The following is a 60,948-nucleotide window of genomic DNA, read 5'->3' as shown; positions in this document are numbered from 1 at the left end:
TGCCGTTTGGGCTGCAAGGGGCACCGGGGGTGTTTATGAACTTTATCAATGAGGTTCTCCGGGAGTATCTGTACAAGGGGGTGGTGGTGTACCTAGATGACATCATTATTTACTCGAAAGACCTTGAGTCGCATGTGCCCCTAGTGCAAAAAGTATTGACCACCCTGTATCAAAATAAGTTGTATGCCAAACTGTCCAAATGCGAGTTCCACAAGACGGAACTAGACTACCTGGGATTTAGAGTGTCTGCGGAGGGATTAGCAATGGACCCCGCGAAAATTCAGGCAGTCTTAGACTGGGAGCCCCCCAGAACCCGACGGCAGCTACAATCATTCCTCGGGTTCGCAAATTTCTACCGCGGGTTCATCAAGGGGTTCGCCCAGGTCATGCTGCCCCTTACTGAGCTCCTCAAGACAAAAGGGAAGGGGGAGGAGGCGAAAAAACCCGGGGGCGCGCCTGGCCTGGTCACCTGAATGCCAGCGCGCCTTCGATGAGCTGAAGAGGTTGTTCACAAGTGAGCCGGTCCTGGCCCACCCCAACGAGCTAAAACCTTTTGTTGTGCAATGCGACGCCTCCGACGTCACGGTGGGGGCCATACTAATGCAGAAAGACGACAATGGGGGGCTCCGGCCATGTGCATACATCTCCCACAAATTCTCCCATGAGCAAAGGAACTGGTCGGTCTGGGACAAAGAGGCATTCGCGGTCACTTTTGCTTTAAAAACATGGCGATCCTGGCTGGAGGGAGCGCGAGTCCCGTTCGAAATTTGGACAGATCACAAAAACTTGGAAGCCCTAACTGGCCAGCGAAAAATGACCGCGAAGCAGATCCGCTGGGCGGGGTTTTTCGCCAAATTTGACTTTGTGTTAAAGCACATCCCCGGCACCAAGAATTTCTTGGCTGACGTGCTCTCGCGCATGCCCCAACATGACAGCCAGAGGGAGGAAGTGATAGACTCACTCGTTCCCCCCTCGGCAGTGGCAGGGGGGGTCACCACCCGATCCAGGAAGCAAACCGGGGTCCCAGAGCCCAAGGAAAGAGAACGATTCGTGGCCGAAACGGAAGCGGAGGGGGGGGATCGGCCCGAAGGTGTGGAGAAAGGGGAGGGGGGACTCTGGTACTATAAAGGAAAGATCTATGTGCCGAAAAGCCTCCGGAGGGACGTATTGTCGCAATGCCACTCCAGCCGCCTGGCGGGGCATTTCGGTTATGTAAAAACGCTGAATTTACTGTGTAGGCAATTCTGGTGGCCCCAACTAAAAAGGGACGTGTCGGAGTTCGTCAGCTCCTGCCCCACATGCATCATGGCCAAACGGAGGGGGGGAAAACCGCCCGGTCACCTGGTCCCACTCCCCACAGCAAACCGACCCTGGGCGGTAGTCTCCATGGACTTCATAGTCGAACTACCCCCCTCTCAAGGGAAAATGGTAATTCTGGTGGTCGTAGACACGTTCTCCAAACAGGCTCACTTCATCCCCTGCAAGAAACTGCCCACTGCCAAAAAGTTGGCACAACTTTTCTTCAATCACGTGGTCCGCCTCCACTCGTTCCCCGACAAGGTCATTAGCGACCGCGGGCCACAGTTCGTTGCCAACTTCTGGCGGGAGTTTTGCAAAATCGCTGGCATAGAGCAGGGGCTTAGCTCTGCCTACCACCCCCAGACGGACGGACAGACGGAGAGGTTGAACGGTCTTTTAGAGCAATACCTCCACTGTTACATTAATTACCAACAGTCCAACTGGGTGGAGCTCTTAGCCTTCGCTGAATATGGGTACAATAACAGCTTGCACAGCTCCACCAAAACGTCCCCGTTCCAGATCGTAAATGGTTATGAGGGGAGGCCCTTCCCGCACCTCCCCCTCCCGGCAGGTTCCCCGGAACCAACTTCCTGCCAGCAGTGGTGGGAGGGGGTGCGGAAGAGCTGGAAAGTAATTCAAGACAACCTGGAAGAGGCCAAAGCAGAGTACAAGCGACAGTTTGACAGGAAGCACTCCCCCCAGTAGGAATTCAAGGAAGGGGGAAAAGTATTTTTGTCCACCAAGAACCTCCCTCTTCCCCAGGCTTGTCGCAAGCTAGCCTACAAGTATCTAGGACCATTCAAAATAAAGAGAGTGATAAATAAAGTGACTGTGGAGCTGGAATTGCCCAAGCTGCTTAGTAAGATTCACCCTGTTTTTCATTGCAGCCTTCTTCGCAAAGATCCTGGAGCTACATCCTGGCACCCTCGCCCTCCAGAGCCACCTTCTACTCGAGTGAAGGGCCAGAGCCACCATGAGGTGCAGGAGATCCTAGACTCCATGGTCAGGCGAGGGGTACTGTACTACCTAATCCGATGGAAGTACTTTCCCCCGAGTTGTGACGAGTGGGTCAGAGCTAGCGATGTCTCAGCTCCTCAACTGCTAAAGAAATTCCACCTACTTCACCCACACAAGCCTGGGGCGAAGCCTTAGGGAGGCAGTATGTCAGAACTTGTAACTTTACTAAGCACTGTTAGCATAACTGACTCCATGCTGTAACCAGAGACTAACCCAATGTGCTTTGCGCTAGGCCACTAACACAGACTCATGTGCATTTCAAACAAACTGTGATCACTGAAGGGTGGCAGATAACCCCTGGTCAACATCTGCAGGTGGCCTTTGAAGCCAAGCCGAACAGGCCTTCACAGCAGGACGCTATCCTCCCCCCTGATAACTTTCCCTGGGAAGGAGACAGTTGTCTCCAAACCGTGTGAAAGATGGTTTTATTATTGCTTCTAGTCTTGCTACAACAACCGCATAAAACTGTAACAAATGCCAGGCTTGGCATCAGTGTTATCTTGTACCTCTACCTCTGTAGTTCTCAATAAAGCCTATACTTTTGTAACGAGTTTGGGCCTCGATTGAAGTTTCTCCAGTTCTGACAAGCTCCCCTTGCAAAAATGGCTGCTTTGAAGGGTGGGCTCTCTGGCCTTGGACCATGCTGAGGCCCCTCCCCTCCCCAAACCCTGCCCTCTCCTGGCTCCACCCCCAAAGTCTCCAGGTATTTTCCAACACAGCCCTGGCAACCCTAGTTACAAGGGCTAGATCTGACATAAATGGCACTGTTGGGCCAGGCCATGAGTTCCATAAATGTAACACAAGACACAGGAGATATAAACTTTGTAAAGGTGATTTCCAATATCAAATGGCAACAGCAGATGACTGACATTGGCAGGCTCAATTGGATTAAGTGTGATATGCAGAGGGGTAGTAGTAAGCATGGAGATACCAGCAATGGTAATCAGACAGGAAACCCAGGTCTCAATTCTATCCAGGAGGATTCAGTCCAGGATGCAAAGAATAAATGAGCATTAGAAACGGCAACATTCAGTTGCTGACCTAAGAGTAGGCACTCAGTCCCTGGAAATGAATTGGTTCAGCACAGAGCTTGTGCCCGTTTGTGCCACATTAGAAGTGATCTGATGTACTGAAGCCTCCTGAAATATACAACATAATTTCTTGGCGCGTTTCAGAGTGTAGCCCTTCATCAGGCACTCTTATTCCACTTAAGGATAATTCTATTGGTCTAATTGTTCACACTCATGCAAGAAAATATTTCGTAAGACCAAGACCTTGAACGTCACCCTGTATTCAACTGGGGGTTTTTGCTCTGAAGATGGAAGATTTTGGATTTATATTCCGCCCTATACTCTGAATCTCAGAGCTGTTCTACCTCCCCCCCCCCAACAAACACCCTGTGAGGTAGGTGGGGCTGAGAGTGCTTTTACAGCAGCTGCCCTTTCAAGGACACCTTCTATGAAAGCTCTGGCTGATCCAAGACCATCTCAGCAGGTGCAAGTGGAGGAATGGGGAATCAACCCTGGTTCTCCCAGATAAGAGTCCACGCACTTAACCACTATGCCAAACTGGCTCTGAATTCTGGCGGGCTTGTAACGGCCTGGGAGAGGGTTATAGATCTGGCCTCAAAGGTCAAAAGCCAGATCTGACACAGAGTCATACTGCTGTTGTGTCTTATCAATAAAAGTAAATCTTTTCTGAACACCAGAAAGAGGCCTGCCCAGGGGCTGACAATAGGTTCCATCCTCCAAATCAAACATTTCCTCCTAGGGAACCACCTCTGCCAATCTCCAGGTGAGGCTTGGAGATCACTCAGAACTACAACTGCTCTCCAGATAGCAGGGATCAGCTCCTCTTGAGGTGGGGAGGGCGCTCAACCAGAGCCTCTTTTTAGAGCCTGTTGTATTTTTCTCTCGCAGCAGGCCTTATTCCACGTTTACATTAGCATTACTGAGCAGCAGGCTCTAGTTCATGGCCACCTCACATTACGTAGTGGCAAACTGAAATCTGCCCTTCCGCTTCCTAGACATTCCTTCCTTTCATATCCCCCCCCCTTTCAGGCCTCCTTGTGTGAGAGAGGGAACACTAGCCAAATCAGCCCATCTACACAAGGCCTCCTTCACAGGCTTACTACTTCTTCAAGGCAACAAAAAGTTGAGAAAGTCTGGCCACCAATCACAGAGGCTGAGTGTTGTTTAACTGTAGGCTAATCTGTACCAACAAGAACACAATGCTCCTTCCTCACCACTCAAGCAGCTGCTGTGACTTTCCAGTGCAAAGCATCAATGGTCTGGGATCCCCCCACACCAGCCCTGTCCCTCTAGAGCTATTCCCAGGGCAAGGGACTTGTGTGTACCTGTCAGGGGGCCGTAAGCAGAGAGGCAGAAGGGAATGGGATTGCCCCTTTTACTCTTATGCAAGTGGAACTCCACTTAAAGAAGAGAAGACGAGAAGTTATTGTGCTTCCTTCTCCCTCCACAAGACAGCTGTCCCTCAACCTCAGGAATAAGCCTTCCCAGGAAGGGAACTGGCTCAGAGGGAGGGGAGGGGGAGAAGGTCCCACAGTGCTTCTGTCCGTAAGTCACAGGATCCAACCCAATGCTTTGTGTCCTCCCCCTCCAAAACCCCCTCAAGATCCTATAAAATACAGAGGCCTGTGGAAGTGTACTGTTATACCAGTTTATTATATAAAAAAGAAATGGCAGCAATATTTCCTGCTTACACACACAGAGGAACAGAGGGCATCCCAAGCTATGGGAGAGAGTGGGGGAGGCAACTAAACTGCATTAACCAAAATGCTATCAGAATACAGAAAACGCTCTTTTTAAAAGGTTAAAAATTAGATATCAATATGGGTGTTTTAATATTGCTTTCATTATCAGACAAGCACGACTTTTACAAAAATTAAAACACACGCACACACCAATAAAAAAAAATTAAGAAAAGAGGCGGCTGCTCCACCATCGCCACGAGTATTTGCATACTTGATAGCAGCACTTTCCATGAGAACTACATAGGAGAAAATATCAAAGCAAAAATACTGTGGCAGTTATCAACAAGTATTCAAAGAAATATATGATTAAATTACTGTAAAGATGAACACTTAAGAGACAATTTAATTATCTACATTTTCAAGCTGTTTTCCAATAAAAACCATCAACTCAAAGATCAAGCTCTGCAATTTGTTTTTGGCTGCTGGGAGTTTCCCAGTTCACAGCTTCCCGCATGCTTGGAACAAGAGCCAGCTAGAAATCCTTTCATACAACCAAGTAGGTAGATAGAGGAAAATAAAATTTTACTGCCAGTAAACACACAATATACAAGCATTTGCTCTTTTTCAAGTAACTGCTGTTTCCCAGGGCATTATCTTCTGTATCTTCCTCGTTCTCCTCCTCTGTCCCGATCACATGTCCTCTCTCGCTCCCGCTCCCTGTCTCTGCCCCGCTCTCGCTCCCTCCTGGTGTCTCGAGGGCGATCTCGCTCGCGATCTCGCTCACGCTCGCGGGGCCTGCTTCTCCGGCCACTGACCACGGCTTGTGTCCGACGTAGAAAATCATCAACCCTCATATCATAGTCATGCTAAGGAACACAGAACAGTTTTTAATTATCATCTGATTTAGAATCCATACACCTGAGGATCTTCCTGAAATTCAGACCTAAAGCCAGAGATGCTCTGGGGGTCTAGCTTTCCCAGCTCCCTTAGTCCTCCTGCCCCCGTGGTCTCTTCATTTTTGAGCAGAAACCGAAACACTCCAAAATGCAAGTAAGCACCATGAATAAACCAATCTGAACATCTTCACTCCTCTAACAAACTGCTTTGACAACAGCCAATAACTATTTATCTGTCTAGGTGACTGGGAGAGGGAGCAGAAGGCATATCTGGCTCACTTTCCGCTCTAAGACCTACTCCATCAACACACCAGCAGTCAGTGGGAGAGCTAAATGTATAACCAACCCGCTTCTACTTCTAAGCCCCACAAGCCCAGTATTCTTTCATCAGCCAACTGCCCCCCCCCCCCCGACCAAGAGGCTTGCAGGGTGAACTGGCTGGCCCCGTCAGCAGAGCAATGGGGAAGGTGGGATTTTCCCTCCCCCATGAGTTTTCAAGAGCTTCTTCTGGCCATTTCTTACTTTAAAGGCATTATTTTGCACTACATGCACAGTTTTTATAATTCTTCATGGTGAAGTCTAGATTTCCAATGAGTGTAAACCCACATGTTGATAACTAGGGGAAAAAAGTGTTTCAAATGAAGCACCTTGCTGATTTAAGAACTCTGATTTGGCTAGCTAGAACTTGGCTGATTTTGCAATTTTGCTGTAATCCGGGTTTTAATCTAGAGGTCCTTGAAACTGATGCTTTTTGTAATAATTACCGAGGTTCCTGGATGTTTTGAAAAGTGCTCCAAGTCACTTGGGGAAGCATAAAGCAGAAAATGCAACCCTAAATAAATTATCCGTGCTGATAAGAAAAAGCTGTCAATAAACCTGGGCTGCTGCCCTGCAATGAAGGGTGTGTGAACAAACCATTACACTTCAGAGTGCAGGCAAAAAACCAGGCTGCTTATCATAACTGATCATCTTCAAGTGGTCATCTGTGTAGTCCCACACTCAGGTACTGTGCCTGCCCTGGATCTGAGCTGGGAAAATTCTAGAGCTAGCCTCAAGTCCGTTTGGCACACTTTCTCTTCAGCTCTGGGGAGCAGGTTGCAACTGCACATCCCTGGAGCTGAGGAGAAAAATGCTCTCCTGCTCAGTTATTTCAGACCACTGTTAGGAAGTTTGGTAAACCAGGCTTACAAGAGATGCTAGCAGTGGGGAAGGCTAGCAAGACTGCACAGATGACTACTTGGAGATCATCAGCTATGGATTAGCAATCTATTTTTATCTTCGTGGTCTCTGTGCAGTTCCACATTGGTGATTAGTGAGACAAAGTAAAGGCAAGATGGAGGGTGCTGGCAAAAGAGTGAACTAACAATAAGAATAATATTTACTGTTACAGGTTGACCTGCTGGGGGAAAGAAAGAACAAAGGTAAATGGAAAACTGACTTCAGAATTGCCTGCCCAAAGGAAGCATTCCAACAGGATTTCACATGGAAGATCTAGTGAGTTATACCTAAGGGGCCATGGAGGCCATCTAATCCAACCCTCTGCTCAATGCAGGGTCAGCCTAGAGTATCCGTGACAAGGTTCTGTCCAGTTACTGCTTAAAGACTGCCAGTGAGGGGCAGCTCACCACCTCCCTAGGTTGCTGACTCCACTGTTGAACAACTCTTACTGTACAAGGGTTTTCCCAGTATCCAGCCAGTACTTTCCCACCTTCACCAAGGTTGACAGGGAGGACCAAGTAGAAGCCACACAAATGCCCTTCAGGGAGACACCCCTGATGAAGGCAGCAGAAGTCAATACAGCCCTGGTTGAGTGGGCAGGCAGGTAGGCAGAGGTTCTTTGGCCAACTCATAACGGAGAGCAATGGTAGCCATCACCCATTTTGCCGGTCTTTGAGGGGAAACTTTCTGTCCCTTATTGGGTTCCTCATAAGAAATGAAAGGCTCGGGTTCTGTCCAAATAAAACAGGAGTGTCTCGTGAATGTTGAGGGAGTGCAATGCTTCCTGAGCTGCCTCTTGCAGATGTGGGAGGAACGTTGAAAATACAGTAGGTTGTAAGAGGTGAAAAGTTGACACTACTTTTGGCAGAAAGGAAGGATCAGGACAAAGCACAGCCTTGTTGCTGTGAAAAGCAATGCACAGATGGTTGGGCCTGGAGACCACAAAGATCACTTCCACTCTTGGCTGACATGACTGTTACTACCATTGGCGGTAGAAGTAAATGCGGCAACCATAGTTGATGAGGCCATCATGGGGTCACCAGAATACAATGTGTACCGCTTGAGTAATTTTCTGGAGCACGTTCTTTATCAGTGGGAATGGAGGGAATATGTAGAACAGTTTCCCTGTCTGCTGATGAAGGAATGCATCTCTGTATGTAGGCTCTGTCTCGAGTTAGTCCCCTTGTGAAAACATGACATTTGGTGTTCTCTGCTGAGGCAAAAGCACTGACTTCTGGGAGACCAAAGGCTGACAAAATAGGGTGCAAAAAAGTTGGGTTCAGAGACCATTCATTTTCATTGTTCAACTAAGCATGTCCGCCTAAATGTTCTGGACACCTGGAACATGTACAACTAGTTGACAAATGTTCTGTTCTATGCACCAGTGCCAAAGGAACATTTGCCTGAGTGCAGAGTCACTTTGATGTGGTCTCCCGTTGTTTATGTAGTACATGGTTGCCATGTTGATGTGGCAATCTGCACTATGTGATCCTTGAATGCAGGAAGGAACCATTTCAGTGCTTGGTGTATCACAATTAATGTCGAGGCTCCGCTCTTGGGACGACCATCTCCCCTGTGCATGGTCTCCCCAACCCCAAAGTGAGGTATCTGTGGACATGAGAAACTCTGGTAGGAGTTAGTGGAATACCATGCCCTTCAGAGAGACCGTTGCAGGATGTTCACCAAGTCAGAGATGAGACAACAATGCCTAGGATGGAAAGCTTGATGGTTTGAGAGTGATGTTGAGGTTTGAAGTTGCGAAGCAACCAAAGCTGTAGTGGGGATATGAAGATACATATATGGGACCACAAAGGTGATGGATGCCATGAGTCCTAGCAGATGTTGTATAGAATGAGCTGATTGAGTTGGATGCCTTAAGAAGGTATGGGTCACAGATTGCAGGGTGAATGTTCTGCCTGCAAGTAGGTTTGCACGTTGGTTGGTTGTCTGCAACCTGACCCAAATAAACGGAAGAATCTGAGATGGCTATAGTGATAACTTGCTCAGATTCACACACAGGCCCAGCTTGGAGAGAAGATCAAGAGTTATGGAGATGCCTTCCCTCAGATGATGCCCGGACTGGGCGACCAAGAGCCAACTGTCTCCGTATGGATACAGTGTGATTCCTTTGACCCTGAGAGCTGCGGCTATACTGCCATATACTTTGTGAATACTTAAGATGCGGTGGATAGGCTGAAAGGAGCACTTGGTATTGGTAGTGTTGGCAGCCAATCACAAAGCAGTGGAACTGGCAGGTTGAGAGATGCTAGCCATATATTCTTTCGAATCAAAGGGAGGATCTTCTGTAGCACGATCATATTAAATGTGGAACATCTGATATGACGATTGAGAGCCTGGTGATCCATAATTAGATGCTTTCCTCTGCTGTGCTTTGGATTGACAAAGTATCAGGAGTATAACCCTGTGTGATGGTGGGGCTGTGGTAGCTCTTCTGTTGCACCCTTAGAAAGAAGCACATCTACCTTGTCCAGGAGAAAGAGGAATGGAGGAGGGGAGACAAAATGATGAGTGGAACAATCTGAAGGGAACTGTATGGTGTACTCCACCAGAATGATGGTGAGTACCCAAGTTGGAAGAAAGGGACAAAGCTTGATGCCCACAAATGCATGATCATGGGTGGGGGGAGTCTGCCAAGGATGGAAGAGTCAAAGAGACAGTTAACGCATGCAAGGCAACTGTTTGGAGGGCTGATAGAAGTGCTTGGAAGGAGTCAGCTTCTTCCAAGCATTGGTTGAATCTTTGGTATGGAGTCTTCTATTGACACAGTATGAAGCGTTGTGGCGGAGATTGGGAGACTCCCAAATTCTTTAGGGGAGGGACAGTGGCTCAGTGGTAGAGCAGAAGGTCCTAGGTTCAATCCCTGGCATCTCCCAACTAAAAAGGGTCCAGGCAAATAGGCATGAAAAACCTCAGCTTGAGACCCTGGAGAGCCGTTGCCAGTCTGAGTAGACAATACTGACTTTGGTGGATCAAAGGGGGTCTGATTCAGTATAAGGCAACTTCATATGTTCTCTGCCCATTTCTGTCATCAACGGTGGTCAATGGCTTGTCCGTGGTAGCGTTGAAGAGACAATCCCCATTGAAAGGCAGAGCTTCAATTTTTACTTTAATGTCGTGACAGAAAGATGGAGTAGAGCCAGGTAGTTTCACGGTGCTAATCTGTTGTTTAGAAATGCAGCAGACTTCACAAGCAATGGTGGATGCTACTTGCTGAGCAGATCCCGGGAGGTTTGGCAGAATTGGTAGGAGCTGGCTTGCCAGGTGATGGTCATACGCTGACATGCAAGACAAGCAGATCTGCATTTCTGCCACAAGGCTAGTTAGAGAGTATACCTTGCAAGCTAGTTATTCATCTTCTGGCCTTCTCAATTAGTTGGAGTATAATGCCGTACCTACTTGGTCTACTGGAGTTCAGAGGAGAATGAAGGAAATTTAGCATTGGATTGTTGTATTTTATACACAGGGCCGGTGCATGAGAGTCAGCGAACTAGGAATTGCCTGGGGTGCCAGCTCCCAGCAGGGGTGGGGGCAGGCACCCCCTCCCTGCTCACGCTGTCCCTGAGCCCACAGCTCATTTCTTCTCAGCTCTGAGTGATTGAAGGATCCCTCAGAACGGAAAGGGTGGCATTTCCCTTCCCCAGAGTCCTCCGAGGGTGCTGGGAAGCAAAGGTCCGAGTAATCTGGCCCCGCTCAGCTTTCCCATGCTGTGGAAAGGTCAAGTGGGGAGGGGGGCATTCGCATGGAGGGCTCCTCCTCTGTGCAGACAGGGCCACGTGGCACCGTTCGGCTTTTCCACACTGTGGAAAGGTTGAGAGGGAGCGTTTGCATGGAGGGCTCCTCAAGAGAAGCTTGCTGTGCAAACGGGGCCATCTGGCTCCACACCGCAGAAAAGTCGCGTGGGGGTGGCATTTGTCAAAAGTCAAGCAGGCCCCCCCCCCCCCTCTGTGCAGATGGCACATGATTTGGGCTGGTGCTGGGGGCCCTCTCCCACTGGAGGGCAGGGGGCAGGGCCTTGCCTGCTGCGTTAAAACCTCCAGTGCCAGCCCTGCATACACAACTTCGTATTTCTTTGACGAGGATCAGGGCATAGCCACGGTGGGGAACTCAGGGGCATGTGCCCCATTGCTCAAGGCCCAGGCTGTACAACTGCTGCTGCTCCTGGTCACACCCTTACCCGCCAGCCCAGTCATGGGCACAGAAGGGGAGTCTGCATAATTGTAGTGCTTGTTAGCCACCCTGGTGAGAACTAGTTTGGTGCAGTGGTTAAGTGCGCGGACTCTTATCTGGGAGAATCGGGTTTGATCCCCCACTCCTCCACTTGCACCTGCTGGAATGGCCTTAGCTCTCATAGGAGTTGGCCTCGAAAGGGAAGCTGCTGTGAGAGCCCTCTCAGCCCCACCCACCTCACAGGGTGACTGTTGTGGAGGGAGAAGATATAGGCGATTGTGAGCTGCTCTGAGTCTCTGATTCAGAGAGAAGGGCGGGGTATAAATCTGCAGCCTTCTTAATCACACCAGCCCACTGGCTCTCCCTCTCCCTTGCCAAGTGAGCAGGCAACTGAGACAGGCAGGCCTCACTGGAGTCATGTGATCTGGCCATATGCTGGTGTCACCTGAGTGCAGTGAGGCCTCCCTGCCTGCCTCATCTGTGGTTCATCCAGTTCCGTAGGTGTGGCAGCCACAGCTGCCTGGGGAATTTCCCCTGGGACAGATAACGGGGATGGGGCTTGGGAAGAAAGCATTTGTGAGCTACTTCCTCTTGTCTTTTGGGCTGTTTGGAATTCTTCCTCAAACCCTTTCTGGGATGCTTCATTTCTTAAGCAGGCAGGCAAGATTGCTTTTCTAAGTGATGAGCGAATGATGAACATCAAAGTGAAGTCATGTGGAAACTGAGGCTGAAATAAAACAGTCATTTAAGATACTGCAAGTCTCTTCTTCCTCCTCCTCCTCCTCCTTCTCTTCTTCTTATATCGTCTCATCCCAGCCAGTGCCAGGCTCTGGGCGATGTACAACATAAAAATAAAATATATAATCACCTTGATTTGTTAAAAGTGTCTAATAAAACAATTCTCAATTTTTTTTGGGTGGTAGAAAGAAATCCACAACAAAAGCCCTCTAAAAGTCTCTTTCCTCTGAATGGAAAGTTTGCCAAATGTCCTCCAGAGCTCTAACATTGCCATATATTTTAACACATTCTTGGGTAATTTTCCACAACTTAAAAAAAAAAAATCAATCCTTTTTAGGATTGAGAACTCCATTCAAATCTCCAATCAGGATTTCACCTTCATGGAAGTCTAATACTGTTTGATAGAAGTTTTCACTAAATTAATTTTAATTGCCATTTGGTGCATGTATTGATGTCACTGTCCAGATTTGTTTTTCTCGTAGTCTGATCTTCAAAATAAGATCTCTTCCATGGTGATCTTTTAGTTTTTCAAGGATTTCTGAACTTTGATTGCTGATATAAATTGCTATGCCTTTTTTCTTAGTTCATATGGAAGCAGCATAAACTTTGCACAATTTTCTGCAATTGAACAGATGTTCTTGATTCTTCATGGTATGAGTTTGATGATGATATTGGATTTATATCCCGCCCTCCACTCCAAAGAGTCTCAGAGCGGCTCACAATCTCCTTTCCCTTCCTCCCCCACAACAGACACCCTGTGAGGTGGGTGGGGCTGAGAGGGCTCTCACAGCAGCTGCCCTTTCAAGGACAACCTCTGCCAGAGCTATGGCTGACCCAAGGTCATGCCAGCAGGTGCAGGTGGGGAATCCAACCCGGTTCTCCCAGATAAGAGTCCGCACACTTAACTACTACACCAAACTGGCTCTCCTAAGTTTCTTATATACATAAGTTTCTTATATACATAAGATAGCTGCAGTGAATTTTTTCAATTGATTAAAAATTCCTGATAATTTCAATAGGGAATTTAGTCCATTTAGATTGGCTGAAATTATTTGAGCTCATTCATTTTTTCTTATTTTCTTTTTTCCCTTGTCTTTTTTATTTCTTCTTCTTTAGGAGAGAGCCCAGGGGCATCTGATCCTGAACTTTGATCACTATTTGGTTTCAGTTCCTGTAAAAGTTTTTCTGTGTCTTCTAATGCTATTATTTTCTTAAATTTGTCAAAAATATTTCTAAAGTGCATGAAATTTTCCAAGTCAAGTTTCCAAATCCTTTCCTTTCCTTGTGTCCAGTGAAAAATCCTGAAAAAACTGAATTTTTGACCTTCAATTTTAAGAATGTTGTGATAAAAACGTATCTTTTGATTTTTTTTGTGTGAAAGAGACCATTTGTCTTGTGTATCTTGAATCAATTCGGAAAACTTGCTCAATTTCACCTTGTACATTTATTGTATTAATTTTCTGAATCCATTTTCTAAGTCCTGATCACAGAAGGATTCTGGAATGTCATGAAATTGTAAATTATTGCTTCTAAGTTTCATTTCTAAAACTTATCCCTTGATTTGCTTCTCCCAAGAAATTTTCTTGATCTTGCTGTACTGCTTCAATTTTATTGTGTTTCCCTTCAAATTCTTTTTTTGATTTCTTAAATCTGTTGTTTGCGTGAGTCTTTTGGTTTATTTCTTGCATTCCAGTTGAAATTTCAGTCTTTATTTTTTGTACATTTTTTTTAATATCTTGTAGTGGAGATAGTAATTCTCTATTTTCTGTTCAGTTGCTAAATTTCTTCTAACTTCTCAGTAATAATTTGAATATCTTCATCAGAACTAATCTTTTTTGTAGTTCCAGTTGCCATCTTTCTCAGCTTTGCTAATTTCTTTCTACGTTGAAATGCCTTACATTAACCTTTCCATAAAGCTATGTAAATTTACACAATCGTTACAATATTGCAGGGGTGGCCAACGGTAGCTCTCTAGATGTCTTTTTGCCTACAACTCCCATCAGATCCAGCCACCCCTGCAATATAGTCTTGTGCAAGTGATAAGCAAGTGCCCCACAGGATTTTCCAGTAGCCCACCAACCACAATTTTCTGGAGGTTCCTTCTTAACGCTATGATGCTAGGTGCAGCACCTACGTGTGTGGGACCACACAGAGGCCACAAAGAATATCTGGTGCTTTCCAAAGATGGTGCAACTGCAAGCACAGGCTGCCCCATGGCCAAGAGCGCTGCTGTTCCTCAAAGAGTATACTAAGGTGGCTCTGACGAAGCCTGGACTCCATTCCTGGTCTCACTCCATGTGAGAAACTCTGTGGAATCCCTGAGAGTGGCTCTTGGGTGCTTCCCCACATTCTACCCTTTATCTAGGCACAGGCGGCAGTTTTAAAAGCTTGCCACTTGCCAAGCTCAGAAGAGGATTTTAGAGACACAGAAGCCTGATGCACACCTGCCCCAACCTGCCTCCAATTCATCACTTCTCCTTACTTAGTGCAAGTCAAGCCACACTTACCACTCGCTTATCCCGGTATCGTGCATCATGTGGAATGGGATGGTGCCCGGAGTAAGGAGGGTGAGCTTGGGGTGGAGGAGCGTGGTGCTGGTAGTATGGGTGATGGGGAGGCTGTTCCATACCTGGGTAGGGAGGCTAAAATGAAACAGGAGTTTGTTATAACAGTGGAGAGAAAAAGAACTCCGCATCTGAATGCTCCCGCAATTACGAGTGCCCAAGGAGGATATTCCCCTGGGATGGACAGGATGATTTTCAGGCTTCAGAGCAACTGCACTAGCAAAAACCACATTCACAAGGACTGCTACAAGAGGCTGCAGCATTCTAGTGACCCCCACACTTTGAAAAGCAGCCTGCTTTCTGATGGTTTAAACTGGCAGCGAGTGACAATATTCACCATGCAACTCCTGAATGAAATGAAAGGCTGCTGCTAGAATTCGCATTTCTTAAAAGTCAAGGGGGTGTGGATTTCTGCACTGACCCCGAACAAGAGACAATTATCCAATGCTGGAAGCCAAAGCACAAAATATTTTAAACCCTGCCTTAACACAATACTGAACCACCAGAGCAAATCTCTTTAATCCAGAGGAGCAGCGTTACTGACAGCAGCTCTACTGCTTCTTTGCTTCTGAGAACCAGGTTAGGAATGGGGAAACCTGGGTTCAAATCCCCACTCAGCCATAAAGCTCGTTGAGTGACTGGCCTGGGACACATCACTCCCCCTCCCCCGGCTACTTCACAGGGCTGTTGTGAGAATAAATGGGAGGTGGAAAAAGCTTGCATGGCACCCTGAACTCTTGGAAGGTAGTGTGGGAGAACAATTCTCTTTATTATTAAAGAGAAATAAACTAATGAACATTTGAACATACATAATGAAAAACAAATTACCACATGGAAGATAGCTGGGCTGGTTATTTCAGCTCATCCACACTTTCTGTTATCTGGACATTCATAAAACCAAGTGCAAGTTCAGAATTGGAACACTCCGACCACACCTTGCCCAGCTCTCCCAACTGGCTGCGGCAGAGAAGAGCCTCTGAACATCCCACACCTGGAGGGTCTCCAGCTGCAGCCAGGGCCCTGGCAGAAAGGGCGGGTGGGCAGGCAGGCACTCAGCCACCCAGCTGCAGCCACCCCCCCCCCCCCCAAGAGTGCTTGCAGGCCCAGCTTTGGAGTACAAACGTTTTCACTGCATAAAAACTACAATATTCTTTGTTTAAGATAGACTGCTCATCAGGATACTAGCAGATTTTAAACAATCATAACAGCCAATTCTATTTACAAGCACCCACACCCCAACGCTATGCATGTTTACTCAGAAGCAAGTGTGAGTTTAATGGGGCGCAATGCAAGGAAAGTGGTTGTGAGGGTCTCCCGAGTTTGTTGGGAGAATCAAGCGATGCGAGAGGGGGCAACAAGCAGGCTCTCCACCTGTGGGTACACGGATTTTCCCCTCAGCAGAACTCTCAAATGAACCAGGCCTTAATGAATGAAATGGTTTTTGTTAAAGAAAATTAAAAGAAATAAAATCAAACTTATTAATTGAAAAAGCAGTCTATAAACACTCTCATACAAGTTCAGAAAATAAAGGTGGTAGCTTTATAGAGACAAGAAGGGAACATTTTAAACAGGACTATATTTACCTATTCCAGAACAGAAATTCAAGGAGAAAGGTGAGCAGAACGAACCAGCATTCTACTCAAAGAAGTTGCACCCAGTTTCATGTTGGGAATGTAATTTAGTGGATGTCCAGATAATGCACCCCCCCCCCCCCGACAGACACTCACAACAAGAGAGCCCAAGAAGAACCGGAGTGCATAACCTTTGAGGTATGATGTGGTTTTTCCTAGAACAATGTTGTGATGGTGGGAATGAAACAATATATTGGAACCAGGGAAGCTGCATAACTTTTCCATGGGTTGTGAATGCAATGTAACGTTCATGTGAAAATGTCTATTGTGTTTGGTAATCTGTAACAGACATAGTGAGAAAACTATTACCGAGGGGTGTTATGGGATTAAAATGATTTCAACTGCAGACTCGCGTAGAGTGAACCAGGCAAGGGAAAGTCTCTGGGCCTAGATGGACTCCTCCCAGTGTAGTCTGTCTGGGTGCAGAGACCTTAATGGAATATCCATTCTGCATTTTCTTTGCAAGCTCAGAACAGCTTCCTGCTGAAGGGAAAGGTCAGACAAGGTGGGGTGATGAGTTAGTTGTACTTCCTGTTCTGGAAATTAATCTTTGGCACTGATGGTCTTAAAAGAATGAAGCCTTTTCTGGAAAGGATGGATTTAAAAGAAAAGTGGCCAGAACCAGACCTTTGCATCTTCAAGGCCAGTTTCCCCAGACTAGCCTCTGGCCAGTATTTGATGACACACGTTCCATGTGACTGCGGGACCTATTTTGATCCTTTGTAGATCAGGTAGAAGTCTTGGGGAGTGACCCTGTGAGATGCTGGAAAAGAAGGCTGTCTTGATGTCACCTTTTCCAAGGTACCAGGCTAGTCTTTTGAGAGAGGAGGGTCCAGACATGACAAAAGTAGGCATAGAACTGCAAAAATCTGTGTGATGATATTACTAAAGAGGTCAGCAGAATCCAAATCTATTGCTGCATCTTTATTAGCCTGGAGAGAGATTTTCTGACCAATAGCTCTAGTTTTTCTGCTGCTCCACAACAGTGAAATGGTTGCACTGGCCACGAGAGGATCTCACAAGCTGCTTTCAAAATGCCCCTTGACCTCTAAAGAGCTTGATATACTCAAGATTCACAGTTCTGTGGCTCTTTGGATCCCGGAGACCTGTTCCAAGCCGAAGTAACAAAAACTTAGCCCTCGAGCACATTGTTCTCCCACTCTTCCTTCCAAGAGCCCAAACTGGCACAGGTGAAGATCGAGGCAAAACCACCAGGCCTCTGCCAGGGAGGTGAGGAAGGATGGCCAGCTGAAGGCAGATCACACTCCAACCCTCTCACCACTACAGTGGTGAGATTTAATGACTTAATACACACCCAACCTTCCTGCCCAGCTAGACCCAAAGCAGCTGGCAACATTTTTCTCTCCTCTGGTTTATCCTCACAACAGTCCAATGAGACAGAAACAAAGAGTTGGGAGGGACCTCCAGGGTCATCTAGTCCAGCCCCCTGCACAACTCACAAATAGGTTGGTCAGAATGAGCAACAAGCTTCCATTGCAGAGAGAGGGTTTGAACCCAGGTCTCATTTAGTGTTCAATAGTGCTACCATGTGCCCACTGAAGTCAATGGGCTTAGACGGCAGTGACTCTGCAGAGGATCACACTGTCAAGACATGGGGTGCAGCAGCCTGCAGCTCCACCTGCAAAGTCAGCTGATAGCTGAAGTTCCTGCCTGAGTGCAAACCAAGGCTCCAGAGACACAGGTGCAGCAAGCCCTTCAAGGATGGAGGGCTGGAAGAAGCCCTTCGGTAACTGAACCAAGAGCCCTGCCACTTACCTCCTAGAAGCTGAACACTGATTATGTTTCAGAGCTAGAATTAAGGAGAACTAACACTCAAATCCCTGCTATGAGGCCCATCAAAAAAGCCACGCTGTGCATTGGGGAGGAGTTGTTGGATGGAGCCGTCTTGGAAATCGCCCTATTTCTTAAAGTGCTGGGACTTGGGGTGCCTCCGTATATCTCTGCTGTGTCTAGCACAGGCTTCTGCTTATAAACCAGGCTCAATACCCACATCCCTCTTATTTTCTGTCTTGGATACGCAGACAGCTTGTAATCAATCCTGTAGCGGGGTGTCAAACTTAAGGGCTGTGGGAAGCAACCAGCCCACCCAGGGCCTTTCTCCCTCCCTCCTTTTGAAGCTCTGAGGCTGTGAAAGTTCCCAGCTCCTTCTGCCTTGTCTTCGCCTTCTTCAGCAGGAAGCTTTTCTGGGCTTGCAAAGAAAATGCAGAATGGATATTCCATTAAGGTCTCTAGTCCCAGACAGACTACACTGGGAGTAGTTTATCTAGGCCCAGAGACTTTAATGAAAAATCCATTCCACGTTTTCCTTGAAGCTTTGTCTGTGCTGCAAAGTATTTCAATGGAGAGGAGCTCAAGTAGTTTCACTTTCCAGTGTTTGTATGGCCAATTGAAGCTGTCGCTTCATGCAGTTGTCTCCTTGCAAATAGTTTGAGTCAGCTTGTCTCTGCTGAGTGGACCTGAAAACTGGGGCTTGATGAGTTACTCTAACCTGGGAACCCACAGCCAAAGGGGGATATTACACTGGAGAGCCACTGTCAATCTGAGGGGATACGGGGGGGGGGGGGGGGGAGCCTGCAAACCCAAGCCATTTCATGTTTTCCTAGGCTCGGGGCATTTTATATTTCTAGTTTCTACAGCGATCCTTTTGCTTTTTCCTAATTTTTTTTTAAAAACTGCATTGCCAAATCCCACTATACCCCTGCCTTTCCATTTTAAACAAAATACCACAAGAGTTTTAAGCATTTTAAGTAAAAATAGTATCTTCAATTGTGTTGTGAGTCCTTTAGAAAGTTTATATCTCTGCTACCTGGCATTCCATTTTATGACATGCATGGCTTGGCCCCACGAAGTCCAATTTATGTCAGATCCAGTCCTTATAACAAGTGAGTTTGCCCCCCCCCCCCCCCCGTATTCCAGAGCCCAGGAGTTTTTAGACATTTTAATTCCTTTCCTCTCAGCTCCACACACCTGTGCACACACACCTAAATCTGCTTTACCAACACCCCACAACTCTGCAGGCTGGCTTCCAGGGAGCACTGCTTAGAATTCAGACAAAGCAAAGACGACAGGCATTTAAGTGAGCATGCCTAGCAGGGTCTTCTGTTAGATTACTGGGGGGAAACTGTCCTAACGCTTATCATTAGTGCTGCTATTCCTGCTACTTCGCCTTCTCTTTGTATGTTGACAGGCTAGTTGTATTCATAGCTACTGTTGGTTTATTGCCGTCTTATTCCATTTTTACCAGCTTGCATGTTCTGTGATAAGTGCATGACCAGTCTATGCAGTTTAAGATCTGGCCAAGAGCAGCAAGTGTTGTGTTCATGCAGGACTTTGCAATTCCTCTTGCCACACAGATAGTATGTGGTAGCCACAGACTTTGACATCAGTATATCTAACAGTCACATGTCCCCATTGGCAGATCAGGGCCATGAGCAGACCAGGGAGATTTTTCTTCAATCTGGGGAAACCCTGGGGCTGCAGGAAAATATGAAAGGTCTGACAAAAAACTGTGGGCAGTATGTTTAGTTCCTTCCAAAACAGAAGGATGCTGTCTCCACTTGCAGGACACTCACCATGAGGGGGAGGGGAAGCAGTGACACAGCTGTTCCTCCTGCCACCACCTCCCCTCCTCTGGAGGGGAGCAAGAAAAGTGGGCGCCACTGCCCCCAGAAGTTGCAGCACTAGCAGCAAGGGGAGAGCAGGAGCTGCTTCTGCCCTCCCCACACTATGTTGGCCTGGTGGGGGGACTAGGAACTGCCACCACCCCTCACCACCAAGTGGTGGGGAGGAGGAAAGGTGAGATGATGGACAAGCTGGGGGAGAAGTAGGAGCTGCCAACCACCCCCACCCTGCGAAGGGGCGGTGATGTGGAGGACGGGAGGGGGAGGAAGGACCTGACAGGGCTGGTGAGTGGGTGGGCGAGAGGGAGCTGCAGGTGAGCAAGGGGGAGGGGAGGGAGGACGGGATCTCCCCTCCCAAGTCTTCTCTTGTACAGTATTAGAGGACCTTATTGTTGCCTTTTGATCCTGACAGGCATGGCACTAAGTACCAAGGAATGTTTCATTGTTCACTGAGCTTCTAGTAAACTGTGCTATCCAACTTTCTTGAGTCTGTGGGCACCTACAGAATTCTGAAACACCATGGGTGCTACAGCTACAAAATGGGTGGTTGCTGGAAGAGGGAGAGTCAGCCCGTCAGGGGCCTTCAGGCAGGGAGGGAGGATCCCTGAGCTATAACAGCAGCTGAATTTTAGAAAAACTGTGAGGCCAAATGGCCAGTGGCCCCACTCATTTTCTAAAAACAGTTGGTAAGGCACCAGGAAAAGTGCCTGACCATGGGCATTTTTGGGAAGTCCTGCAGCAGAGACGAGCATTAAGGACAGGTTTCTTACCTGTAACTGATGATCTTCGAGTGGTCATCTGTGCAGTCACACATATGGATTTATCCGCCAGGATCGGGCCCATCTCAGAGAATTCAAAGCAATCCTTAAGCGTTAATTTTGGCGTGCCTTTCCCCTCGTCCCGGGGAGGGGGCAGCGTCTGCGCATGCCCAGACGAGGGGGAGGCGCCCAACCCACTCAGTTTCTTCCTGCCGCCGGAGAGGTGTAGTAAATGCATTGATATGATAGTCCAGCAGCGGGGAAGGCTGGGTGGGTATGTGTGACTGCACAGATGACCACTCGAAGATCATCAGTTACAGGTAAGAAACCTGTCCATCTTCTTCGTGGTCTCTGTGCAGTCCCACATATGGGTGACTGGCAAGCTATTTGTCAGGAGGCGGGTGCTGGATCTGTAATAGAAGCACTGTAAGTTATTAAAGAGAATAAACTTGTACTCACACATAGGTAGCAGAAGGCATCAGTCGAAGATTGATCTCAGCACAGGCTGCCCAAAAGAGGTGTCATGCCGGGCACGGACGTCCAGAGCGTAGTGCGAGGCGAACGTAGATGGGGACGACCAAACCGCAGCAGCGCAGACGCCCTCCATCGGAATGCCCTTGCAGAAGGCTGTTGAGGTTGCGACGGCTCTCGTGGAATGAGCTCGTAAGTGCTCGGGTATGGGCTGCTTTGCCAGTTCATAGCATAGTGAAATAGTGGTAGTAATCCACTGAGAATCTCTGGGTAGAGATTCTAGCACCCTGATTGTGGGTAGCATAAGACACAAAAAGTCTATTGTCCTTACGGAACTGCTTAGTTCGCTCGATGTAGAAAGCCAGAGCTCTTCGTACATCTAAGTTATGTAGGGTGCGTTGACCCATATCTGTAGGGTGTTGAAAGAACGCAGGCAAGACGGAAGGCTTTCCTAGATGGAAAGGTGACACCACCTTAGGTAAGAATGCGGGGGCCGGGCGTAGCACCACCTTGTTGTGGTGGAAAACTGTGTACGGGGGGTCTGCTCTGAAAGCGCAGATGTCGCTAGCTCGTCTGCCGGTAGTAAGGGCTACTAGGAGGGCTGTTTTCCATGTCAGGAGATGTAAAGAAATAGAAGCCATGGGTTCGAAGGGTGGCTTCATTAACTGACTGAGGACCAGAGGAGATCCGGGAAATTACAGGCCAGTCAGTCTGACTTCAATACCGGGAAAGTTGGTAGAAACCATTATCAAGGACAGAATGAGTAGGCACATTGATGAACACGGGTTATTGAGGAAGACTTAGCATGGGTTCTGCAAGGGAAGATCTTGCCTCACGAACCTGTTACATTTCTTTGAGAGGGTGAACAAACATGTGGACAAAGGCGACCCGATAGAAGTTGTTTACCTTGACTTCCAGAAAGCTTTTGATAAAGTTCCTCATCAAAGGCTCCTTAGAAAACTTGAGAGTCATGGAGTAAAAGGACAGGTCCTCTTCTGGATCAAAAACTGGCTTAGTAATAGGAAGCAGAGAGTCAGTATAAATGGGCAGTCTTCGCAGTGGAGGACGGTAAGCAGTGGGGTGCCGCAGGGCTCGGTACTGGGTCCCATGCTCTTTAACTTGTTCATAAATGATTTAGAGTTGGGAGTGAGCAGTGAAGTGGCCAAGTTTGCGGATGACACTAAATTGTTCAGGGTGGTGAGAACCAGAGAGGATTGTGAGGCACTCCAAAGGGATCTGTTGAGGCTGGGTGAGTGGGCGTCAACGTGGCAGATGCGGTTCAATGTTGCCAAGTGCAAAGTAATGCACATTGGGGCCAAGAATCCCAGCTACAAATACAAGTTGATGGGGTGTGAACTGGCAGAGACTGACCAAGAGAGAGATCTTGGGGTCATGGTAGATAACTCACTGAAAATGTCAAGACAGTGTGCGTCTGCAATAAAAAAGGCCAACGCCATGCTGGGAATTATTAGGAAGGGAATTGAAAACAAATCAGCCAGTATCATAATGCCCCTGTATAAATCGATGGTGCGGTCTCATTTGGAGTACTGTGTGCAGTTCTGGTCGCCGCACCTCAAAAAGGATATTATAGCATTGGAGAAAGTCCAGAGAAGGGCAACTAGAATGATTAAAGGGCTGGAGCACTTTCCCTATGAAGAAAGGTTGAAACGCTTGGGACTCTTTAGCTTGGAGAAACGTCGACTGCGGGGTGACATGATGAGAGGTTTACAAGATAATGCATGGGATGGAGAAAGTAGAGAAAGAAGTACTTTTCTCCCTTTCTCACAATACAAGAACTCGTGGGCATTCGATGAAATTGCTGAGCAGAAAGGTTAAAACGGATAAAAGGAAGTACTTCCTTCACCCAAAGGGTGATTAACATATGGAATTCACTGCCACAGGAGGTGGTGGCGGCCACAAGCATAGCCACCTTCAAGAGGGGTTTAGATAAAAATATGGAGCACAGGTCCATCAGTGGCTATTAGCCACAGTGTATGTGTGTATATAAAATTTTTTTGGCCACTGTGTGACACAGAGTGTTGGACTTGATGGGCCGTTGGCCTGATCCAACATGGCTTCTCTTATGTTCAGAGACAGGCTCCAAGCAGGTTGTATTTTGCGGATTGGAGGGTGGAGGTGAAGGATCCCTTTCAGGAAGGCCTTGGTGGCAGAATGTGAGAATACAGTGGAGCCATCAATACGTGGATGGAATGCAGAGATAGCTGCTAGATGAACCTTCAGAGAGGAGTAGGACAGTCCAGTATTGGAGAGAGTTAGAGTGTAAGTCAAAATTTGATTGATATTGGCTGATTCAGGTCGAAAGCTATGTAGATCAGCGTATTTGGAGAAGCGTTTCCATTTGAAGGCATACGACTTTCTAGTGGCAGGTTTTCTAGCATTGAGCAAGATGTGTTGGACCTCCGGAGTGAAGGTCATGAATTGATCCTCCATGCTGTAAGGCGGAGGAGAGCAGGGTTGTGATGGAGAACCTTGCCGTTCTGTTGAGAGAGTAGGTCCTGGGCTTGGGGGAAGCGGTGAAATACACCCTGCGACAGTAGAAGGAGGGTGGTGAACCACAGTTGACGGGGCCACCATGGGGTCACTAGGATGCAGTTGGCATTGTCCGACATAATTTTCTGCTGTACTCTCGTAATGAGTGGTATTGGAGGAAACATGTAAAGCATTGGTCCGCTCCAAGACTGTAGGAAAGCGTCTCCTGCAGATAGTGGAGACGACTCGCCGCGCGTGTATAAGCGGGGACATTGTGCATTGTCCGGTGCTGCAAATGCATCTATCTCCGGGGTACCGAACCTCTGAAACAGAGGGAGAAGATAATGAGTGTTGATGGACCACTCGTGGTCGTTGATGGATTGTCGACTCAGAGCGTCCGCTTGAATGTTCTGAACTCCGGGTAGATGTACTGCAGATAGGAAAATGCCGTGGGCAATGCTCCAGTGCCATAGGGTTAAGGCTCTCTTGCACAATCTGATGGAGGCAGTACCTCCCTGTCGATTTATGTAGAAGACTGTGGCTATGTTGTCCAATGCAACTTGGACATGTTTGTTGTGAAGCGACGGAAGGAAGGATCGCAGTGCCCTGTGGACTGCCAGCAACTCCAGGCAATTTATGTGGAGAGACCTTTTGTATTATGTCCACTGGCCTTGTACAGTGAGCTGTCCTAAGTGGGCTCCCTATCCCCACTTGGAAGCATCTGTAGTGACAATCACCGAGGGAGGAGTCTGAGTGAAAGACATTCCTTTGAGGAGGTGATGGTCTAAAGTCCACCATTTCAGAGAGGGAATGATGTGAGCTGGAATGGTGAGTATAGCGAGTTGATGTTGTGGATGAAACGTCCTCACGAACCACAACTGAAGAGGGCGCATGTGAAGTTTGGCAAATAGGACGGAAGTGGTGGCAGCCATCAGTCCCAACATCCTTTGAAAGGTGAAAGCTGTCTGAGAGCGATGTAGAATGATGTCTTTGGCCAGAGATTTGATGTACTGTACTCTGTCTGCCGGCAGGTAGGCTTTGCATGTCACAGTTGAGAGGTGTGCCCCTATAAACTGTATGGATTGAGTAGGGGTTAGATTTGATTTTGTAGAGTTGACCTGGAGGCCCAGGGTGGCCAAGAGGGAGAGGGTCACGGAGACATCGGACTGGAGCTGTTCGCTGGATTGGGAGACAACTAGCCAGTCGTCTATGTACGGGTAGATGGAGATGCGTTGCTGTCTCAGAATTGCTACTACCACTGCCATGCACTTCGTAAATACTCTCGGAGCTGTTGAGAGGCCAAAGGGAAGGGCGTGGAATTGATAGTGTTGATTCCCTATGGCAAATCTGAGGAACCTCCTGTGATGGTGGTTGATGGTGAGGTGAAAGTAGGCATCTTGGAGATCTATTGATGCCATCCAAGCTTGTTTTGGGATTCGTGGAAGGATGGATTGAAGTGTAACCATCCAAAATTTTTTGTGATGGATATGGAAGTTGAGCTTTCTGAGATCTAATATGGGGCATAGGCCCCCGTCTCTCTTCAGCACCAGGAAGTAGCGGGAGTAGAATCCGGTGTGGTGGTATTGAGGAGGAACTGGTTCTATAGCTCCCTTGTCCAGCAAGGTTGCTACTTCTAGGAGCAGATGGGGTGACGGAGGGGTAGATATGAACCTGTGGTGTTTTGGGGTCGAACTGAACTCTATTGAGTATCCGTTTTGGATGATTGACAGTACCCAAGAGTCCGATGTTATGGCTTCCCAGTTGTGGTAGAACGGCTGCAGTCTGATGTCTGGGCGGTGATGCAGTGGGAGTGGAACAGGGGAGTCAAAGAGACTGTTTGTTGGTCGGCGTTGTCTTCTTTGTGGTCTGAGGGCATGCCCTCTGTTGGAACGGCTGTTTAGTTTGAGGAGGCTTGCGTCTCCAAGGTTTGGTTTGGCGAGGCGATCTGGAGCGTTTGAAGTAGTTAGGCTTCCAGGATCTTTGTTTTATGGTTGACTGAGGCTGGGTGACTCCTAGTCTTTTTGCCCTCTTCCTGCTGTCATCAACATTGGTGAGGATATCATCTGTCGTGGCATTAAATAAGCTTTGGCCGTCAAACAGTAAATCCTCAATTTTAAATTTGATGTCTGGCTGCAGGGAAGAAGACCTGAGCCAGGCGTGTCTGCGCAGGGCGATAGCTGAAGCTAGGGTCCTGGATGAGCATTGGGCTGCATGGCGAGCGGTGTTTATCTGCTGCTTGCTGACTCTAGAAAGTTCCTGCAGCACGTGAGTGGCTTCCTTTTGAGTAGCCTCAGGAAGGGCTGTGACCAAGGAACTCAGCTGGGTGGTAAGATTTTAAGCATACGCAGAAGTATGCCATATAGTTATGGATCTTGGTAGTGGCAGTGGTGAGGGAGTAGATTTTCCTCCAGATGGTGTCAAGCTTCTTGCCCTCTCTTTCGGGGGGGACAGGATGTCTGGTCTGTTTAGACTTTGATGAGGAGTGGACTATCATCGAGTTAGGAGCCGGGTGGTTGAAGAGGAACTTCGACTCAGGAGCATGTACTTTGTAAAGTGCCTCAACCCTCTTAGACATTGGTGGTACAGAGGCTGGTTTGTCCCAGGCTTCCTTCAACGTCTCCAGATGGACTGGGAGCATGGGAAATGAAGAGCCCGCAGGGAGGTCTGCGTGTACTAGGTCATAGACCACGTCGGAGACTCTCGGAACATCTGTTGTCAGCTTTACATTGAGGGAGTTAGCCATGTTAGATAGTAGGTCTAAATAAGACTTAGGCCCTTCAGATGGAGATAGGTCGGCGGGTTTGGCTATGTCCGACTCCGGGGAGTGGAGGCCGGAAGCTGAAGAATGAGAGGACACAGATTGCTCTGCTTATGAGTCATCGAGAGTCTCCACTTCTGGAGTCTTCCTGATCTGTTCTGGCCCTGAGAGCTGGATACGTTTTGAGGGCTCTATAGCCGTAGAGGCAACTGGAGAAGGTGGTTTTGGTAGCGAGATGTATTCACGGTACCGTTGGTGGTCGTCGTGGTAAGGGTGCTCTCGATGCGGAGAGATGTCTCCGTATCGAGGGCGGATATCCTCGCGAGAGTGATCCCTGTAGTAGGCCCTTTCTAGGTGTCTAGTGTTGTCACGGGACCGAGAATGCTCACGGGTGCGGTGTCTGTAGAAGCCGGGAGAGGGTGACCTTCGGTATCTGTGAGGAGATGGTGATCTGGACCTCGAAGGAGTGTAATAGTAGTAGCGGTCTCTGTGGCCACTTCTGGATCTTTTTTCTCTGAGACGTAGGGGTCCTCTCGGAGTCGAGGGAGCTCTGGTTAGTGACGGGGCCGTGATTGGTTGTCGGATATTCAGGACTTCTCGGAATGAACGGTCATCTAGAATGCTGAGGTGTTGGCTCTTTGTCGAAGTCGGAGACTCGGTACCGAGGATTTGCTCCGGCAGCGACTCGTGCACCGAAGGTGATCTAGAGCTGATGTGGACAATTTCCAGTGGCGTGATGGCCGGAGTCGCGGTGGACTTCGATGCCGGTGTAGTCTGTATCGAAGCAGTAACAGTCGTGGCCGGAGGTGTTGGAGGTCGAGTCACGGCGATGGGGTCAAGGACCTTATGGCTAGACTTCGGCTTTTTGGGAGACTTCGGGTCCGAGGGGTCTCTCGAAGTCGACTCGGTACGGTGCCGCTTCTTGGATTCGTCAGACTTCTTTAGGTGTTTGCCGGATTTATGCTTGCTGGGAACCTGTGCCACGGAAGCTACCGGCTGATTCGTTCCCTTATGGAGCAGGGAAGACGGAGAGGTCTGCGAACCCGATGCGTGCGACATTACTGGGCGCAGCAATGACTCTAGCAAATGGCTTTTGAGTCTTGCCGCGCGGTTTTTCTTCGCCTGTTTGCCGAACTGGCTGCAGTGCACGCAGGAGTCTGTTCGGTGTGCCTCGCTGAGGCAGAAGAGGCAAAGAGAATGTCCGTCGGTAGACGGGATTTTCGCAGCACAGCGAATGCACCTTTTAAAAGTTATTTTTTCCTTCCCTTCCATCCGCCCGGAAAGAGGGGGGGGGGGGAGAGAGGAGGACGAAAAACGAAGTATAGAGAAAGATTTTTTTTTATACGATACCAGAATGAAGAGTGAAGAGGAGCGAAAGACGATGAAAAGACGGCGAGATAAATATTTCAAGGGACTGCAATGAAAGCGGGAGATCAGCGAGATAGGTTTTCCGGACGGCGGTAAAGAAGAAACTGAGTGGGTTGGGCGCCTCCCCCTCGTCTGGGCATGCGCAGACGCTGCCCCCTCCCCGGGACGAGGGGAAAGGCGCGCCAAAATTAACGCTTAAGGATTGCTTTGAATTCTCCGAGATGGGCCCGATCCTGGCGGATAAACCCATATGTGGGACTGCACAGAGACCACGAAGAAGATCAATGCTTTCTCCCTCTACCCTCTCTTCACCAAATCCTCCTCAGATCCATAAAATGTGAGAAGAAAAGGGGTATGGACTATGGTGCTCTACTCTCAAGAGAAAGTCACAGTGAATCTGAGCAGCATTTTAATAAAATGAGAAGGGAGGGGAGAGAACCTGAAAAGATTAATTGCAATCAGAGATCTAAAGTAACAAAAATACAAACCATTCCTTGCCAGGGTGGCGGTGGTCCCATGTTGTGGAACTCTCTCACATAATCGTTGTAAGACTAAAAAACACAATGAAACAGTGGGGATATCAACAATAACGAATTGTTCTGGAAAACACCTGCAGCTACAACGGAAGAAAGGTTGTAAACTTACCCCATTTAAAAAGACATCTCGCCGGACTCCTGAAAATCGTCTGTTGGGAATAAGATTAGCGAAACTAAATGCCAGTGGTAAGTAACCTGATCATAAAATGAATAATATTAACACTTCTTACCTGTCTACTTCTTGGTACCTGGGATCCTTTAAATACCCTGTTCAAAATCAAGCAGCATTTTATCATATTTGCCACTATGCAATAACATGCTCTAAGTCATTTGCATCCTCCCCATAAGCATGCAACCTCCTTATCAAAGACCCACAAGGAGCAGTCGTTTTGTTGCTTCTAAAGCCGGCTTCATCAATGTGTGTTCAAAAACCACTGAGTTTTTCTTTACACTACAACAGAGTGGACTCTAGTTAAGAGATACGGAGTAGATGAAAAATTTTCAATTTGGCCTCCTTTCCCAATGACACTTTTTCAAATAGCCATGCATGGCGTTAAATAAAAGTTGGGCAAGTGCACAAGCCTCTAGCAGTAAGTCTACCTGCTTATCACAGAGACCAAACAACTTGATATCAATCCTGTATCGTCCACTGCAGCCTTCTTGGAGGCATCTGTATTAGAGAGACAACAACTCTCTCTAATGCAGGGGTGGCCAACGGTAGCTTTCCAGATGTTTTTTGGCTACAACTCTCATCAGCTCCAGTCATTGGCCATGCTGGCTGGGGCTGATGGGAGTTGTAGGCAAAAACATCTGGAGAGCTACCGTTGGCCATCCCTGCTCTAGTGCATTGCCTAAATAACGGGGAAGACATACATCACCCTACAGTGGCAGTCTTACCAAGAAGCAGGGCAATTGGGTGCCTCAAGATTCTTACCCTCAGATACCCTACCAGGAATGAAATTTACATAGTGCTGAAGATTTCTTTGGAAAGTTTATCCTCATATCTGCATGCCCAAAGGAAAACAATGTCTGGTTCACACACAAATCTGTTCATTTGTGCACATATATTTGCATAGGAAGATATTAACCTGGTCTTTGGTGAAACTCAGGAGGATAATCAATCCTTGGTTTCTTTCTGCTGTTATGAATATCATAATCCTCTGGTCGACGCCTACATAAATTAGACAATAATTAAACAGTGGTTTGGATGAAATTTCACAGAGAGAGCACCTTCAGAGGGAACAATGGGAACTGCCTGAAGAGAGTTTCTGGGAGCATGGCATTTGTGTTAAAACATGACTCTCGGGTAACCGCATCCCACAATTCACAACACAATCCCATTTGCAAGAATATCTATTAGAGATTGCATTAATGGTTGTGATGAACCAGAGATTCCTAGTATGGTATTTAAGCCAGCCATACCTCTTACAGTCCAAACCTACACACAACTATTGGCGGGTGGGGGGGCGGACGACCCAAATCCTTTGGTCATACTAGCAATTTGCAAAAGATTGAAGCCTAAACTAAGTTTTTAATTCATATAATTACTACACTGTTAACTGATTTTAAATTATTTTCACTTTGATAAAATGTTTCATAATCCATCTTTTGCATGCAGAACCCCTTCCCCTCCTGACTAAGCAATGTACCTGTACAGTATGGCATATGTTTAAACATTTCATATTATTGGTATTTGTGCTAACTTCACACATTTTTAAATTTGAACATTCATGTTACTGGTTGAAATTCTCTCTCTCTTCTTTAAAGCAGATGCTTTTGAGTGGCTACTTCATTTTCTCCCTTTGCTCACCATCAGCAGGTAATATAATGCCACCCTCCAAAGACACCATCAAAACTGCCCTTGCCTATAAGAGGGAAACAAGCTATGCTGCTAAAAAGGGTTGCTATCGGCACATAAAACGTCAGCTGCTGGAGTTCTGAATAAAACATCCAGTTACAATCAATCACCTCCCTCCTCCCCAAACATCTCTAAAGTCAACTGATATTATCATAGATTTTAAGACGTTAATCTAATTCTGAGCAAATAAACCAAAGCAACCGTATGTACAGCAAAAACAGCTTTAAGAAAAGTAAGAGCTGGTGTAAAGAATAAACATACCGCTTTCTTGTAGTTTTGAGTGTGCACTTACGACCGGTATGATATATGATAGTAACAGTTCATATAGGAGTCCAACTACTGACTTTAAGCTGAAAGCCACATACATAAATGGAGGCCCTGGCAGGCTCGAGAAGGTGTGATGGCGTAATAAGGTATAGTTTGCAGTCCATTGCAAAACCTTCACTTGCAAACACTTTATTGCACTGGAAACCTCTCAGGCTTAACTTCAAAAGCCATCTTGGTGCTCAGTCCTCATGCCCAAAGGAAAAGGAAGGGACGCTGCCAGGATTCCTCCTACCTACAAGTGTTACAGTGTCCTTTTTTAAGAGCAAGGTAATGGGGAATCGTTGGGTATCTGTACCTACCAGAGGATGTTTCCACAAAGGAAACTTTAACCAAAAAAGGTTGCAGCCCAAACCGCAGTCTTTAGATTTATCAGAATGCCAAGTGGCTACACAGGGGTGGGGGGTAAACCGTGTTGTATAGAAGGGCTTATATATCAGTCCTTTGCAAAGACTTCTCCAATTCTGTAACAAGATATACCCCCTCTTTTCTGGCCAATGCCGGCAAGTTCATAGAGCAGTGATCAATAACCATGGCGATCCTCTAAATACATTTAAGTCCACAGGTGCTGCCAGCATCTGGAAAGGTGGCGTACACAGACACAGCAACAGCCATTCTTTTGGGATTGTTGCCGGCTCTCCAAGGGCCACTTGCTCCCCTTTGGAGAGAACCTATGGCTTTCAGAAGCTCAGAAAGATGTGAGAATATGTGGTAATGGGCTTAATCACAGCACGGTGATACAATCTGAAACAGTCCCAAACACGCTCCTCTTGAACAGCAAAATAATATAAATATTTTATCCTCAAAATGAGGCGGTCATCTTCTGCAAAATTACAAGTGATCCTGATAAAAGTCCCATATTTGATAAGGGTTATCCAGAGATTACCTGAAAGAAAAGGCTTTTACAAGATATTAACTCATTTTCGAACACATGGACATGCTCTTCCTCCACCTAGCCTGCTCTGGATAAATCCGCTTACCTACGTTCACGGATCTGTTCAAAGATCTAGTCTAAGCTAAATTTACAAGCTTTTTTCTGCATAAGCCAAAGGTCCCCATTTTCCTCTTGTAATTGACCAACTGGGGGGGACAGTATGAAATCCTCAATGAAGCCACAAACCCGTCCATGCAGCTTGATGTGAGGATTTTCTCTCTTCTTGATTGCCGGAAAAGCTTTTTGATGAATCACATTCCTCCATCACGTTATTCTGACACATGTGCCTATTATCAGTCCAAAGAACGTTTCTAACCTTCCCACGTCCCGGACTGGCTCTCGACGCGACAGCCGTCCTCTTGACCGGGGCTGAGAGTGCATTCTTCTCTTGTGCCGCATTTTATGAATGACTTGATACAAGTCAATACTTTCATCAGGAGGGAATAGGAGACAAAGCTGGGTTCCACATTCAGGCTCAATTTCCTGGAACAGTGAAACACTGTTTTACAAGCTGAAGTCAGAACATATCTAAATTTTCAAAAGCAGTGTGCAGGATTTCAAGCCAAGCAGAAATTTAACCATATTTTGAAAGCATCATGGTAAGAGAGCCAAAACAAAATATATGTTTTGATACTACCATAAATAGAAATTTCTAGAAACATGAATTAAGAAAAACAAAGTTAATCACCTACCTCAACCTGTGAAGCCTCGAATATATGGACCAAAACCTTTCTGGCACACATAAATAGGAGGTGAAATAAATCTGCTGACTTTAGGACATCTGACCTTTAGGAGGTAGTTTGTTAACTGCTGTACAGGTATATTTCACACACACTAAAGTGTTATGCCCCCCCTCCCCATTTTACAAAGGCGTGCGCACAAACACAGAGTGAAACAGCTCATCAATCCATGGGGGCTGGCTGTTAACTACAAGGCACAATCTTTTGGGGACAAACAGGAGAATTTCAAAGTCATTCTGGCTGTTCTGTGTTTACACTTCTGTTCCCTTATTACACAGGTCCTTGCCCCACCCAGCCAGCCAAACTGCCTCCTTAAGAATAAGCCTGTCTGACACAGCAATACCCAAGAATGCTGGAGGTTACAGACTCTCAATTTTTAAGGTGACTCATGGAAAGAAAGCGGCCTACAGTGATTGTTTCAAAAAGAAACCAGCTGCCCTTCCAAAGAAGACATTTTGCTGCTTAACATTTTACCCAAACATGACTTATCCTCATTTTTCCAAAATCTCTTTGACCTGGACATTAACGGTGACAAATGCTAGAACCCAGGGGTTCTGGATGTTTCTTAACACCAGAGAGAAGAGAGGGCAAAATGACTGACAAACCTGCCCATCACGTCCAATCTTGACTGGCTTGTGTTCATTCCAAGGATTCGTCAGGTGAGCAGATTTAGTGAAGGGCAATTCACGCCTGAAATACAAATGACATTTATGCACCTGGTATTAATTTAAAATAAGTTACACAGTGAGTCCTTGCATACTATAACTTTAAGAATTTATACAGATGGGAAGAACTACAACCAGGCCTCAGATTCAGTGGGAGCTCACAGGAGCACTTTTCTGAGAGTTCCACCTCCTCCTTCTGAGAGTTCCACCTCCTTGTCAATTGAATAGTATGTGCAGCTGCATAACAATCCCTGGATGAGCTCCACCACCTATTTTTCTACAAAACGACCCCTGACTACAACCTTTTGAACATCTCAGATGAGACAAGGCAATATGGGGCAAGGAATGACCACCTGAGATACTCTTTATTACAAAAACCCCCCCAAACCCTGAAGCAAACCAAAAATAACAAAGACAGGTACAAAAATGAAAGATCAGCACCGCCACAGAGCTTCTGCTTGGGGCAGGGCTGAAACAGAGTAAAGTCCTCTCTCACTAAGGTTAAGGCATCCCTCCCTCCCCATCAGAACCATCCATCAGAGAAGAAAGCGAAGCTCAATAAAGGTCAGATTCCCTCAAACACTATTGTCAGGAAGACTGCTCCTAATTAATGGCATATGCACTGATATCCAGCAAATCACAGACAGAACTAACTGCTATTAAATATCACACGTTTGTCAGACTAAACAAATGCAACCGTCATTTTAAAGAACAGGAATCTCTGTGATTTGAGTCTCAGTACAAATCTTTTTTTCTACCTCTCTGGGCCAGCAAAGTCTGTTTGAAGTTACACATTCTGAACCCTCTAAGAATTCTCAACACTTGTCAGAGATGGCTGTTTTTCTGTATTTTACATGCTGAAAAAGGGAAGCCCGATTACCTGCAAATCCAATCTATTTTGAACACGCCTCCAAGCATTTTTGCACTCATTCCTGCAGGCAGCACCCAGTGTATGGGGGATCCTCCATGATGGGACTCGGAAGTGAGCCTTGCAAACCCTTCGTGAATGGAAACACAGCATTACTGCAGGAATCGAAACATGGCAACACAATCGCACAAAAACCACTGGCTTATGAAAACAAGCGCTCCTCTTATTTACCTTGGAATTTCCCACTCTCTCTCACAGAAAATATCAAGATGACACTCCTGGCTGATCTGAAGGCAGCATTGAGCTTCTTCTCATTGACGGGGAGGGTTGACCAGACGCCCTGCCAAACACACAAGTCACAAAATCTCTAAGAAACCTCAGTGGCAGAACACAATGCACCAGATTCAGTTAGATGCTGGAAATCCTGGACAGAAACCAGTAATACTCAGAGGAAAATAACTCAGCCTTTTCTCAACATTCAGCATATTGACAAATTCGCTTGCAGAAAACTAAGATTTATACTTCCAAATTCCATAATAGCAGCACATGCTAAGTTTAAAAACATGATTTATATTGGTAAAGCAATAAAGACAGTCTGAGAGGGGGAAAGTATTTTAACCCCTCCGTTGTTGCTGTTTTTTCCCCTAGGGAAAAAAGTTTTTTCCTCCAAGGCTTCAAGATGGCCAGAAATGTTGCATCTGTAGATCCATGCCATGCCCAGACAGCAGCAGCAAAAAGCATGTCTTCCCAATATGCTAGAAAGCTTCTTCCAGCAGAACGAGACAGATTAAGTCCACCTAAAGCAGGATTGTATATCTGCACAGACAACTCTCATCACCTGCGGAACTGGTTTTACATTTGCGGATTTCAAGCAACAGGGAAAGTTTCACTACATAATACCAGAATGCGGTATAGGCCTTTTCCCTCAAAAGGCACATGTGGACCAGAAGTAGCAGTTGCACCGCAAGAACTAGCCCACTGCCCTTCCATACTCTGCACCAACATTACCCTCTAAGGGCCAGTGAGGCCGGGCATACCTTCGCTTTGGCAAGTGAGACATTTTCATGGTTGTTACTTTTGATAAGAAAAAACTTTGCATCTTGGAGAATGTATTTAAGTTTGCTAGTTTGGTCTGAAAAAAGAGAACAGGAAATTGTATTAGACTTTAATCCCTTCCAACCCCAGGAAGCGCACATCAGTTGCTTGCAGCTTTTGTGGGATACAAAAGCATTATTAATGTGACACAGTCATCCCTCAATTCACAGATCACACATTAAGGGGGCCCCTCCTGCAAATCCATTTTTGTAAGTGGAGCACACATGGCCACAGTCTTGAAGGGTTGCATCCTTCAACTAGTCAAGCGTGGAGACCTGTCCACCCCCGGTACAAACCCATGTCAGAGCATGCAAAGCCAAGCTTTAAAAAAGCAAAATGAAAGTACTGAAGGAAAAAATGAATGCAAGATTAGTGATGTCCCGATATGCTTGCTTCTCGGCTTACTGCTGAACAGTGCATGGTCTTGCACCACGAAACCACTTTTAGGTAATCTGCCAATTCAGCAACACTTGTCTATTTACATTTTGCTGTTATTAAAATAACATGCAAGCAGTAATTCAAGAGTCAGATGCATTAATTACTGTTTGTTCACTGTAATTAACTTCACTGTACATCGGAACATGACCACATTTGATGCAGGTTAAGGAAGACAGACAACAGCTTGTGATGGGCGGCATGCATTAAAAAAATCGAATTTAAATTATACCTTTTTGGACAGCACGAACGGAAGATGATAATTTCTCATGCTTCTTTTCTGAACCTGTGTTTAGCCAAAGTACATGTGTTCAGATTGAGCTTTAATAGAGATACAAGTTCTACAGCCTTTTCACATACTATTTTCATCCATGACAAATTATTCTTCCTGACACGTACCCACACACACACAAAGAACACTACTCAATGTGCATGAGGGTTTGTTTTGAATTTTGGGTTGTTTCATTTTTGTTTTGCATGACCAGTTTTCTCCCCAGAAAACCAGTCAATGAATCATCATCTTCCAAGTTTTAAAAAGTGAAAATTCCACTTAAGCAACAGAATAGCATTAACATAAGAAGGAAGCCTATCCCTCAAATTATTCACACAGAACATGCCAGTATACCAACTTTGACTATTCAGCTACATGTCCAACAGGTTTATATGGCCTACCATTTATTTTGCATAATACAATTCCAGGTTTTCACTACAAATCATAAAAGGAGGGAAAGCATTCACAGAATACCTGCATAGGACTCGGATGCAGAGCTCCCACTTCTATCAAAAACAATTGGAGAGATGCCTCTAGCTCTTTTCCTTTCTTTCTTTTTTTCATCTAAGACCACCAAAACAAACAAAAGCAGTATTTAAGGTTTGCAGAAGAAGACAAAAACTGGATTGGAAATGGCTGCAGAAGGCTAATTCAGTTCTGCAATACAGGTTTATCAACTAATTTATTCTTTGGATAGGATCCAAAGAACCACAAATCTGGCCCCAAGAAGTGAGTGGTGATATAGTGGTCAAACAATCTATGGCAGGGGTGGCCAATGGTAGCTCTCCAGATGTTTTTTGCCTACAACTCCCATCATCCCCAGCCACTGGCCATGCTTGCTGGGGCTGATGGGAGCTGTAGGCAAAAAAAAAAAAAAAAAAATCTGGAGAGCTACTGCTGGCCACCATCTATGGGATTTACGTAAACCATTGGGAAACTTAACAGTTTGGTCCCAGGTTTTATGAAAGTTTTAAGTATGTTCAGTATTAATTGATGACCATAAACCACCAAGGCATAATTTATACATTATGCATGTTATCTGGTCGCTGCTTCTGGCACTACTTGGAAACTGGAATCTCATGCAAAATGCTGATGTCAGCACTGCAGACTCCCAGGGAGGTGCAGCCAGATTTCTCTAGGAAATGGCAACTCTACCCCATAGACAAAATAAGGAAACTGGGCATCTGAACAGCAGAACAAAAGAAATGGACATTCACTCATTTGAAAAGTACACAGGCAGGGTACAGAGAGATGAAGCTTGAATAAAACAAGGACACCAGTGCAACCCATAGAAAAGGAGGGCTTGGAGAGTCAGAATGTCTCTCCAAGGGAGGGACCGTGGCTCAGTGGTAGAGCATCTGCTTGGGAAGCAGAAGGTCCCAGGTTCAGGTTCAATCCCTGGCATCTCCAAAAAGGGGTCCAGGCAAATAGGTGTGAAAGACCTCAGCTTGAGACCCTGGAGAGCCGCTGCCAGTCTGAGAAGACAATACTGACTTTGATGGACCAAAGGTCTGATTCAGTATAAGGCAGCTTCATATGTTCATATGTTCAATGTCAGAATAAGCAGCTCAAGCAGCAGGTCTGTCTGTTACTGGATTTCAATCCACCCCCCGCCCCCCAAATATTTTACAAGGATTTGCTAACAGAACATTTGAAGTGCTCCCAAGTTACAATCTGGTCTCATCACGGACTCTTTCTCCAAAACGGAAATTCAGGCGCTGACTGCAGTAGGCATCAGAATGCCCTACAGAGCCTTTGCAGGACCTTTGCTGCCACCAAGCAGTGGACATAAAGAACAACCTTTGGCGGATCCAGGCTTTCCAGTGGCAGAAGGAACTTTCTTGCCTTCTCACCACTGCAGCTCACTGATCTTTATATGATTCTGCTTGGGGGAAATAGGGGACCCTGAGGAATAACAGGAGGGAAGCTTGCAGGGGGAAGAACTGCTGGAGATTGCCAGTTTAGTCTGGATCCAACCCACAGAGATTTAGAAAAGAATGATCAGATCACATACCTGATATGTCTGTGCCTGAGCCAGATCTCACTGACCCGTCCGTAAAGGATGCTGACTCAGAATCAGAATCACTGGCTTCACTTCGTGTATCATAGTCATTTCCCTCCTTCTGATCCCTCTCGTCTTGATCGTAATCCTCTTCTTCTTCATCTCCATCTTCCTCCACTTCCTCCTCCTCTTCCCCTTCATCATCCTCATCCTCTTCCTCCTCGTCCTCCTCCTCCATTCCCTCCTCCTCCTCTTCCTCCTCAGTATTCCCTGGGTCAGAGGAGCCACTGCTGCCTGTTTCACGATCTGAGCCATATTCCTCAGAATTCAGCTCTTCCTTCGAAGAGTGGCTGGATCTGCTTGGCCGCCTGTCCACATCATGCCTGAGCCTCTGCTGCTGTTTAGAAAAAGGACATCAAGCAGGCACAACCGCTGACCATACTGACAGTGAGAGAGCTCTGAGCACCTGCCTCTAAAAAGTGCCACCTTCATATGGCCACAGCAGCATCATGAACTTATTCGCAACCCATGCAGAACTACAAGAAATATGCTTAAGTTTCATAATGTGGACAGACTAAAAAAATTACAGCTGAAAAGTACTTCCAACTGGATGTATACATACAAAACCCTCAGCAAAATGATAAATTGGTCAAAATAATTTAACAATTCCAAATTTACAGTTCAACAGCTACGTGACAGAAAACCATCAAAGACAAAAAAAGCTCTGACAAAGCTCTGTCCAGGCATCTGCTCCTTTCAACAGCTGTCTTCTGCAGACCTGAACTGCCTCCCGAGGAGCACAAGCTGCTTTTAACACGGAACCCAACAATGATTTGACACCCTGAGTAGCCAATCTCAGTCTTAAGGTGCAGCAACATTTTCCTCCTAAAGGAGTATTAGCAAAAGGTTCTCTCAGCATGTTATTTAGAATTCTTAAATTATCTGGACAGATTTATCATTTTGCTTAGGATTTTGTATGCATACATCCAGTTGGAAGTACTTTTCTGCTGTAATTTTAGACCTGGTTCACATTGTGAAAATAAGTCAACATTTGTTTAATTCAATTCTGCATAGGTTGTAAATAAGTTCATGATGTGTAAACTATAAAACTTAATATTTTGAATAAAAGTTGATAATGGTATGTTTGATTTATAGATACGATGTTTATTTATATCCCGCCCTCCACTCCGAATTTCAGAGTCTCAGAACAGCTCACAATCTCCTTTGTCTTCCTCCCCCACAACAGACACCCTGTGAGGTGGGTGGGGCTGAGGGGGCTCTCACAGCAGCTGCCCTTTCAAGGACAACTCCTGCAAGTGAGCTATGGCTAATCCAAGGCCATTCCAGCAGCTGCAAGTGGAGGAGTGGGGAATCAAACTCGGTTCTCCTAGATAAGAGTTTGCACACTTAACCACTACACCAAACTGGTTCTTGATACTTAATTTCACATAATGGGTAGCCATTAATTGCAATGTTTTTCTTTATTTTGTACCTCACTACACAGTGATCCCGTTTTGTGTTATTGATATGACTTACTTCGCAGGCATCTGGAGAAGCTGACTTTGCCCTTCTGTCAGGATCCCTCTTCCTGACCCCTGCCTTTTCGGGCGGCCCTTTATAGGGGTCTCTTGAGCTGCTGCTGGTCATACGGGCCTTTCGGTCACCTTCTGGCCGCTTGTTCCTGTCAGACCTCTGATATTCCTCACTCTTGTATTCCAGCACTGGCTTTCCTTTGGTGCTGACTATTCTCTTGTGGCTGCCAATGGATGAGCTTGGAGGTTTGGGCAACATCTGCCTTGAAGAATGCACAGCAGGCTTTGGTTTCTTGCTCTCTGCTGATTCTATCCTTTCACTTTTCCTTTTGGATCCTTCATTTGAAAGAGAAGGAAAAGTCACTCTGAAGTTTACCTTTCTATCATTCCTTAAGATAACAAAAAATAACCACAGCCAATTTTTTTAGAAAACACGAGTCAAGTTTCTCTTGAGTGGGACAAACATTTGCTTGAGCTATTGCTTTATCCAAGCTTTTACTGACCACAAACAACAGGATGCATCCTATGAATAATGCTTGAAGGTGCATGTAGACAGAGGGAGACCTTTCACCACATTCCCCTCCTCCCAGCTGTTTCCTAAGATCACCAAAAAGCCCATTATGGGAGTCAAAGAAGCCTCATGGGCTCAGCAGGCAGAGATTAGGCTGCAATTCTCTTCCAGCTCCTTTCTCTCCCTCCACTCAGAAAAGTAAAGACACCATCTTCACACCCACATGTCTAAAAAGCCCCTCACACTTTATGCTTAAGATTAAAAAATGCAGCAGCTTGTTTGATTACCAATCAGAGTAGACACGAGGGATGGGCACAAAATGCACAAATGGTGGTTCATTTCATTTCATGGTTCGTTGGTTTGTTGGCTCAGGAGGGCTAGAAAGCACTGGCACACCATGAACATGACCAGCGTGATGACATCACGCAGAAATGACGCAAATGCGCTGGGTACTTTTGGATGAACTGCCCCCAAAACAAGCCACATTACGCTGCAAGACGTGCGTAGTGCTGTACCCAAATCAATTCGGAACAAACCACAAGTTTTATTAGGTATGATGTTTTCCACACTAATACTCAAGAGGCTTTTTCTTCTTTTTGCGTTGAAGGCAACAATCCAGACTGTTACATGGCTACTTCTTTGTATGCAACGGGGCCCATAAGGAACCCAGTCCAAGCAGTCTGAGCTGCCTTTGAAACAGTGTGGAGGAGGGGGGGAACACCCAACGAGAGAAACAGCATACCCTTTTTCTCACTTTTATCTTGTTCGTTGTCAGGATTGTATAGCTCATCATCATGATCAGGTGCATCAGTCAAGATGTCATCCAGAACATTCAATTCACCATCTGAAAGCAAAACCAGTTGTTAACAAACAGCACATTTCCCCCCAGAATTACCCTTTTTAACATATTCAAACTCTGCTAATATGTGGGTTTTGTTTAGATGGATTCTCAAGCACACCTGATTTACAAAAACAGAACACAACATGGGAGAGAAGGAATCTTAGGCATACAAAGGTCACCTGGGCAGTGGCAACAGCCTTCTTATAAAGTTGGCCCTGACTGCTACCACTGTGGGATCAAGCACCACAATACCCACAAGATGAGTGTATGGCGTGCACAGCACACCAACAGCAAATGAGTTGAGAGAGAACAGGACTGCCAAGGTACCCTAGAAGGCCACCTGGCTGCAGAGAAGGGGGAGTAAAACCACCCCAACTAGCCTACTGCGGCCCGCATCTTCTCTCCTCAGCAGCCACCTGGGTGCTGGGATGAGAGTGGGGAGGCTGTGGAGAGGATGGGCCCTTTACTTCCATCCTTGGCACAAGGCAAGTAACTCAGGGAGGCCTGCCGCTTATCAGCCCTTTTAGGAATGGTTATTCCAAGGTGCGTACCACCTATCAATCCCAAGCCCTACCAGCAAGGACCCTGTTGCACTTTCCTGACATGTGGGGCAGATGCTATGTTGGGGCGCAGTGCTCAGAAAAGCCACAGATGGCATGCTGAGCCACTGAGCATCAGTGCTGCAGTCACTCATTCAAAGCAATGCTGTACAGTTAGCAGGTTTTCTTCCCCTTTTTGTAACACAGCTGCTACTTCATCTGCTATGCCTTCCATAAAGCTTGCCTGAATGCTGCAAAAATAAAAGCCCAGGGCCACAAGGGTGTATTTAAGCCTCTGAATGAAGACTGTTTCCATTGTCCCGGGTTGCTCATGTACTCCTCCCATCCTGGGAGGGCAGTCTCTAGCCAAAAAACCATCATGGCCAGCAGTGCCCTCCCCCCACCATGTATTTCTCTCCTGTGTAAACAAAATGAATCTGAACTTGCGGGAGGTGGGAAAAGGGAGGAAGGGACAGTCAAAATCTTGGACAGAACTAAGCTTTCTTCGTTTTGGTTCCGTTTACTTGTGGACAGAGCAAGTACATAGGCAAACAGAAGATAACACAGCTAGGATGACAAGGCATCATACAATTCAAACAAATGTAAGCAACTGCTGCTTCAGGCTGATGCAAAACTTAATCCTGATGGACTGACACACTTGAAATATACACAGCAAAAATCTGAAACCCATATTTAAAACATCAAAAACAAATAAAACAGTATGATAAAGTTACTTTTTTAAACAAAAACTATTTTGTTGCTTAATATTTAAAACTAAAAAAAAAGGTATTCCCCTGTGCGAGCACCAGTCATTTCCAACTCTGGGGTGATGTCACATCACAATGTTTTCACGACAGACTTTTTTACAGGGTGGTTTGCCACTGCCTCCCCCAGTTACCTACACTTCCCCCCCAGCCAGCTGGGTACTCTTTTTACCAACCTCAGAAGGATGGAAGGCTGAGTCAACCTTGAGATCGCTACCTGAACCCAGCTTCCACTGGGATCGAACTTAGGTCTTGAGCAGAGCTTGGACTGCAGTACTGTAGCTTACCACTCTGTGCCACGGGGTTTCCTAATTTAAAACTAGATGCACAGAATTATATATCTACAACATATAGTAAATTAAGAAGTATAAATGTCTTTCATTTTTTTACAGACAAAACTGTCTTTAAAAATATGTTACACTTCCAGAGAGCAGCTGTATGTGTGCGTGTGTCACAATGGCTCAACTCTTACCTACCATTTCCACAGATGGAAACTCTTCTGTCTGGGGGGAGCCAGTTTGGTGTAGTGGTTAAGTGTGTGGACTCTTATCTGGGAGAACCGGGTTTGATTCCCCACTCCTCCACTTGCAGCTGCTGGAATGGCCTTGGGTCAGTCACAGCTCTTGCAGGAGTTGTCCTTGAAAGGGCAGCTGCTGTGAGAGCCCTCTCAGCCCCACCCACCTCACAGGGTGTCTGTTGTGGGGGGAGAAAATATAGGAGATTGTAAGCAGCTCTGAGTCTCTGACCCGGAGAGAAGGGCGGGGTATAAATCTGCAGTCTCCGCCTCCTCTTCTCTGCCTGAGCCTTCTGACCAGTCCAAAATGCCTCCTGAAATGCTGTTCCTGGTGGATAGGGGACACCCAAGAATAGCTTGGAAGCAGTAAGAAAGGTTGGCAGGCTCCAGCCCCATTCAATAAAATCATAAAAACATCAATGTAAGAATTAAGACTATTAAAAGAAGCTGAAAAACAAATTTCAGCAGCCTAAAACAATATCCATAAAACATTCCTTAGGGTAGAAGCAGACCATAAGATCTCTCAGTGGGACATCTCAATTAAAAGCCCATGAAAAAAGAAATGCCTCAGCCTGGGATCTACAAGATAGCAAGCCATGTGCCTAGAGAATCTCAAAGGGAAGAGTCCTGCCTGGATTCCACCCACCTCACCTCTGTGCAGGAAGAACAGGACACTGCTTTGGGCTAAACAAAAGAATGTCAGGGCAAAACACTTCTTTTTACCCAAACTTTTCATTTTTTAAAATAAATCTAGGACTGGCTACAGACACAGTACAGTAATACTGTCTATAAAGCTCTTTCACATAATCCTCTTCAACCTAACTTTTTCTACCTAAAACACTGAGGGGGGGGGGGGATGCGCAGTTGTACAGCATAATTGCTCCAGCTGGAAGTAAAAACCTTTGAGCCAAAAGTCACACGGCCATGCCTTGGGTGGGATGGTCCAGTGTGACAGTGGTTACAATGCTGGGCTGAGATCTGGGAGAACCAGGGCTGAGTCCCAGCTCCACCATGGAAACCGGTGCCAGACCCCAGGCCAGTCTCCCCCCCGCCCCCCCCCCCCCGGGAGAAAAGATATACACTGCTGTGGGGCCTCCTTGGGGAGAACACCAGGGTATAAATGAAGAAGAGGAAACTGTATTTATGGTTTTATTATATTGTTATGTACTGTTTTTTTTAACGGAGCCCCGTGGCGCAGAGTGGTAAAGCTGCAGTACTGCGGTCTGAACTCTCTGCTCACGACCTGAGTTTGATTCCGGTGGAAGCTGGATTCAGGTAGCTGGCTTGAGGATGACGCCATAGGAGTCCCATCAAAGGCCGGCATAGGGATCTCTCTACCCAAACCGCCACAACCTAGACACAGGACCTCTATCTTCACTGGATTCAATTTCAGTTGACTCTGCCTGAGCCATTTCACTATGGCTTGCAATGCCAGGTCCAGATCTTCCAGGGCGCAGCTGGACTGGCCTCCCATCAATAGATAGAGCTGGGTGTCATCCACATACTGGTGACAACCCAGCCCATATCTCTGGACAATCTAGCAAGGGGGTGCACGTAGATGTTAAACAGCATCGGGGAGAGAACCGCCCCGAGGCACACCACATACAAGTGGGTGCCTCTGAGAAAATTGCTCCCCTATAGCCACCCTTTGTCCCCAACCTTGGAGAAAAGAAGTAAGCCATTGAAGGGCAGACTCCTGAATCCCTGTGTCGTTGAGGTGGTGAGATAGTAGCTGGTGGTTGACTGTATCAAATGCAGCTGAGACAGATCTAATAACAGCAGCACTTACGAGCCGCCCCGATTCAGATGTCTCAAGAGATCATCTATAAGGGTGACCAGTACCATCTCCGTCCCATAGCCTGGATGTAAGTTGGACTGAAATGGGTCTAAGACGGAAGCGTCATCCAAAAATCCCTGTAGCTGTACTGCAACTGCCCTCTCAATGACTTTACCCAAAATTAGGCGAGGTTCTGAGAGAATTGCTCTTGAGAGAACTGTGACTGACCCAAGGTCATCCAGCAGGTGCATGTGGAGGAGTGGAGAGTAAAACCTGGTTCTCCAGATTAGAGTCCACCACTCTTAGCCACTACACCAATCTGGCACCAACCTACTACAGTGCCAGAGGTGTCAAACTCATTTGTTATGAGGGCCGGATCTGATAAAAATAATGCCTTGTTGGGCCAGGCCATGTGTATGCCTATTTAAGATTAGGGAGCACAAAAGCATACAGTGACTCTGGGGGGCCAATCCACACTCCCTTTCCAATTATGGAACAATTTGCAAATTTTCTGGAACAGTACAACACCTATAAATGAGAAAAGATGTCGGAAGGCACATGGCTCTCTTCTCCAGTCATTCTGACAACTGGAATTTTCCTCTGTGCATGAGAACATAATGCCCATCACCAGTAACACTACTTAATTAAAACCTTTCCCCCAGGTGCAATAGTGTATGTTTAGCCTGGAGAGGAGATGACTGAGAGGCGATATGATAATCAACTTCAAGAGGATGGTGCAGAGTTGTTTTCTGCTGCCCAGAAGGTCGGACCAGAACCCACAGGTTGAAATTAAATCAGAAGAGTTTTCAATTAAACATAAGAAAGAACTTCCTGACAGTTAGAGCAGTACCTCAATGGGACAGGCTTCCTCAGGTGGTGGGCTCTCCTCCTTTGGGAGGTTTTTAAATATAGGCTAGATAGCCATTTTGACAGCAATTCAGATCCTGTGAATTTAGGAGGAGTTATTTGTGAATTTCCTGCATTGTGCAGGGGGTTGGACTAGCTGACCCTGGAGGCCCCTTCCAACTCTATAATTCTATGATTCTCTGCACCAAATCATATCAAAATATTTGTAAAACTTTCTTGTCAAGCTGTTTGCCCAGCAACATTTTTATTGTTAAATGGACTGTATGCTCTGCGCCCAAACTTCAGATACAGAAGCATGATTTGGTTCCATCATGATTACTGATAATTTCAGAGGTTGGCAGGGAGGTTTTATTTGTAAAAACAAGCAGGAAGTTCTTTCAGACCATACTCTTGTGGTTCTGGACACAAGTTCAGAGAAGCAAACACCAGTCTGCTCCAGAATGTGATGCTTCTCTTGTGCAAGGGCAGGCAATATGTAGCCAGAAAATGTTCCGTATTAGTGAAAGAAATGCTGTAAAGCTCAGCAACAAGCAGCATTGACAGCAATGCCTGAAAAAGAAACATATTTTGTTCATGAGCAAATTAAACATTTGCAATCTCACACTTTATAGACTTTGGACAGAAATAAGAGATGGCTTCCATAAATTTACAGAATCAGAACAAAAGGCTGACAGTAAGTGATAAGGCCTACACTAGGCAAAGATTCTGTGAACAGTGTGATAAGAGTAGCACATTTTTGTCAATATGGTCTTTTAAAACCCTTTAGAATTAATGTCTTTTATAAAAACTCTTAAGGATTATAGTAATGAAAGGACAATATCTCAAGATTTCCACAACTGTTATTCAAAGCTATATACTGTCCAGTTTCCGAGACAGACATCTTCTCTGTAGAATCCAATAACCTTAGGAATGAACTATCTGCTTCAATCCATGTTGCTAAAGTAAGGCAAATAAAAGTTAGCAAATCAGAAGAGAATAAAGAGACCAGGGTATGCACGGCTTCCCTGGAGCATTCTACCAGACATTCATAACCAAGTGCCTGCATCTTCTATCTATACAATGTCTTTCTGGATTCCCCCCCCAACAAGGAATGATCACTCAGACTGGGAGTGAGACTGGGCCATGGTTCAGTGGTGCTTTCCATGCAGAAGGACCCAGGTTCAGTCCCTTGCATTGCCAGTTAAAAGGATGGGAAAGACCTCACCCCAAGACTCTGCAGAGCTCCTGGCTGGCAGAGCAGGCAAGACTGCTCTTGACAGACCAGTGGTCTGACTCCTTTTCCAGCACTCTGTGAAGAAAGAAACTCAAGTATTACACCGCAACGGTGTAAGGGTGCAGCAAAATGAAGGCACCCACAGACAAAATCAAGTATGCAGGTAAATTATTACAAAGCAAAACTTTGCAAATTAACACACCTTTCCTCTCTGACCTGAAGACAACTGAGCCTGCACACTGGGACTACTGAGATTCAGTTCAGAAAAAAAGAGCAGAACATGGAGAAGGAGGAAGAAGAGATACTGGCCTGCTAGTCTCAAAGAATGATAATTTCCTGGAGGAGCCTATTAGTGTGGGTGGGTGGGGTGGGGGAGAATTCCTAATAATTTACTGCCTCTTTGCAGTTCCCAACTCTGCTGTATTGTACATAGATCTCTTATAGGCTGAATACAGAGTGTAAATTCTATGTTAATTTTAGCATCTCTATGAAAATACACTCAATTGAGCACAACAGCAATTTGTATGTGTGGGCTCTTTAACTTAGAAAGCCATGGCTCATCTTTAAATTATATTAAACCGTGATTCAATGGATTGATTGAAAGGGAGAGTTTGAAACAGATGTCCTGTACTCCCAATATGCCATTTAAGAAACCACAAGAAAATACCTTAAGCAGCAGATAGCATAAGATTGTGCATTACTTTCAGGATACATAAATTAACTGATCTTAAACAGTATTTATACAATAGTGTGCGCTAGAGATAGGTTCATTTGATTGCCCAAACAGGTTTGTAGTTCATTTGGTTTGGGAGGTGTAGAACAGCCCCCTCATGAGTTAACTCCCCAGGCATCTTCAGCAGGCTCTCCTCCATCCACCCACCAAGTATGACAAAAATCAGATTTGGAATGCCTGAGTTATAGCCCCCCAAAGCAGGTGCTCCAAGAAAAAGCTCAGCTTCAGCACACATCACACAACTAACTCTTCTCTTTTTATGCTGCAAAGTGAAAGCAGCTGAGTCAGTGTGTCTGCTCCGATACAGCAGAATGGGAACTCTGTGATTGGCTCCCGAGAGCTGCAAATCAAGCAATGGCCATTGCTATGGATGTTTCCCAGCAATGTCTAGGAACTGATTGAATCTGCACCAGGCTGTCTGGAAAACAAACCGCAACAAACCAAGGGATGAACTGGTTCAAAACGAACTATGAACAAGCCCAGTTCATGCTTGAACTGTAGTTTGTTTTTCAGTTCATGCCCATCCCCAGTTTGCACAGAAATCAGAAAAACCAATTACAATGTTTATAACTGAACAAGTGAGACTCTGGTTAAGTATGCAGGTGTGACTGTCAGGTGAACTCCAGGAATTGGTATTCCTCATGTATGAACTGCCGATACAAAAAATTTAAAGACTGACACCTAATTAAGTTCTAAATTTGTTTTGAAGTTTCATAGTAAGATAGTTACTCTTGCTAAAACTTTATTATTTCTTATATCACCTATATTTTAAATCACAAAGTTAAATGCGTGCACACATGTAGAGGTAAATCCAAAAGATAAAAACAAATAGGTAAACTGCAAGTGCACAACAATGGTACCACGCCTAGAGACAACATACAACAGCAAAGGACAAAATTAAATACTGTTCTTGGCCACAGAAAAAGAAAAAAGTATTATTCCCATAGTCTTAGTTCTCCAAAACAAATAGTTATTAGTGATGACTTTTTAAAGTAATGGATGGATGGCCACCCATTTTAAGGCACAAGGAAAGATGTCCTGGGTCAGCAACTGATGCATAATAGGCATTAGGCACGCAGTGAGGTGACAGTTATGACAAGGATCCCGGTGGCACTCATTGCAGGGGCCAGCTCCGAGTGGTCCCTGTACAGGCCACACACTGACTTGGGTGTTCCTCGAGTCTCAGCTATATTACGTGCCCTGACCTGGATAGCCCAGACAAGACTGTTCTCATCCGATCTCAGAAACTAAGTAAAGGTCAACTCCGGCAAGTACTTGGATGGGAACCCTCCTTGGAATACCAGGAAGTGGGAGCACGCTTGATTCAGCCACCTCCATGAATATCTTTCAGGCCCTCAGTACAGATCAATCACCAAAGGTCACCATTACTTCCAGGTGAATACACACAAATAAAAAAGTAAAAAAAAAAAGGTCTCAGCTATATTATAGGCAGCCTAATTCTCTCAGCTAAGAATCTGCAAAAGCATCACGGCTAGTTATCACTTCCAGAGAATTTAAGGCTCAGACTTTGGGGCCAGCAAGTGGTAAGTTATCTGCAGCAACTGAGCTGGGTGTAAACTGGAAGCCAGTAGCCACCCTAATAGAAGCAAAGCAGGCTTTCTTTGGCGCAATCACCACCACCTTGCAGATCTTCCCATGAGCACTTTTACACAGCCTGGCACAGTTAGTGTATGTTTGTCACTAAGGCCTTTGAGACATCTCCCAACTTTCTTCGAGTCACACAGATCTGCAGTAAACCAAGGTGCTGGATTTCATCTCAGGAGTCAGAGGGACTGACAGGGGGCCATCATGTCAGTACTTTTCAGGCTCCAGTAGTAGAAGACCTCCTCCTAAAGGCAGCCAAATACTACACCTCTCTGCTGCTTTGACTAGTCTTATTGGCAGCCTTTGACACAGTGGACCATGACATCCTCTTGAGATGTATGGAGGTAGAAGTAAGGATCAAGGGATACGCTTTGGCTTGGCTTCAACTACTTCTCATGGGCAGAACTCAGAAGGTGGCTGTAGCTTTCTACAGTGTGGGACCTGCCTTGTTGGGTTCCACAAGGTTCACCCTTGGTACTGCTATAGAGTCTCTGAACAGATTCCTTACTTCTACAATTAAATGGCTGATAACCAAGTTGAAGTTAAGCCCTAACAAAATAAAAACATATGAAGCTGCCTTATACTGAATCAGACCTTTGGCCCATCAAAGTCATTTATAAGGAAGGTGGCGGTCCTGAAAGTCATGGGTCCGACTGCCTCTCAGTGGATCAGTCAAGAGCCCAATGTTCTCAGAAGCTAAGCAAGGGTGGATTCCAGCAGGCTTACTCAGCCACCTCCCTGAATATCCTCCAGGCCCCCAGTAGGGGCCAATCGCCAGAAGTTGTCATGACTCCCAGGTGTACACACATATACATGCACATAAAAATACAAAAATACCAAAACATTTAAAAAGAGAGCCTAGGGAATTCTAGATCAAGCTTTATTGCTGGAAAAGCAAGGTGATAAGGCTTTCTACCCACTCCACTTTGATCAGAGGATGGCACTCAACCTTGACTCAGCTGACCTGGCTACATGTATCCAGGCTATGGTTACCATGAGGCTAGACTACTGCAATGTACTCTACATGAGCTTCCCCTTTAAGACAATTCAAATACTCCAGTTGGTACAGAATGTTGTGGTCCAACTACTGTCACCTACTAAGCAGAATCTGTATATCATTCTTCCTAAACAACTGATCCGATACCAGGCTCAATTAAAAGGTCTAATGACCAGCTACAAAGCCCTTAATCACACTGGACCAGCATACCTGCAAGACCACCTCTTCCATTAGGACAGCTGTCCTCATCTGAGTAAGACCTTCTCAAGCAGCACCCTGTAAACCAGTAAAAATTTGCAACTGCCCACTTCATGCATTCTGCGGTGGTTCCCACATTTTGGAGCAACCTACCTGAAGCTATACATAAAGCCCCCCTATGTGCATGCTGTCTGGCAAAGTGCACAAAACAGAATTGTTGAGGATGCCAAGCATGAAGAAGAGTAGAGCTGGGGTGTAAAGGGTCAGCTTGAAAAGTGGTCTCTGTTAAGGACAATGGGTTTTTCCTCACCTTCAACTCAACCTGTGTTATGTTGTTTACCAAGAATCACTGCTGTTAGACTCAAATGCTGTCATGTTTTGTAATCCACTCACTGACTGAATAACATTGTTTTATCAGGAACTGCTGCTGCTAGAATTGAATACTGCAATTGTATCAATGTTATCAAACTTTACTTACTGATTAACTAAATAGTTCTGTGGTACTTGCAAGCTGCCTTGAGTCATAAGGAAAAAGGTAGAAGGATAAAACATAAAAATGGATTTTCACATTTTGCTTAGAGAGCAGGTTTCCCACCTACAGAACATGCATTTCAACACAAATTTCCTTTTTAAAATCTTTGATCATTCGGTTGATCTTTGGTACCTTCTCTATATACACAACTTAATTCCTAGGTGCTTCAAGAAAGCTTTTTCCTTGAAAATTTTTATGCATCTCGCAGGGGCAAAGGGGCTGCAGAGAGGTGACTGCAACACTTTTACATTGCACACGTTGCCTGAAATCTCACACCAAAAAGGTCCTGTTCAAGTACAAAAACATTTATACTGCACATTTCCACGCACTTCAAAATGGTTTGCAAAGTCAGTTATATGTGACCTTGCCTGTGGGCATTATGAATCCATAAGCGAAGATCAGGAAGATCCACCCAACCTAAGGCTAGCTGCAGAAGAGCCATCAACATCGTGACCAACGTTCCCTCTAAGCTGCAGAGTGTCGTGAGCAAAAGCCCTGCCTCGTGAATTGTGTGCTCTGCGGCCATCCTTCCCGGGCGCGTGAGGGGAGGCGACACTGCCTCGGCCGAGAGGGGGGAGGAGGAGCCCGGCCCCGCTCCAACGGCCGCCCCCGCCCGCCCGGCCTAGCCCAGCCCCAGCCTCCTGCGCGGAGAAGCAGGCCAGGTACCTTTTTCCTCCCGGCTCTCGGCCGCCATCGCCTCCGGGCCACCTGGACGGAGAGGGACGTTCCGCGGGAGCGAGACCCGGCCCGAGCGCGCCGCCGCTGCCTCCTCCTCCGGCGCCCCAAAATGGAGGATTTTTTCCCCTCGCGGAGGCCCCGCCCCCTCCGCCGGGCTTCCTACGCGACAATCCCGCCGCGCCCCGCGCCGGCCACGCCCCTCGGCGTCACAGGCAGCGCGACCTCTGACCTCACGGCGCACGAACGCTCCGCGGCCATCTTGAGCGCTGGGAAGCCCCGCCCCCTCCCGGGCACGCCTCGGCCTCGCGGAAGCCCTGGGTCCTCCTGACCCTGCTGGGCCCCCGTGCCACCCTCTCTCCGCTTATGGGGTTTCGGGCAGCAGGTGGCCCCGGTGAGCAAGTCCTGCTTGGGTGGCTGGATCTCTAGCCCGCCCAAGCAGGCCTCGCTCACCCGGGGCTCTCCTTTCTTGCGTTGGGTTGTTTTTGGTTGGTGGGGGGGGGGGGCAGCATATGTGAATGAGTTATGCTAATGAGCACCACCTGTTTTTCTACAAAACTATCCCTGGATCTAAAGCAGCTGCTATTAGAAATTATACATGTAGTGCTATTCACTGCCCCCCCCCACCAGTTGGGTTAACGGCAGTTTGGGGGATTTATTTACATCAAATAAATGGAACTTACATTAACGTTCCTTCTGTCTGGAGCTTGAATGATGTCATGGTGGTCGCTAAGACAGTCCCCATGTTCATGCAGAGGCTGGTGTGCAGATTTCTGTCTCCACCTGATGGGGAGTGTCCACCAAAATGGAAACTTCTGCATCTATGGATTAAAAAAAAATTGTGTATGCCTAGTAAGATGGAGAAAAAAATCCAAACCCAAAAGCAACAGGCTTTAACCAAAATGCAAATAGAAACAGTGGAACATAGGAACTGATCTTGACGTTTGTTGGTTTCTGGAGCTTTAGTACAGACAAATGAGCATTTCCACAGAGAGGATCTAGTTCTGTAAAGGGCCTACGCTGTGACAAAGAAAGCTCTGTTTCCACCATGCCTCTGTGCAGAGCCAGCCTGTGGGACTTTTGTGGTTTGTGAGGGACCTTTTATCCTGGGCCCCTGAGGATGTAGATCTGGAAAATGTGCAGTGATGAGCCATAGGCTGTGGGTGGGTGCTGAGCAGAATAGATGAGAAGAAGTGAAATTTACTTAATTTTATTATTGGGATTTATATCCCACCGATCCCAGCTCAGTACATATGAACAAGTACATATGAAGCTGCCTTCTACTGAATCAGAGCACTGGTCATCAAGGTCAGCTCATAGTGGCAGCCGCTTGCCAGGGTCTCAGGCAGAAAAGGGTCTTTGAACAGGCGATGCCAGGGATTGAAGCTGGGACTGTTTGCATGCTGTACCTTTCAGCTGCAGCTCTTCTGCTGTGTTATAGGAGCTATTGTATTTTTTTATTTAAAACATTTTAATGCTACCTTTCTTCCTACCCAGGACCCTCAAGGCAGCAAACAATTAAAATGACATTAAGATGACTTCTACATTATGCAGGTTAGAGAGGATGCAAGATCAGACCACTGGATAGTGGCCAACCAGGAGAAGAGTCTCTGCTGAGGGGGCTTCAAGAACTGCATGAAACAGCCAGGGGTTGGGCCCTTGCTGTGGAGAGATCTTGCCCTCTTGGTCACCCCAGTCCTTTCTTCCATTCTCTGGCTGCTCCCACACTGGGATGATTTTCTGCATTGCTCTCCTTGCAACTGCAAAGGCAATGGAGCATTTTCAGAGAGGGGTCTCCTCCTCTTTCATTGCCTCAGCCCTTTGTGGCTGCCATTCCCACCTCTGCCACCAGAGGGCTGCTCTCACACTTTGAAAAAACTACAAAGAGCTGCGTAGGAGTCAAGCGGCACCTTTAAGACCACCAAAATTTCATTCAGAATATAAGCTTTCGTATGCATGCATACTTCTTCAGACAACGGGATAGGGTACAGATAGGGTCTGAAGAAGTATGCCTGCATATGAAAGCTCACATTCTGAATAAAACTTGGTTGGTCTTAATGGTGCAGCTTGACTCCTACTTTGTTCTACTTCTTCAGACCAACACGGCTGCCCGCTTGGATCTAGAAAGAGCTATGTTGTTCTACCACTTCCTCGCTATAACAATCTGTTTCAACAATGTATTAATTCCCAGCTTTCATTACAAATAAGTCTCTAGGCCTTTTGGCTGTACTACCTGTCTTCTTATAACTTTGAATTGAAAAAAGAAAGAGACTTTTTAAAGAAAATGTAAAATGGGAAGTAGGACTGTTGCAATAGATCCTTACAATGCATCTACTATTGAAGTCCAAAAAAGGCCTCTGGTGGAGGGTGGGATGGCGTCTCAAAAACAGATAAGAAACATGGTAGCATGGGACCTGGAAACAATGCCCCCTCTTCTCATCCACCTGCCAAACAAGTTTTGGGAAGCATTACAGCAAAGGGGAGGAGGATGAAGGCAGGGAGGTAAAGATGTAATGTGGATGCTTGCAAAAACAAGGACTTCTGTAAGGAAGACCAAGGTATCTGGGTGAAAACAGCTCCCCCACCACACTTTGTTTCAACAAGCCTTTTCTTACTGGCTGGGGAGCGGGGTGTGTGTGTGGGTTGAAGGGAAAGCAGGCCCAGCCCAGTTCCACCTCCATCACCTGGGTGCTGCTGGTGGCCAGAGGATGGGATTTTGGATTGGAGAGGCCTTTCTCCCTGCAAATCCCCATCAGTTGGCTGGCAGGGAGTAGAAAGATGCAGCTAAACGTAGCCAGTGCCACATTTCATTGCTTTGCAACTTGCAAAAGGCCCTCAACTATATAGAGTACAAATCTGTGGTGAGCACTGAGATAAGCTAATCTAGGGGAGTCAGCTAAGACCATCTGGGTAAATAACCCCAGGAGGCTAACAAACACCAAAGATGCTGAAATGGGTTTTATTTTTATGTTTTCCAGAAGTAAATCCCACTGAATCCAATCTTTCAAGTAAACATGTAGAAGGAGAGCACTGTAGCATATTAAAGATTTCCCAAAAGAGTCTGTTGTGTGAATCCAATTTAATTTAAAGCACTGGAGCCCAAACCTAGTGACTTAGCGCTTTGGAAACTCACAGTAAATATTTTGCTAGTTGATAGGCGTGTTTAAGTGCAAGAGAAAGAGAGATATCAGGATGGTCTGAATGGGGAATAAAAGCAGCCCAGTAGTGCAGGGGTGGCCAATGGTAGCTCTCCAGATGTTTTTTTGCCTACAACTCCCATCAGCCCCAGCCAGTCAATGGCCACCCCTGCCGTAGTGGTTGCGCTATGCGAGGGAAGCTCCAAAAGCACCTGTCAACTTCCCATTCAGTCCCCAGGAGAAGTCAGGTGGGGTTGTGTGAACTGACCCCATGGTGAACAACGTGCTCAAGGATGGCCAGGTATTATTTGTGCCCCAAACTGACCAGTGACCATTTGGGTGACACTTTAGCTTCCAAGCTCTAGGAGGGACCTGGAGTTCTCTTGGAATGACCGCTGATCCCTCGACTCTTCCCCCTGGAGGAAAGGGCAGCTTCGGAGGGTGGAGTCTAGAGAATTACAAACTGAAACCTTTTGCTCCAGATTTATTTATTTATTTACACATTTCTATCCCACCCATTCTATGCAGACTCAAGGTGGCCAACAGCATAAAATACACAATAAACAAACAGTCAAATAAATTGCAATGGTGCTACTTGCGGATCATACAATATTTTCCTTCCTCAGCGCATACAGATCCTAGGCAGTTAGTACTAAAGTGTGATAGATCCCGATGTGGTGGCAGCCCTTTCCCATTAGATGTCATATGCCATCCAAAACAGTTCAGTCTTGCAGGCCTTGCGGAACTGCGATAAGTCCCACAGGGCCCTAATGGCTTCTGGGAGGGTGTTCCAAAGTATTGGGGCCACAACTGAGAAGGCTCTTGCTCTGGTGGAGTTAAGCCTAACCTCTTTTAGCCCAGGGACAGCCAAAAGATTTTGAGACCTTGATCGCAGTGCTCTGGGGCAAGGTGGTTCCACAGATAGGTAGATCCTAGACCTAGGCCATATAGGGCTTTGAAGGTTAATACCAGGACCTTGAAATGGACCTTGAAAGATGACAACTTTTTAAGGCCTCTGCTCTAGATCATACCAGGGTGGCAAATTCTGGCCAAAAAGGGTGAAAGAAAACCCCAAGGAGATCCTTCTGAAATGGAGATGGCCTGGGTTGAACTTGGACCGGATGCTTGTAAAGTTCAGCCCCTCCTCTCCAGGCTGTGCCTTCTAGTCTGGGGTTGGGCTCAGGCTCAGGGGACTTATTTCCAGCTGGCTTTTCTTACCTTGAGTAGCCCTGAGTGACTAGCCTGCTCTTTTCAGGTCTTGGAGATTCAGCAGGCTTGGGCTTGGTCAGTATTTGGATGGGAAACCACCAAGGAAGTCCAAAGTTGCTCTGCAGAAGCAGGTAGTGGCAAACCACCTCTGGATGCCTCTTGCCTTGAAACCCCCCTGAGGGTTGCCATGAGTCAGTTGTGACTTGGCAGTGCACAGTTATTAAGCTTTATTGCCCTGTTCACTGGTCCTTCTTGCTTGTTGATGGCAGGAGAGCCCCTCAGAAGTTCAGTGCCAGGCAGAGAGAACAAACCTGTGGTGGAGCACAGAGAGTCAGCTGACACCTACATTAGGAAGGAGACATCTTTACAAAATAGTTCCTGTATATAAAGGCAGGCTACTCCCTGTTTCATCTTGTCACAAAAACAATGAAACAAGATTTTTTTCCACCTGTTTCTCCTTCTGGCAGGTGACTAAGAAACCACAACAGGCAACACCTGAGAGTCTAATCAGGAAGACAATTGAATAATTCTCAAAATCACAAAAGAGTTATGCCCAGGGTGTTTCCTGGAGTTGGCAATAGGAATGCAGCCTTCAAACTATTAGACCGCTTCAGGCAAAACCTTAAATGCGGAGTGATCCTGAAGTGATTCATGACAGGATGGGTTTCTTCTATGCCTTCCCTGCAGTGCAAGAGCAACTAGTAGCATTTAATTCTCTCAACAGTCTTTCTGTTCTCTGGCTGTATTGAGTCAAATACAGTTACAAAGACCTTTAAAAAGCAACATCAGAATCTAACATATCATTATGAACATGTGAATGTCATTTCTTTTTTGGAGCAGTGTTATTTAGCTGGGAACCTCCGGTTGCTTGCAGAAGGCAACCTCTAGTTTACTGCACCATCAGAGTCACATTCACAGCCAGCCAGACAGCAGCATGGTGGCCGATGGTGACACCCAGGCAGCTGCTTATTTGTGCTTGTCCACCTGCCTCGCTGCGAGTCAGAGCTGATTACAAAGTGCAGGCATTGCAGTCAACAGGATGCAACATCTCACAAGCAATGTAATAGGATTGGGATTGCTGAAGTCTGAAGCATAGGGCACCGAGGGCCAGTGTGGTGTAGTGGTTAGAGTGCCAGACTAGGAACCTGGAGAGGCAGGTTCAAATCCCCACTCAGCTGTGGGAGCTCACTGCATGATCTTGGTCTGATAAGGCATTCTCAGGCAAACTTACCTCAGAGGGTTCCATCAATCAGTAAATACTTTTATTGGCATAGAATGAAAGCAAAACAAGAATGACGGTTTTAATATACAGAAAACACTCATCCCTTTTGTGTTCCCTGATTCTCATAACAGCCAGTGGGTACTTTGCTACTGACAAGGTAATATGGAGCTCTGGTCTGAGCCTCTCTCCTGGGTAATGATGCCTGTTGTACAAAAGGGGGCTAATTAAAAGATCTCATAGTTTGTCATAAAGTTCACAGTGGAGCAGAATGTGAGGGATTGGTTCTGGTTTTCTGCTGCTACATAAATCCTTTTATGGCAAGGAACGTTAATAAATCTCCCACAGAGGACTGCTGATGGGAGGACATTGACTTGAGCAAGAGTGAAAGCTGGAGGTAATTGTGGTACTGCGAGCTGCGAGAGAGAAGGAGCCGAAGGCTGGTAGCTTAGTGTTATATTAAACTTCAAAGGCGAACAAATCATGCCTGTGAGAGTGCAGAGAGTTTGTTCGTCAGTGCCCTGGAGTCTTTGTTTAAGAGATCTAAATACTTGGGATTCATCTAACATAAGAAGGGGGTCAAAAGAGATACCAGTAGAATGTATTTTTCTCAGAATTGAATGTGGCCAATTGGATGAGGACGAGTCCAACAACATCAAACAGCCATAGCTATGGGTTCTGCCCTCATAAACAGAATTGCAGTGCTGGGAGCCAAGCTCTAGTCGCAAGGAGGCCCTGCCCTGTCTCCAAGCACAGGGCCATGTAACTTGCACAGTTTGGAACCCCAAGAATACGCACCAGATCATTGCCTAGATCTGCTCAACATGTTGATTGAAGCCAACTCAGGGATCATAAGAACAATCCAGGCATTGATCTCTTAACAGTCCAAGTCTTGGTGGAAGGGCTCCATCTTACAGACCCTGTGAAACTGTAGAAGGTCTCGCAGGGCCCTGATGTCCCCAGGGAGCTTATTCTACCAGTGCGGAGCTGCGATGGAGAAGTTGTGGCCAACCCTGATGTAGTACTCTCTGGGGAATGTGTGGGGAAAGGAGGTCCTGTAGGTATGCATGTCCCTGGCCATATAGGGCTTTAAAGGTAAGAACCAGCACCTTGAAATGAATACAGTATGCAATAGGTAACCAGTGCAGCACTTTCAACACAGGCCGAATGTATTCCTGGAAGGAGAGACCCAATAACTGCCTGTCTGCAGTGTTCTGCACCAGTTGAAGCTTCTGGATTTGAGACAAGGGCAGCCCTATGTAGAGGGCATTGCAATAGTCTAGTCTCAAGGTGACCATAGCATGAACCATTGTCACTTAAGTCGCTGTGTTTGAGGAAGGGAACCAACTGCCTAATTAACTGAAGAAAAGTTGAAGGAGCTGGGCATGTTTAGCTTGGAGAGGAGGCGACTGAGAGGTGATATGATCATCTTCAAGTACTTGAAGGGCTGTCATCTAGAGCAGGGGTGGCCAACGGTAGCTCTCCAGATGTTTTTTGCCTACAACTCCCATCAGCCCCAGCCAGCATGGCCAATGGCTGGGGCTGATGGGAGTTGTAGGCAAAAAACATCTGGAGAGCTACCGTTGGCCACCCCTGATCTAGAGGATGGTGTGGAATTGTTTTCTTTTTTTTTTTTTTTTTTTTGTGAATAAACAATTTTATTAGTAACATATGGTAGTAGAACTATAACTACAACTTATAAAAAGCTTAATATATATTAAGAAAAAAACCATCATTCTACCCCACATCTTACTTTCTCCCACCCCTCCCCCAATTACTTGACCCCCGCCAGTGTTATTTTCTTTAAAAAAACAAATATTAAAGGTACCCTTAACTATCAAGAAAAAAAACGAAACAAAAAAGAAACATAGGGAAGAAGAACCCCCTTCAAGAGTTATATTGTTATCTTAAAAATCTTAATCCTCAAAAATTGTCCAATGTCCTTTTATTTTCCACTCTTTCTATATATATCTGGAATTGTTTTCTGTGGCTCCAGAAGGTAGGACCAGAACCAGTGGGTTGAAATTAAACGAGTTTCGATCTGAACATTAGGAAGAACTTCCTGACCGTTAGAGCGATTCCTCAGTGGAAGAGGCTTCCTTGGGAGGTGGTGGGCTCTCCTTCCTTGGAGGTTTTTAAGCAGAGGCTAGATGGCCATCTGACAACAATAAAGATCCTGTGAATTTAGGGGGAGGTATTTGTGAGTTTCCTGCATTGTGCAGGGGGTTGAACTAGATGACCTTGGTGGTCCCTTCCAGCTCTATGATTCTAAGATGGTAGAAGGCCAATTTGACAGTGGCTGCTACCTGGGCTTCCATTGTTAAAGAGGAATCCAGGAATACTTCCAAATTCTTAACCCTCAGTGCCAGCATCAATTGTGCCGTCAAAAGTTGGGAGAGGGATCCCAACCCCCAGACCACCACGACTCAGGTATAGGACCTTTGTCTTCATCAGATTCAATTTCAGTCAACTCAGCCTGAGTCATCCTCCCATGACTTGTAGCTCCAGGTCCAGATTTTATGGGTCATAGTCAGATCAACCGCCCAGCAACAGATAGAACTGGGTGTCATCCTGGTATTGGTGGCATCCCAGCCCGTACCTCCGGGCAATCTGGGCAATAGGAACATATAGATATTAAATAACATCAGGGAGAGAGCATCCCTTTGTGGCACTCTGCATATTTGTGGGTGTTTTGGGGACAGCTGTTTCCCTAGTGCCACCCTTTGTCCCTGACCCTGGAGAAAAGAGGAAAGCCACTATAGTGAATCCCAGCATCGGCAAGACGGTGGGTCAGTAACTGGTGGTTGACCATGTTGAACACTGCCAAGAGGTCTAACAACAGTAGCACCAATCAGCCCCAATCCAAATGCCTTTGAAGGTCATCTGTGAGGGTGACCAGTACTGTCTCCATCCTGTGACCTGGGCAGAAGCCCAACTGGTATGGATTTAATATGGAAGCATCCTCCAGAAAATTCTGCAACTGAATCGCCCTCTCAATTATCTTGTCCAGAAAAGGCAAGTTTGACACCGACTGATAGTTTGCCAATATGGCTGGGTCCAAAGGTAGTTTTTTAAGAGAAGGCAAACCTCTGCCTCCTTAAGAGCCCCAGGGGAAGTCCCTTCACATAGGGACTTGTTGATAATTTCCCTTAGGGAGTCTCATAGCTCCACCTGGCTAGCTTTAACTAGCCACAGTGGGCACGGATCCAAATTGCAAGTGGTTGGGTGTGCAGTAGAGAGAGCTCTGTCAACTTCCTCCAGACTGAGTTCAGTGAACTGATCCAAAACCTGACTGGAAAACGTTCTTGGAGTCCCAAGCTCACAGTCTCAACTGTGGTGCGGAGGTCATGGTGGACTGACAGGACTTCACCTGTGAAGTAGCTCACAAGCCTCGCAGCCTATATCCAATTCTCTAATGCTTGGTCTGCCTTCCGGCAGAGTAGTCAAGAACCAAATTGTTCATTTTGCTCATCTATGTTCTCTGGACAGGTAAATATAGTCCCACAGAATAAGTTCCTCTTGTCTCTGTAAGCTACTACTTGTATTTTTGGAACCTGTATGTGTGTCTAGAGTGCTCTTCAATGGATAAGTTTTTTATTTTAATTTCTTTAACTTTTATTATTAAAAACATTTTCATTAATTAAGGCCTGGTTCATTGGAGAGTTCTATTGAAGGAAAAATCCCTGTAAACACAGGTGGAGATCCTGCTTGTTGCCCCCTCTCGCTTGTCTGGGTCTCCTAGCTAATTCTCCCAACAAACTCAGGAGACCCTCACCACCCCTTAGGGTAACAGAAGGTACATGATGCAGAAGGTACATCACTTCAGAAATGGCCGTGCCACAGTCAACGCCAGGAGGGGCCTGGAGTTCTGGAATGATCTCCTGATTACAAAGCTCAGATCCCCTGAAGAAAACGGCAGCTTCTGAGAGTAAACTGTAGACTCTCTCATCCCGTTTGAGCTCCCGCCTCACCCCAAATTCCACAGTCCCCAAGCCACACCCTCAATCTCCCGAGGGGTGCTGTCCTGCCACAGCCACATATGCCCCATGCAATTCAGACTCTGATGGAGATAAATGCTTGGGCATTTGGCGTAATGTGGAGCTACAAAAAGAATTGGATCTCCAAGGTCTCCAAGCTGCAAGCTACATATGCACAACTTCATATAAAATTCAGAATTAAAAAAGGGAACAATAGGGAATTCCTAATTTACTGATGAGAATGTTGGGTGACTTTGGAAACTAAAGTGGGTATTTCAGCACTCCGACATTCAGCATGAAATCCATATGAGGAGGTTTGGACAAGCCCTTGTTGTAATAGATTCATGGTCCAGGAGTTATGAGCAGACTTTGGGAAGTTCCTGTGTGGTGCAAGGCACCATAATTCACTGCAAGATTACATTTACTAATCCAGCTGTTTAAAATGTATGAGGGTGTCGGAATGAATTGAAGTGAGTCACAAGGTCTTCTGGAGGTCACTGCAAGAGCTTCTGTTCTCATGACACACCAGACTAGCAACAGGCATTGTTCTAGGCTGCCTTCACTCCCGCGGCTTGCAAGTCAGGACAGCTCTGCATGGGGTACTTTTCTCCCTGGAGGCTGATGGAGGAG

At 46.3% G+C, this 60,948-nt stretch overlaps 1 protein-coding gene across 3 annotated transcripts; it reads right to left on the bottom strand.

Moving 5' to 3' along the window:
- Window positions 1-4,981: 4,981 nt before the first annotated feature.
- Window positions 4,982-51,007, bottom strand: YTHDC1 (YTH N6-methyladenosine RNA binding protein C1). Of its 3 annotated transcripts, XM_060247847.1 has the most exons (17): window positions 50,768-51,007; window positions 40,264-40,365; window positions 39,015-39,346; window positions 37,491-37,872; window positions 35,951-36,040; window positions 35,438-35,491; window positions 34,713-34,807; window positions 33,907-34,015; window positions 33,688-33,805; window positions 32,748-32,832; window positions 31,719-31,885; window positions 29,375-29,457; window positions 28,517-28,553; window positions 28,396-28,435; window positions 28,239-28,301; window positions 14,577-14,711; window positions 4,982-5,895 (listed from the first exon to the last, which is right to left on the bottom strand). In XM_060247847.1, the coding sequence occupies exons 1-17, from the start codon at window positions 50,793-50,795 to the stop codon at window positions 5,680-5,682; spliced, it is 2,136 nt and encodes a 711-aa protein (XP_060103830.1). In that variant the 5' UTR covers window positions 50,796-51,007; the 3' UTR covers window positions 4,982-5,679. The 3 variants fall into 3 exon arrangements, with proteins under 3 accessions (XP_060103830.1, XP_060103832.1, XP_060103833.1); XM_060247849.1 differs by lacking the exon at window positions 35,438-35,491; XM_060247850.1 differs by lacking the exons at window positions 35,438-35,491; window positions 35,951-36,040.
- Window positions 51,008-60,948: the final 9,941 nt, after the last annotated feature.

The sequence above is a fragment of the Heteronotia binoei genome, chromosome 10 (genome assembly GCF_032191835.1).
Source record: "Heteronotia binoei isolate CCM8104 ecotype False Entrance Well chromosome 10, APGP_CSIRO_Hbin_v1, whole genome shotgun sequence".
NCBI lineage: Eukaryota > Metazoa > Chordata > Lepidosauria > Squamata > Gekkonidae > Heteronotia > Heteronotia binoei.
Note: the sequence above shows the minus strand (reverse complement) of the source record. Positions and strands in the feature narration are given on the sequence as shown.

Coding starts and splice junctions, on each gene's coding strand:
- YTHDC1 (XM_060247847.1), bottom strand. CDS start 50,795: ATGGCGGCCGAGAGCCGGGAGGAAAAAG. Junction 34,016..34,712: donor TCTCACTTGCCAAAGCGAAG/GTATGCCCGGCC, acceptor TGTGTTTGGCAG/GGCGTCTGGTCAACCCTCCC. Junction 32,833..33,687: donor AAAATAGATTGGATTTGCAG/GTAATCGGGCTT, acceptor TTTGTATTTCAG/GCGTGAATTGCCCTTCACTA.